Here is a 72,089-nt window from a genome sequence, read left to right on the forward strand (position 1 = left end):
AAATTTTAATCCAAATTTCCAACATTATTTATAGTAGAAAGTAATAATTTTTTAAAGACTAAAAGTATATATAGAAAACATTAACAGTATTTATAGAAACAAAAAATAATTTATTCAAGACTAAAAAGTATATATAGAAAACATTAACAGAATTTCTACTTTTCCAAATTATATAATAAATTCTTTTACTAAAAAACAGTTTTTATATAAAGGAGTTTTTTATAATTTTTAGTAAAAAAGAATGTTTCAAATAATCCATTATGTTTATAAATGTTTTTATTAATAGATTGGATATCTACAAATTTTGATCGGATCCCATCTGAAATTTTAGATTGCTTTTCTAATAGAAGATTCATTGTGATATTGTTTCTAGATTAATTATTACTAACCATTGTATCATTTTAATCCACCACTTTCTCTAAACGTGGTGTATCTGTTTTGGATATCTGAAGTAGGATGATCAACACTTATTTGGACATTAGCAGGACTTCTTTTAGCATTGGTGCCTGGTTCATTGGTCTTAATGCTGACTCAGAATCCATTGGCGTTGCTTATGTAATCTATCACTCTATACAGACCTTGGACATCGTTGTATCCGTAAGATCCTCTCACTGTACCATTTCCAACTGCTTCTTCTTTGTGATAATGCGTATTTCCCAACTTGTCGGCTGATTGATAGCCAAATTTATGTTTTGGGGAAACTTCCTAAAAAAAATTAAATTAGAAGTCACCTTTTTAATTCAGGATTTTGAATTACAGTTTGTAAAAATAAATGATATCATTTTACTTATTTAATAGAATTGAAGGATTTGCTGCTAAAAGGATGTAGCTCCAATATAAGGTGATTTGGAGTTACATGTACTATCATATGGTAAAATAAAAACTTGTTCGTTTGATGCCAGAAAGATGTAGCTCCAATCGTTAGTTTTCACGTTACTCAAGCGATGGATCTGTTTGTCCCATTAGTTTGCTGCAATATAGATGTAGCTCCTGGTGCTACCGCCATTTTCCCCCACCGATCGTGCCTTCGGAAACACTGAAAAATGTACAAGAAAAGTAGAAAGAGTTTTTCTACCTTGTACTGGTATCATAGAGAAGACAAGTGAAAAGTTCATTGTAACTAAAGTTATCCAAGGAATGATTTTCAACTTCATTGACCAATTAAAAGGTTTCTTCCTGAAAACTCCTTACATCATTTATAATAGTAACAAAAGTATTTTAGAACGAAATATAGAGTTTTTACTTATGAAAAATCCCAAATGAATATAAGAAACATATTATGTAGAGAGAGTATTGGACTACTCTGTAACAAGACAGTAAGAATATTCAACATCAGAAACATTACTCCATTAACGTTAAATAAAATTCAGCCATCTTACTTCCCCTCCCTTCCACTTAAGAGCCCAAAATATAAAGTTATAATGTAACTATCTCGCAAATATGTCCCACAAAATGATATGTAGTTCTACGATGACCTACAACCTGATGACGCAGCAGATGAGCCCGACGTTATAGAGAGGGAGTGTGATGATTAATAGGAATACAATTTTTTGCTTTTAAAGCCAAGTTGTATATATATTTTGTTAGTTTATTTTAAATAAAGTAATATTATAATAAACTGCATTTTTATTGTGAAATATTTTTCATAGAGGTGGTCAGGCTATCTATTTGGCTGCACGAAAGAGGTAGCTTCAACATTCCAACATGTGCCACGTCATCTGGAAAATATATTTTTGAGTAAAAATACTGGTAGGAAAATATATTTTGAGTAAAATACTTAAATGTAGGAACTATTAAGAAGATTGATCAAAAGGAAAATCTTTACACAATTTGGAATTTAGAATTTTCTAAAGTTTTTTACTGCTTTCTGTAAACTTGAATAATTGGAGCTACCTCCTTTTTACAGCAAACCCCTCAATCACTTCAATTTCGGAGGTTGAAGTGTTGGAGAATTATAAAAATGTCCAACAATAGTCAATCGCAAATAGAAAGAAAAGTATGATTTCCCTCGAAATTCCCTCCCAAGATATTACAAAAGTTCAATTTATTTTCTCTCATTATAAAGGTAAAAATTCTATAGTCTTAATACATTCCCTGGCAGATTGAAACTCAATTTAAATACGTTCTCAAAAGCTGGATTCTCATTAAATCCCTATTCCTTATATAGAACTATCTCTGCTTTTAAATTAAAAGACTGAAGGGAAAATGTTCAAATTCAGTTAAACTGAATTTGATTTAGTCTTTTTTCAAAAAAAATGCTATATGAAACACTGAAAACAGTTTGAAGAAATATTATTTTCTCTTAATCATTCACACCACTATTGCAAAGAAAAACGTTCAAGTAATAATTTATGTCAGCTGATATGTCCTATATATTTGTATTAGATGAAATTATTTTCATGCTTTTAACTAATGAGAAACTTAATATTTGATAATTATCACAAATCTTTATATAAATGCCTTTTACACTTCATTATTTATCGCCCTGGGGACACATTAAATTTAGGGATGAGAAGCTGCTCGTATGATGGTTAGTTATCAATACCTTATTGAGTTAACAAATGGTATGAAATTACTACTTTTTTCCGTTGAGCGAACGTGTCTCCTACGGGGAAGGTTGTATCGTAGCCGGTGATGACCTTTTAGAGTCAACCATAATTTCCACCAATGCTATCGCCGCATTCAATTATTCAGACTTTTCCGTGTGCTTCAGAATTTATTGTAGTGATTATCTAGGATACTTTAATATTTGTCGGCAAAAGTTGATGAATAAAAATACTAATAGTGTTATGTTTATCACATGTCAAATAAGTTATTAAAAGCTGAATTTAGCCACTTTTAATTTAAATGCTCTTTTATGCACAGTATTATAAAAAATTATAATCTGCAGCTCTTTCTTTATATAAAATTCAAAAAATCTGGTGAAAAATTTTAATCTGTGATAGCTTCTGAAAAATTACAGACTGTAAAAAGTTGATTTGTTCATGATTAATATAAAATTTAATTGAAATATGCATGTGATAACATAAAAAAAATGTTCTTGTATGATGGAATATGCACATAATCATTATTCTGAACATTGAATATAAATCCCCTTCTATTTTTAAAAGCAAGCAGTCAACTTTAAAATCAAATTTTACATAGTAGGAAAATTTTAAATTACTTTTAAAAAACGAAATATCTAGATGCCAAAAAAATTAAAACAAATCTTTTTTAAATATCTGTATTAACTGTTCAAATGTAATCATGTTTACTCAAAAATCATGGGAGCCATTACAATGTTTCCTTGCAAAGATTAGCTGTTCAATATAACTTCAGGGAACTTTGACTTAAACCTGCCTTGTGTTTCATAGTACATGCGCACAAAATTTGAAATGAATCTGCTAAGTAGTTTGAATTATTATAGAAAACAAAATTTGGATATTTTCATCTTCAGATTCTTTCTTTCAAGATTTTGGAAAGTACTACTTTCAATTGTTTCCGAAACTGGAAAAATAAAAATAAAAAATTTGCCGAATATAATTCTTTTTATATATGCTTCCCAGTCCTACTTAAATAGTAATTTAAGTACTTAATAATTAAGTACCGAGAGAATTTTTAAAAAGGCAAATGAAGAAGTCAGGCGAATTCTTATTAAGTGGATGAATTCGAAACTTTGTTAACGAATTGTTTGTTTCTCTTGTTCAATTCCTATATGATAAGAAAGATTTCGAAAGCTCCACCCAGATATACTGTAATATACCGCATTGCTCTTTGAACTTCCGGTGACAAAGGTCAAATTTTCTGGTTGGAGGTTTTGAGTAAAGAAAGAACTTATGGTAATTTTATACCGAATATAATCCGTTACAAATTGACAAACGTCTTCCTCATCTTGTAATGCCTCTGGAATGGTGAAGGATTTTATGCCATACTTTATAAAACTAAGGTACCTGAAGGTGATATGGTATTTTTTATTTGAAAGTACGAATATGATGTTTGTGGTAATGTTAAAAAAAGGGGGAAACCAATGGTAGTAGTCTCCTAAAGATTTTTTCTCACACTCTTTAATAGATGTTTTATATCCTATCTCTCTTATGAAATTACGACCTCGGGCAAAGCTGTGAATACCACAAATGCTCAAATTCTTATTTTCAGAGTACCACACATAAGAATTGTGTGCATCGTAATATTATAAAGAGGGTCTGTACTTGTGTATTAGTCACATGAAAATGAACAATATTTAAGGAATAGCAATCTTTGACACGAATCTGGCATTTTTACTGAATCTATCGTGCGATTTTATTTATTTATTGTGTTTAATCGATGGCATGCAGCAAACATAAAGGTACCAGAAAATCGAATAGGTATTTCATTTATTTAAATTATTGCGTTTGTATGCATGCGAAAGTACAAACCAACAGACGACGACCCCTTTGAAAGAGTTGGTTAGAAACTTGATATGAATCTATATTAAAAGGCTAAAATTCTGAACCAAGTTTCGTTTGCTTAGGTTGATAACTTAATGAATTTTCAAACGTTGATAACTTAATGAATTCACATTCAAACGAATACAAAAGTGTATACAAACGGAAGGTCAACCCTTGATAAATTTGGTTCGAAATTTGATACTAATCTACACTTTAGATGTGTAACCTATGTACCCTTCCTTTATTCTTTAGACACTCTTCACTTTTTCTAATTATCATGACCACTGGTTTTTCAGCTGCCGAACAGATATAATTCCTTCAAATGGATTTCGTTCAAAATTTGATAGATACCTACAAATTTAATGTTAAGTCCATATACCAAATTTTATCCATCTGTTTCGAAGAGTTTAAGTGTCTTTGAGTTTCCTCAAAGACAGACAGAGCAAAGGCAGACGCAATTACAAAAATATGTTTGGAAGACTCGGAAAGGTCTGAAGAGTGGTGAATTGTCAAAATCTTGTTCGAATTTTTGGAAATTACCGTACATCTTCTTCGCATAATTCCTAAACGATTAAGTAAAATATTTATTTGCTATCCCTCTCTTTAAGTTAAAGATCGAAATAAAAAATATTCAACGGTTTTAAAAGAATATCGGTATGGAAGTGCTGCGGCCATTGTAGCCCCGTTTATTTTCATCTAGGTTTATAAAATATCTTGTGATTCATACAAGAATCATGAATGTTTTGAGATAATTCATCATGTGTTTTTAGAGAATTAAAAATTCCATCAAATTCAATAGAACATAATATAGTCTACCAATCATAAATTAATAAAAAATACGAAGACTTTTGAGATCAATATAAGAAATATCCTATTGATAGAAAAATAACCTGTTGACCTACAAGAGGTCAACTATCTTAGTCTATTCTTAGTGTATCGTCAAGACAAATTATGTCTTTAGTGATAGCACAATAAATCAATAACATAACAATATAAAATTGGAAAAATTAGATAAGGTGTTTATTATTATTTAAATTTATATTTTTTTTATAAATTTATTTTAAATTTTATTTATTAATTACAAATTTGCATCGTACGAAATGTTGAAGAGGAACTGTATCACTGATTACCCATATCTATACAAATGCAATGACTCTAAATTATTTCAAATTATGATATGAAGCTACAAACGAGTATATAGCCTATCTGTGAACCTGCCCATCCAAGTGTTCTAAAGACTTTCCATCAGAATCAATGTATTATATTTTGGAGAATTTGTATTTCATAAAACCTGTGGTACCCACTTTATTTTTATCCTTAGCGTATCTATTTCTTTTATTTATTTCATTGTCAAACACCTTTTATAGCAATTTCTGTATACATCGCCCCCCCCCTCCCCTCACCCTATGTTGTATGCTAAACATTGCTTATTTTCGTATGCGATAAGTATTAATCGCATACAAAAATATATCGATATAGTTTCTGTATCATAAATTTAGAATCACTATAGAGAACGATGTTCCTCACCAATAATATCAACATGAACTATAAATAATGCGAAGTCGCCACGTAAGTGAAAGGAACGCACTTTTTTTAAGGATATAGTATTGGTATCTGCGGGAGAGAGAAGATTGTGACCAGTGATGGCCTTAGATCTCAACTTCAATTTCAAAGTTGATATCATACAACTTGATTCCGGACTACTGTCATTCAGATTACACCGGATGCCAAGGCAAGTTGGGGGAGAGCTCGTTTTTGATATAAATGAGCTAATTAAAGAACATGTTTCTATATTACCAATATTTTTAACAAAGATATTAGCTTTAAATTTGAATTTATGTATATGGATTTCAAATCTAGTGGAAGGAATAATAGAGGAGATAAGTTGTCTGCAATTGCCTTAGTTATTCCGGATTTAGGGGAAATTGTTTTCATAATGATCAACTGAAGTGCCGTGAGTAATTTTAAGTACAGTTTTGATGCTACTTTTCAATGGTAGACTGTTCAAATGAAGTTTCTCATTCAAGAAGATAAGTAAAGATCTGTTACATTTCATACTAATTCTTCCTTTAGATGCAAATATATTGATATTAATAATTTAAACATTCCTAGAATTGCCACTCCTACAATTCGTATCAGTCTAGATAAAAGTTCGCACAAAATCTTAGTCATTAGCCTATTATATGTATGTGCTGTAATTATCAATAAAAACTATAACTGTAGCATAGTCTTTTAAAATGTTGAAATTTCTAATTGGATAAAAACAAGAAAAATGGGAAAAGCCAGAAAGGCAAAGAAAATGTAGGTAAAAGGAAGACAGCAAAAACTAGACCAAAGCCATCCGATACGGAGCATGTTATGGACACTGTACCCTCCTCGTCAGATGAATGCTATTAAAACTAATAAATTCACTATGTAAATTAGTAAATTTAAAAATAATTTAATAATGGCCGTAAATACATCGAAATTCTATAATAATTCTGAATCAAAAATTTAGTGTGAAAAAAGATATCCAAATGGCATGTCAAAATCTAAGTAAATACTCTCCAGTTATAAAATACTAGCCGCCTTTGGCGACCAGCCGGTTCGCCAATCTTAATGTTCGTTAAAATTTTAATAATTAAATATTTTATGAAATTTCTACTTTAATAGCTTCTTTATCAAAATATTTTAAAACTTCAAATTTTGATTATCATATAATTCATTCATAATATTATAAAGGCCTTCAGTCATAACGTAATATGTATCTCTCTCATTTTCTGTTAGCACCCGTAGAATTTATGCTTTAAATTGAAGTGGAAAGAATTTATCTTCAATTAATATAATAATATTTTTTACTGAAACAAAGCATTTTTTTTATAATCTGATTACTGAAAATAGAGTCACTCAGCGTTTAAACTTTATGGGCGCTAAAGAATATCTTTTTAAATTTATGTAATATCTCAAGAGTTGGTCAACAAAATTTTCTTAGATTCATTATGAGCAGATCGATTAATTAACAATGTTTAAATTTAAATGCATCAAACACTAAGAAAATAAAACGAATCGTTTAAAATAAACGGTTGAAAACGGTAGAATTTATGCTTTAAATTAAAGTGGAAAGAATTTATCTTCAATTAATATAATAATATTTTTTACTGAAACAAAGCATTTTTTTATATTCTGATTACTGAAAATAGAGTCACTCAGCGTTTAAACTTTATGGGCACTAAAGAATATCTTTTTTAATTTATGTAATATCTCAAGAGTTGGTCAACAAAATTTTCTTAGATTCATTATGAGCAGATCGATTCATTAACAATGTTTAAATTTAAATGCATCAAACACTAAGAAAATAAAACGAATCGTTTAAAATAAACGGTTGAAAACAGGTTTTAAAAAAACTACTTAAAAAACGATGTACTTAAAACTATAAGCATATACAAAATATATATAACTCACATAAATACAATTTACTTACAAAAGCATGCAACTAACCCAAAAATAATTTAAATCATCCATTGATAACGTTGTCATGGCAACAATCAGAACATAATGCGCATGCGTGAATTTTCTTCGCCGGTTACGTAACGCAAATACGTGATTTTTTCTACGCCAGTTGGGGTAACGCTATGCGGATTAGAAATTTTTAATTTCCTTTATTCTGTTTTATTTTAATTCAAAAGTACTTCAGAATGAATCTGAAAGATTGATTCATTAACAATGTTTAATTTTAAATGCATCAAACATTAAGAAAATAAACAGAACCGATTGAAATAATCCGCCGAAAAATTTTAACCCTAGCCTCATTACTGTTGGGAGAAAAAAAAACTGAAGTCTTTCTCGTTTGGCGCTGGGGATAATGGAAGATTTTTTTGGCGGAAAAGTTGGCGGTGGGGAAAATGGAAGATTTTTTTGGCGGGAAAGTTAGTTTTTAATTAATAATTAAAATTCTAATTAAAAATTCGAAAAAAGAAACCCCAGGTGCACATTCCCAACCTCCAAGGTATACATGTACCAAATTTGGTAGCTGTATGTCAAACGGTCTGGCCTGTAGAGCGCCAACACACACACACACACACACACACACACACACATTGAGCTTTATCTTAATACTAGCCGCCTTTGGCGACCAGCCGGTTCGCCAATCTTAATGTTCGTTAAAATTTTAATAATTAAATATTTTATGCAATTTCTACTTTAATAGCTTCTTCATAAAAATATTTTAAAACTTCAAATTTTGATTATCATATAATTCATTCATAATATTATAAAGGCCTTCAGTCATAACGTAATATGTATCTCTCTCATTTTCTGTTAGCACCCGTAGAATTTATGCTTTAAATTAAAGTGGAAAGAATTTATCTTCAATTAATATAATAATATTTTTTACTGAAACAAAGCATTTTTTTTATAATCTGATTACTGAAAATAGAGTCACTCAGCGTTTAAACTTTATGGGCACTAAAGAATATCTTTTTTAATTTATGTAATATCTCAAGAGTTGGTCAACAAAATTTTCTTAGATTCATTATGAGCAAATCGATTCATTAACAATGTTTAAATTTAAATGCATCAAACACTAAGAAAATAAAACGAATCGTTTAAAATAAACGGTTGAAAACAGGTTTTAAAAAAATTACTTAAAAAACGATGTACTTAAAACTATAAGCATATACAAAAAATATATAACATAAATACAATTTACTTACAAAAGCATGCAACTAACCCAAAAATAATTTAAATCATCCATTGATAACGTTGTCATGGCAACAATCAGAACAGAATGCGCATGCGTGAATTTTCTTCGCCGGTTACGTAACGCAAATACGTGATTTTTTCTACGCCAGTTGGGGTAACGCTATGCGGATTAGAAATTTTTAATTTCCTTTATTCTGTTTTATTTTAATTCAAAAGTACTTCAGAATGAATCTGAAAGATTGATTCATTAACAATGTTTAATTTTAAATGCATCAAACATTAAGAAAATAAACAGAACCGATTGAAATAATCCGCCGAAAAATTTTAACCCTAGCCTCATTACTGTTGGGAGAAAAAAAAACTGAAGCCTTTCTCGTTTGGCGCTGGGGATAATGGAAGATTTTTTTGGCGGAAAAGTTGGCGGTGGGGAAAATGGAAGACTTTTTTGGCGGGAAAGTTAGTTTTTAATTAATAATTAAAATTCTAACTAAAAATTCGAAAAAAGAAACCCCAGGTGCACATTCCCAACCTCCAAGGTATACATGTACCAAATTTAGTAGCTGTAGGTCAAACGGTCTGGCCTGTAGAACGCCAACACACACACACACACACACATTGAGCTTTATTATAAGGATAGATATAGATATATAAATTACGTGTCACGTTGTTTGTCCGCGATGGACTCCTAAACTACTTAACCGATTTTAATCAAATTTGCACACCGTGTGCAGTTTCATCTAACTTAAAAGATAGGATAGCCCTTTTTTTGAATTTTTAATTAGAATTTTAATTATTAATTAAAAACTAACTTTCCCGCCAAAAAAAAATCTTTTCATTTTCCCCACCGCCAAATGATTCAGTTTTTTTCCCCAACAGTCATGAGGCTAGGCTTAAGATTTTTCGGCTGATTATTTGAAACGATTCTATTTATTTTCTTAATGTTTGATGCATTTAAAATTAAACATTGTTAATGAATCGATCTTTCAGATTCATTCTTAAGTACTTTTGAATTAAAATAAAACAGAATAAAGGAAATTAAAAATTTCTAATCTGCATAGCGTTACCCCAACTGGCGTAGAAAAACTCACGCATTTGTGTTCCGTAACTGGCGCTGAAAATTCACGCATGCGCATTGTATTATGATTGTTTACATTTCAACGGAAGCGGTCTCGATTTAAATTATTTTTAGGTTCGTTGCATGTTTTTGTAATTAAATTGTATTTAAGTTAGTTATATATTTTTTGTATACGCTTATAGTTTTAAGTACATCGTTTTTTAAGTAGTTTTTTTTTAACCTGTTTTCAACCGATTATTTTAAACGATTCGTTTTATTTCCTTAGTGTTTGATGTATTTAAAATGAAACATTGTTAATTAATCGTTCTGGTCATGATGAATCTGAGAATATTTTGTTGACAAATTCTTGAAATATTACATAAATTAAGAAAGATATTCTTTAGTGCCCATAAAGTTTAAACGCTCAGTGACTGTTTTCAGTAATCATATTCCAAAAAAATACTTTGTTTCAGTAAAAAATATTATTATATAAATTGCAGATTAATCCTTTCCACTTTAATTTGAAGTATAAATTCTACGGGAACTAACAGAAAATTAGAGAGATACATATTACGTTATGACTGCAGGCGTTTATAATATTATGAGTGAATTATATATCAAAATTTGAAGTTTTAAAATATTTTGATGAGGAAGCTATTAAAGTAGGAATTGCATATAATATTTAATTATTAAAATTTAAACGAACATTAAGATTGGCGAACCGGCTGGTCGCCAAAGGTGGCTAGTTATAAGTATATAGAAGATGAAATTAATAAAACAGCAATTTTTTGGCTGAATTATTCTGCTTATGCGATATGGAAATTTCCACGAGAATATCTTAAAATAATAAATTAAGAATACGTTCACATACTAAAGATGTTCACAAATTACTACATTAGCTCAACTGTTAACGTTAAGAAACTCAAGTCCAATAGGTTTGAAACTGCAGATGAAGAAAGCTGAAAGTTAACTTCTGAGGCTAACCTTACGATTTTAGAAACAAAGGATTAATTGAAGAATTAGTTGCAAAGGAATTCAAAATTTTCTATGTAGCTAATCTAAGAACAAAATATCTTTTTTTTTTCTTTCAAAAATTCCGATCTTCTTATCAAATAAAAGGACTGAATAATAAAGGGCAAATATAAATGGACTGAAATTGTTGTTTCCCAAATAATAAGTTCTACAAAATATTTAATAAAATTAAATTAGAAATTAAAATCCCAGTATGTATATCGAGCTTCATTAAATTCATGTTCAAAATTATTGTAAAATAAACCTAGTATTATCAGAAATGCTATGCAAATTCCCACAATAACATTTTCTTTACAATAAACAACTCTGATATTCATTTTATTCTTTAACGAGAATTTATATGTTTAAGAAAACAAAAATCTACCTGGTATCTATTACAAAGATTTTTATCTTTTTTTTTTTTTAATTCTTGAAGAAAGTTTCGTACATTTTAAAACAAATGTCTTTTTATTTGGCATCTGTATGTTTTCACTACTATTAGACCGTTTCAAACTTCTGAATAGCAGAAGTAGGTGTCTCGGAAGGACCCAGAAATATCAACCTTTTCACGAGGTATGATTTGTCTTCCATTTCACGTCCTAAAAGGTTATAGTTCAAGGGGCATGAAATGGTGTTATGTTACGCCTTACATCCATATAAAGATTCCATTTCAAGCATTTCAAGCTAATTGTATTATAGCAAACCTCACCTCTATTAACACATAATAAAGCCTGTTTGTGTAAATTAATTTAATGAAGTATGAAAACAGGATACACGCTTTACATCGTGATCTCAAACAGCCAAAACATTTTGTAAAATATTCTTACAATATTAAGCCATATGGCTATATTGAAATGTTATAATATATGCTTTATTAATACTCATCCAAAAACGCTTTATCGAAATAATTCATTTATTTATAAAGCATAATGTATATTTTATTGCGAAATATACTTGAAAATAAAAGAGTATTTGAAATATGGAACTAAATTAAAGGTAAAGCTATGCCCTCAACTAATCAACTGGGTATTAATAATTATAGCTTACTAAATAATTTTGGAAATTAAAAAATATTTTATTAAGTAAATATTTTACTAATATTTATTATCATACTAAAAATATTAACTTTATGCACGTACATTAACATAACAGCATGTACAGCGACATAATTGCTACACTAAGCCAGGGGGATTGGTCTCCCTAAAACTTTCTCGCAAGTTCTCATATCAACTTGTCATGGCATTGGCGTACAATAGTTACGAAATATTAACTGTTGGGTGAATTTAGCATTTTTACTGAGTAGAGTGTGTCGTCCTTGGCGAATTATTTGGCGGTTAATCTCTGGCATACGTTTACAGAAAAAAACCAAATTTGTGTTATTAACACGTTTTTCTCAATCGATTGAAACAAAAATTTGACACAAAGCTGTACTTGTAGTCACAAAATCCCATATCAAATTTGATATATTTAAGTCATAACGTTTTTTAATGATCGCATTTACATGTTTCTAAAAATGCCGAACTGACAGTTGTATTTGGCTCAAAATTTGTCAAATGTTTATACTATAAATGTCAAATCTGTGCACCGAATTTTATCTATCTAGCTCTCTCAGCTTTGTAATTATCGTGTTAACTTATAATCAATCAGCTGCACAGACGGATTTCCTCAGAACAGATTTTGCTCACAATTTAATAGAAATCTGCAAATTTAGTGTAAAGCACCAAATTTCAACCATCTAGTTCAAAGCGTTTTTGAGTTATATTTGCCGCAGATAAGTTGACAGACATTTTCCAAAAATGTGTTTTTTCAACGCAGGGTAATCTAAAACGTGGGGACTTGAGTTCGAATTTTTCTATATTAGGAATACGAGGAGACAAAAATACTTTGACAGCAGGAATACGTGAATTTTTATTCTACCAATCTATCACTCAAGTTTCTGTACTTTACACTTTTTTTACATGTCCCTTTGCATATTTTTTGTTTCACATTACATTCCTATTCTTGCTTGAACGCATCATATGTATTTGTTATTTTTATAAACAGAATTAATTGTTGTTTACCTAATATTAGATTTCCTAGTAACTTTTAGATAATTTTGATATTTATGCTCCATGCCTTATTCCATAATCTCATCCTTGTTTCGTCTTAAATAGATGATATTATTTTTTTCTTGAAGCTCTTAAATTAGTAAACTGATATAAAAATAATATACAGCAAACTTTGCTTTAAAACAATGGAAAAACAATATTTTCCATGATATAATATATCGAACTAATTTCATCAAACAAAGTAGATTATTTTTTTTTACCGCCTTTCCTGTGGCAATGATTTTAGGCATATTTAGGACAATAAAGACAATTCTGAACCATGTGCCACACAACAACACTTACTCAAGCATTTTTAACAGATTTAATTTATTCTAAAACAATAAATAAACAAGAAGAAATGAATTATTTTAATAAGTCATCAGAGTCATCTTTGCCTTTCCAAAACCAATAAAACAGGCTTTCAGAGATAATTAAGTGCTTAACTAGCCCTTGAGTGATCATTGATTTCTTTTTGTTTCTTGATCCCAATGAACTCATTCTCGCCTGATTTCGTAAACTATGTTAAAATAAATTATTAAACTATTTAAATTGATATTTGATTTGATAAATTGAAAAATCTTTGACAAGGAACCCTAATTAATCGTTTTCCAAATAGTGGGTCAGCAATAAGGTCAGTTGGGTGAAAACGATAATTTCTCAACATTTTAAAAACTGTCAATTCATTGATGGCAATAAAATATTGTTAGAGAAATTGAAAAATTTAAGCAAATTATTTAAGTTATTGAAGTTTTCTTTTTTTGCTGTTTGCGTTTATTTTTCACCAACTGCATCTCCGCAGAGTTGCGTCATTTGGCCTAGTTATGTTATAATCGAGAAATGAATCCTGATTCCTAATAATAAAATCTATGTACTGACATAGTAATTAAGTTCAAAACTTGTTTCCTGTTTTCTGATAAATTTATTCGAATGAACATGATATAAATGGTATAAACTATTTTCCAAGATACTGATTTTGTTGCCTTTATCGCACAATTCTTCTTAATTTATAAGAATCAAAACCTATGTTAAGTTTGAAAGATTTAATTTAACTATATTGATATCTTATTTTAAAAGAACTTAAGGGTTCTTTTGGAATGAATATCAAAATTACGAAAAATGGCAGGGGGATATGAATGTTATACTCCTTTTCTGTCACGCCAAATAAGTAAGAGGCTATTTTAGAGATTTAGCATGTGTTAAATTCCGATTCTATGGAATCGAATTTCGAACCTTAACCACCTGGTCCTTGAAGATAAGAAATTACCCCCAGACTCTGATTTTGGATTCTGATTTGTATCGATTCGTCTTAATTTTCTTTCAAAATTGCAAAAAAAGAATCTGCTTAGAAATTAACATCATACTCTTATTCTATAATATTTAGGAGTAAAAACAAATTCATTAAAAATTCAGAATATATTACCGATTAGAGACCATATATTGTTTTCTTATTTAAATAAATATTGAAATATCGGTTTCTAATTTAATTATCACATATTGTAAAATCAGATTGTGTATCAACTGTCTGTCAACTTTAATTTTCTCTCTCTCTCTCTCTCTCTCTCTCTCTCTCTCTCTGTGTGTGTGTGTGTGTGTGTGTGTGTGTGTGTGTGTGTGTGTGTGTGTGTGTGTGTGTGTGTGTGTGTGTCTATCTCTGTGTGTTTTTGTGTGTGTCTGTGTGCGTGTAAATATAAGAATATGTATTACCTCTTCATCTAACGAATATTTTAAAATCTGCTTATTTGTGAGCAGTGTTGTATAGATCTCAAGCAAAACTTTAAAAGAAATTTTTTAAGTAATGATGGAAATATTGGGAAAATTAGACAGTGATTAGGCTGGAATCACAAGTTGAATAAATATGTTATCTAAATTTTAGGTTGGTTTAAAAATAGACTAGGAAAGGTTAATAGATTTTAAAACTAAAGAAGGAAAAATTTTAAACTATGAAATAAAAAAGCAATTGTGATAAACAGTCTACAAAAAATGATTTTATATGCAGAATTACCCCTCACTTATAGTTTTCAAGAAACCAATGGAATATTGGGGCAAATAACTAAAATATTTAAATCACATGATTGAGAATACATAAAGAAAATTGTTAAGGAAAAAAAGTAACTGTTTTATTTTTTCAGTGGTCATCAGTGGCCCCATTGATGGTCGATTTCCTCAATGTCCTTTCGGCCATGGCGATAAAAATGAAGGTTCTAGAAAATGTAGAAAGTTTGATCATATCTCAATAAGAACTCCAGATTCAAAGATTCTTCTAGAAAAAACCCTATATAGAGCTAATACGAATCAATGGCATGAATTCTCTCTTTAGCGTGTTGGCCACGGTACAAGCTGTCTAGTTTCATTCTGAGTGCTATTGTACAATAGCTATCGTTTTATAACAATTTATTATCTTCCTTCATTTGTATATTTCTGCATGAATTGTTTTTGAGCACGCTTTGACTGTATTTTATTATTTGTTTTAGATAAATAATGCAAATAGAAATTTGGTATTTTCGGTCAAATTCAATTTTAAGGAAAATATGAAGATTAATAATCAAAATATTACACTATTCCTTTTGGTATTAGTTTTTATTTTTTATTTTACACTCCTTTTATCATTCTCTTAAGGTATATAACAAGAATAGGTTATTTAACAGACATTTAACTACAAGTACAATGAGCAATGAATTATATATTCAGTAATGGAGTATTATATTCATTATCCTTCAATCAAGCACTTTTTATTTCCCAATTAAATAATGCAATGTATTGTAGCTTTGAGTAATCCGACTATAAATATAAATAATAAATGATCGTACAGTTTATTTACTCAGAACCAGTTTCTAGATTCAAGAAGTGCAGAAAAAAAAGGAAAGAAAAATACATAAACTTGCCGGCTTGGCGACTCATTTTAAACAAGTATTCAATGAATGAATTCGAATATCTTACTACAAATGAGATTCAGTAATTCATGGTGAGAGATAAGACTTGACACATAACCTATTTGTAGAAACAGGGAATAATTTAATAAGATCGTTCATTTTATTCGTTTCACATAAGTGGCATCGCAGTTGTTTGCCTCCTTTTAGGTCATCTGGCCCTTCTGGGAAATATTGAACATACGTAATTCACGGAAGGTAATTTATTGGCTGGTACACGCATGATGTGTTTTCCAAATATTTCAAAAATATAAATAGGTTTTATTAACCTGTGGTCTCTGTTATTTTGCATTTTTAGATTTAAAAATAATTCTTTTCAATTTATTTCCAATTTTTTTCTTGTTTCTTCGCATTCTTGAGATTTTCATTAATCTGCTGCAGCAAACAAAATTTAAATAACATCTAGTGTTGTGTAGTGAATGATTGTTATTTAGGACAAATAATCAGCAATAAATTAAATGATAAAAAGAAATGCGTCGTATTTTTTTTAAGTAAAATACAAAAGTCATAATCTCAATAGTTAATGTCTTACAGACATCTTGACGAGAGGAATGGTCATAGATGGAAGGAATCTCAAAACTTATGGGTGAAAGAGAAATATTTTTTTAAAAAATCAGCAATACTAATAAATAAAATGTATTAATGTGTCTTCTAAACGATCACTTTTTAAAAATATTTATTTATTAATATTTTTCTTCATAAAGCGCCATTTAAAAAAAATATTTTCCATGTTTATAATAATTGACAGACGAATTTGTTTCATTTTGAGATAAAAATGAATGGGAGAGACACGGTGATAAAAATAATTACAATTTTAAAACTTATTTCATTTTTTCAGAAATATTTTAGCAATGAATGCTTCATTGATCTTTCAGTCAGATAAAAAAGATTATAGCAAACTAGATTTTAGTAATAATATAAATCTTAATGAAGAGTGTGGGGATGTATTTCTAACAAATAGCTGAACAGAATATAACTTCATTACAATAAAATGTAATTTTATTAATGATAATCTTATTGCATCATTAATTTAAAGACAGATAAGTCTGAATAAGTAATAATTAATTTATTATCTCTTTGAATTTAAATAAGCAAATTTATCTACAAATTTATAAATATGTGAATATTTTAATGACTTTATGAAACTATCAAAAATAAATATTAGATTTTTAAATTATAATTTTTTTTTCTCGAATTTCTGAATTTCGAACTAAAATTGATCATACTATGTTTTTGATGTCATTATATAACTGTTTTTTTATTTCTCTTATATGTTAAAACAGAAAAAGAAACGAAAACTGTTTTAGGAAAATAAATTGTTTTCTTTAAAAGGTGAAATAATTCATGATAAACTTCTGAACCGAATCTGAGATAGGCACCCCGTTCAGAAGTTTGAGTTTTTGTTCGTCTTTTGTCGAAGTTGAAAATTACCTTTTTACTGCTTTGACTCATGAATTAATTATATCATCAGATAAGACATTTTCGTTTATTTGTGAAAAAAAAGATAACAAATGCCTCTGAAGTCATAATTCCGTTAATTTTTTTAGAAAAAAGTTTGATCTTTTGAAAGATCTTTTATCAGACGAATCGTAGCTTTATCTGAATGTTAACCAATTAAAATTGAACTTTATAAATTCGTTTCATAAAAGAATACGGGAAAACAGACCTTCCAATATCTACAAATAATTAACAAAAACTCTTCATCGTTTAAAATATTTTTTCTTAAATTTAATAATTGGTTATAAATTTAATACTTTTTTAATAATTAAGACACGGAAATTCTAAATATCAGAAAATTTTTCATTAAAACACTTAAAACTCTGGTACATGGAAAAAATTTGCTTTAAATATTTGAAGTTTTGAAAATGTGATATTTCTTGCAAGAAGTCAGAAAAATTCATTGCCTTCTTGTATATGTTTTTCTAACTATTAGTTTATTTTTAAGATGATATTAATGATAAAATTTTCCTCACATTGAGGGAATTTCTAAAATGTATTCTCCATTCCTTCACAATTATACAAGACAATCATGCATCCTGTCTCATTTAATTATCTAATCATGCCAATCCTGGAACAAATTCAAATGTTCCTTGCATTATGCTCAATATATTTTACTATAGTCAGTTTTTTTTTAACTTTTTCACCGATCTAGTATCAGAATTCATACAATTCGATCTTGATTGATTGTTGCTTTGTTGAAATAATCATTCTTTTTCGAATTTACAATAGCATTCTGTTGAAATAATCTTCATTATTTTAAAATTTCTAAGGCGCTTCCCTTCGAACAGATTAGGGGGAACTATATGCATGTAGGACCAGCATATCTTTATTAGAACCTCATTTACCCATCATCATCCAATACTAAGGCTTTATCACCCATGCACCGTGATCCGGAACAGATAGTAAGACCGGTAGATAAACTGACTACGCAAAATGTAGTACAGCAAGTCTTTTTGTGTTAGTTCAATTTGGTTTCATTATATTAACATTTCATTTTTCTATACGAAGGCAATTTGGGGTTGGACCACATCATTTTGTACACCGACCTGACAACAAAGATGACACCTGAGCAAGCAGTTCAGCAACATACTAGCTGGAGAAAATTTGATCCTGGATGTGCAACAGTTTTGTTTATATGGCTGTGGAAATGGATCTGTGATCCTGATATCAAGAATCTGCCACAGAGTAACGACAAGTGTTTTTCAGATGCCGATTGTAATTCAGTATTCAAGAAAATTATGCTTTCGAGATTTTTTTTAACATTGATCTAACAAAAAAAGAAATTAAGTATTTCCGATAAGTGGGATCAGAAATAAAATTACTGTTGCTAGCTTAAGGTGTTTCTTTGAAAGAAATTTATCTAATTTGTAAAAACAATAATTTAATAGTTTTCAATAGTAACACATATAGATACAATATTGAGAAATTGGCAATATATTTATGAATAAATCGTCACTAAGAATTTAGAATTAGAAAAAATTATAAGTGCAAAATGAAAAAATAAAATGTAATGTCAACGCATTTCAGATTATATTCATATATATATATATATATATATATATATATATATATATATATATATATATATAATTTATTACAGATTTAGATGTTAAATCTGCTTAGAATTATGTAATATATATATATATATATATATATATATATTTTAAAAAAGAGTTACATGTATTACTAAATCTGTGAGGAATTTTAAGCTATTGAATTTCTTATCAAACGGAAAAATAGTGATACCAATAGAAGTATTTAAAATTACTCATTTGAAATTTTATTTTGTTATTCAAAATTAAGCGAATGCATATATTTTTACCAAATTTGGAAAAATGTGCATAAAATGTAATAAGGCTAGATAACGATATGACTTTAAAATATTATACACTATCTAGTCCAGCATCTTCAGCACTGTTTACCAGGAAGAAATGCTCAAATACTACGTTTGCATAAAACATATATAATTCTCTGTCATACAACTCTCAGATCTCGGCATCGTGCAGAAAACACGTAGATTAACTTGGAAATCACACTTATAAAACAACTCAATTTATAAACTCCATAAAGGATCAATGAAGTACATTTGCCCTTCCAATGACAATTTTGATATTTTCAATGCGATTTAAATTAGGGAAGCCTAATTACTTTTATTTCCTTTACCAGATAATAGACATTCGGGATGGTAGGGGGGGGCACCATGTCTTATAGAAAAATCAATTGAGTGCACATCTGATAATTCGGATATAATGATGTATGATCACATCTCTATACGGATGAAATATTATGGAATTTTTATAGAACTCATGAGAGATGTGTGGCTGCCCAATAAAATGTTTGTAACACTGTCAGATCAATCTCTTCTTAAATAATGGAGAAAAATTGTCGTATATAACTTTATTTCAAACTGTATTGAACAAAAAAGATCGGAAGTCGGTGTCCGAGTTAAATTGTAACTCGTTAGTGGTGAGAATGTTGCACAAAGAAATTTTATTCGAACTTTCCCAGAATGCACTTGCTAAAATACAAAGTGTTTGACAGAAAAAAGAGAAATATTTTATTTTAGAGTCATTTTATTTGTATATTTTAACTTGTAAAATACGTAGATAACACATCTGAGCTAAAAAAAGACTTACTAATTATTATGAGTCTACAATGAATCTTGTGAGTAAAACTATTTCTTACATACAAATTGTAAGAATCAGTAAAATCGGAATTATTATTTTTCTAGATATTCTCCCAAAAAAATTTTAAAATGATGGAAATATTACTAATTATTATGGAAAATTAATGATGGAAATCAAAATTAATGATGGAAAAAATTAAATCGAAGATCAATAGATGAAAAATGTAAAGAAAATGTGATAGATTATAAAACAAAAAAATAAATTCATTCATCGCTCATAAAAATTTAAAATTTCTGAAGAGCAAGAGCAATTTCTGTCAAATATCTGAAGTGCAAATTTTTGAAGAGTCATATGTGATATATTTCAGTTAAATTTATAAGTAGGATTCCTTGAAGCACATCATTTCCAAACACTTCACATGCTTAAAAATCCGATCAAAATATAGAATAGATATTAATTTAAAACTATTTTCATATTCTTTTACTTTTTTATAAAATTATTTTCCTTTTGTAATTATACATATTATGGTAAGAATTTTATTCGCCTCAGTTTATATATTCTCTTCATGCACAGTTACGAATTAAAAAGGAGGAAGATTTTAACGATTCTATGTCTATCTGCCCCTGCGTATAATAAAATATTTAAGTGGATAAATACATGGCCCTTTTGACAAATCTATTGATTCCATAAAACAGAAAATACAGACAGTGAAGACAGATAGAAGAACAATGACTTGGTAATATATTTTGTTTTTCAAAATCCTTTCAAAATATAAATTCAATAAATATTGTAGAAGTAGCTTTGAAGATGTATCTTTTATTTAATGGATTATAAAATATATGAAATAGCATATCTTTAGAATTATTGCTAGCTAATTGATTTGACAAGTAATAATGTCAATTTTCAAATAAATTTTTAAGTTGATTCTTCATTATCGTGTATGTTTATTAAATATTTTATAATGATTATTATGATTAGTTTGTTTAAGCTGTAATTTAGCAACATAAATTATATCTCCTTATTCAACTGTATTTGATCATGTCGATTCCATCATAGTTTTAAAATATTTAAGTTTAATTGGAGGAAAATATTTAAATAGAACCGTCATATCTTTCTTTTTTATCTTTACTCACAGTTCTACCTGCAGTATATAATAATGTTACAGTTTTACAGACTTAGAGGTCTATCTTCTACAGATTTTTCTACTATTAATAGCATTGAATTCTAAATCTTCTTTAAATTCATATTTTAATTGCATGCCGTTGAGTTTCGAATTTTCTAAATTTATCTTTTGCATTTTCAACCAATTTACTGATAACTCTGAACTGGAAGTGACTGATTTCTCTCACTTATTTATTGTGATTAGATAATATAAAAAATTTTTTTACCATATCCACAAAACACCACCATCAGCAAACACACTGCCACAGAGATTGGATAAAAATGCATTATGGGATGTGTATTGAAAAATTTATATAAGAGTATGAATATAGGTAAATTGGTTTAAGAAATAATTTCTTTTCGACTGCTGGTAAAAAAAATTCTGGAAAGTTATCTTGATTTTTATTGTTTAGAAAATGTACAATTAATATAAAAAAACTAGGTAGTATATGTCAAGTGTTTTGGTACTAAAATGCCAAAAAATGGGAGTTTATCTATCTGATTTATAAATTGCCCAAATATATCATAAAACTGATTTTATTGTTTAATATCCATATATTACCATCCATACTAGAAATTGCCATTATATTTTGACTTACTAAAGCAAATGATAATGTAACTGAATTATTTCATTAGTATTTACTAATATATTTAAATTTTCTCAGACCATGTGTTCTCTTTTAATACATATTAAAAATTTGAAGGTTAAAAGGAATTTTTGAAATGTTTTTAAAGCAGAAATAATAAGACTAGAAAAAAAGATTTTTATATATGTCCTATAATTTTAATGATGGATTAAGGTAAATTCATAATATGAAAACTCTAAATATAAGAAAATATGCATAAACTAAAATAAAATTCACTTATTTTCGTAAGAATCTATTTAAATATTTTTTCCTATAATTTTGTAAAATATTATTTTTTTTTTGTTTATATATTTTGTTCACATATTATTTTTTGTTTGAATTATTACTTCATATCCGTTTGAGTCAAAAACTTTATTAGACAAAAATATATATAAAAATTCATTATTTTTATAATGTTGATAAGTTTTAATGCATTTAGCTAAACGGAAGCATATAAACACAATTATTGATGCAATTTAAAAATTATCGTTTGCTACAAAATGTCGAATGACTTATGATTTTTTTTTTTTATTTCTTCTGAATTTTTTTCTTTATATTTGTTAAAAGTTTTGATTGATTATAGAGATATACATCAAAATGAGGCTTTTTAAAGAAAATATGTATGTTAGTTAATGAGATGTATGAAATTAATTCTGTGGAATAAATAAAATAAATCAAATTCAATTAAATACAAACACAAATAGTTTCTATTAAATGCAGTTTATTTGAAAATATATATGACACCCGAATGTACATGACATCATCAACCACATATAAAAATGAAAATCTATTCACCATTTACAAAAAAAGTAAGAAATCAACATGAGAAACAAATGAAGCCCTTTTGAAATTACAAAAGTTAGCAGCGTAGTGTAAATGATGGAGCACTTAAATAATCACAATTAAACACTATCCTAAGTCGTGATATTTCACACGTAATGCCCGAAAGGTTCTGTTATTTTTGTGAATAAATAGCAAGTAGAATTTGGCATCAGTCTGAAACTGAACGCGCGCCATCTGGTGGCGTAACTTTAAACTAAATTTTATGAGGTCTATCAGTAACCAACTAATAAACAAATTTAAAATTGATTTTTTAATCGTATATTTACCTTTTACTATTTATGTAACGAATGCCTAATGTGGTTTTTCATAATGATTTAAGCTATAAAGAATGATCATGAAAACACCCTTTCAAAGCTATCATTCAAAATGAAAATATTTTAATTGTGCTAATTATAAACATAAGTTCTCAGAAAAAATTCTTGAAAATGTTTAAAACTTTTAAAGAATCCTTTCTAATTTCCAGACTATTGCCATTTCCAGTTTCCTAACACTCACAAAAATTACAGAATTATCAGCTCCAGAAAGACAAGATTATCTCTTTGCCATGAAATATGACAAAGAAAAAAATGGGGTTTTAACTTTGACAGCCCAAACCATAAAGCCTTCTTATTCAAGTGTGTCTTCCGGACTACCAGGATAACAAAAACATTCCATCAAATGGAAGAACGAAATGCAAAAGTTATAAGCAGTCCATAAGGCTAGTCTCAGTCTTTTCAACAATGACAGGCACTTGAAGAATAAATAGAAATTCTATGGAAGCGACATTTATAATAGACTAATAATCATGAATGGCTATTCTAGTATCCGCTCTTTCCACTGTGGCCTCCTCGGAAACCTCCAAATCCTCCTGCACCTCCGAATCCTCCGGCACCTCCTCTGAATCCGCTGGCTCCTCCACGTCCTGCTCCAGCACCTCCTCCATAACCTCCAGCTCCGGCTCCGGCTCCACCTCCATAACCTTTTGTCAAAATGAATGAACATTTTTCATATTTGATACTTAAGAGAAAGGTATGATATATAAGGACAACTATGATACTTAGAGACATATTTGATACTTAAGGGACAAATATGCAAGATAGAAAAAAAGATTTTATTACTCAAATTTTAAGAATATTTAGCTCAGAATAAATATAATGTTGATTCCAAGTAATCAAGGGGCACTATTCATTTAGAGTATTGGAACCGTCTTACGAAATTAAAAAATGCTTACTGATTTAAATAAAATACTTATGGTAACTAGAATTTCCAAAATTTTTCTTTTTAGAATAACCGTACCGAAGTGTCGTACTATTGAAATGTTTTATTGGGGATGATATTTATGCTATATTACAAAAACGTTTTATTCGGGTTAATATTCATGCTATATTACAAAGTCGTTTTATTCGGGATGATATTTATGCTATATTACAAAGTCGTTTTATTCGGGATGATATTTATGCTATATTACAAAGTCATTTTATTCGGGATAATATTCATGTTATATTACAAAGTCGTTTTATTCGGGATGATGTTCATGCTATATTACAAAGCCATGAAGAAAGTCTAGAACAAATATAATTTCTAAATTTCCTTATTTTGGTACAGAAGGTATGGAAAGGAACATTTTCTATATTATTCACTGGTACAAATTCTGTATTATTAAACCTTTTCTCTATTGACATGTAAGTTATATTATTGATTATTTTATTGTCGTATATATAGTTTCTTTATTTAATACTAATAAGAGCAAATAAGAATAGGAGAATCTGTAGTCGTTAAAAAACGATTTAATATCTTCTTTTCTAATAACTTGAAAAGGAAGGAAAACAGTTTTAACTTTATTCCCCAAATTCTCCGTTCCAAAAAACAGTAAGAAGCGTCAAGTATTGAATCTGATTTTAGTAGTAAATAATGTTGAGTAATGTATAACATACTACCGTGAAATATTTCGTCAATCAGATATTTTTTAGGAGTATTTGAACTGAAAAATGTTAGTTTCAAGTTTAATATTTACACATAAGGAACTATCAATATTTCTATTTCGGGATTGTGGGATTTTCTTTCATCTATTTGTGATATAAATAAATGAAAAATTTCATTATTTATATCAAATTGCAGACCTAGATATGCTGAAATATGTTCCATAAATGTTTATAACAGCATTACTGTCACTCAGTCAGTCAAAAATGCCTCAAACATACAATTGATATACAAAAAACAAGAATAATTAATTTTCCATTCTTAAAAAAAGATATTTATAAAATCCAAAGCTGATGAGCTGATTTTCATTCGTCTTTACTTAACCCTTGTTATGTGTCAAGTAAAAATACCATCACTCTTGGAACATTTTCGCTGACTGTTTTCTCAGGCTGTTTTAGTTTGACCTTATGTTGTTGAGCAAGTCATTGGTATGCGATTAAGCGACTCGGAAGTCTATCAGCAAAGAAAAGACACGGAAAAAGCCTGCTTTTCAGTTTATAGGGAATGTATGTGATTGATAAATGAAGTTCTTACCATTTACAGTAATCAAATGGGGAATAATGTCTTTGCTGGGGAAATGTATGAGACTGGGTTGGCTAAAGAAGCGCGTAACTGCCATAATGGTATATTTAAAAGATGGCAATAGGGGGAAATATCAGGAATCCGTGGACTTAGCGGGCCTGTACAAAATATTACATTTACATACAAATTTAAAACAAAAATGTAGATGAATGTTAAATCATTTCTTAGTTCCTTTAAAATTATAATTAAAATTGACTACAATATTATTAAAAAAGATAAAACAACACAAAAAATTAAATTTTATTGATTAGAATTTACTTCTCTAAAGGACATAACCCTATCCATTGCGGATGCGCCTATGTGGTCTAGATCGGTAACCAAAACTTACGATTTATGTCTGAAATATATGTATTTAAAAGTGACTAACGGATAGCATGCGTCTATTAAAGGGATTAGGAAAAGTAGTTCAGCAAACTCAAAGGAAGCTCTGGAATATTTATGAACAAAAGGAACTTTTAGAATATTTATGAAGAATTTTTCAAATAATAATGAGGTGAATGGAAAGGTATCATGCCTATGCTTAAATTATTCTCTGTAAACGTTTTTAAAGAAAATTTGTATATGATTCGTAAAATCCCTTTCAAAGAGTCTAGCGTGCGATCATCCGAATTCTGTCATCATTATCAATTCACGCCTGAATTCCTTTTTTAAAAGGAGATGAATTTTTACGAAGAATTTACTGAGAGAAGCGCAAACATATTGTAATGATTTTATCATTTAAAATTTATTTTAACTGTCATTACTCATAACTGTCTAGGATTGTGTCATTCATTTAATCGAAATTATTCTGAATGAACACTGAAGTTTCTAAGAAATAATCCTGATTATACAATATTATGCTATATTATACAACATTGAGAATATTGTTCTTCTTCTATAATACTGTATGATAGCTCTGTGCCATTTGGAGAATGATTGTTAATGATTCCTATTAAAGTATTTATTGCTTGGTATTACTTTTTGTGCGATATTTCTTTTATCTTTAGGGGATATGTCCTAAGTATAAAAGTTAAAATCCTAAAAGTATAAAACTGATATTATACCTGCTCCACCACCATATCCTCCTCCAACTCGGGTGTATCTGTCTTGGATACCTGCAGGTGGCTGTTCAGCGGTCAGTTGGACATCAGCGGGGCTTTCTTTGCCGTCAGTTCCAGGTTCGTTGGTCCTGACGTTGGCACGGAATCCATTGGCATCAGCAACGTAGTCAACTACTCTGTACAGACCCTGGTTGTCGGTGTATCCGTAAGATCCTCGGACAGCTCCAGACTGGTCACCTTGTTCATTTCGGTAGTGGACATTGCCTTGTTCATCTCGAGCTTGGTAGTCGAAGTTGTAAGGTTGGGGAGGGTACTGGGGAAGAAAAATATCTCTTTGTTGAAATAGGAATAGAACGTAGGAAATGTAAAATATTCCTTATTTGTTTATATTTTTTAATGTTTAACAGTGTAATAAAACTTAACTGTGAAAACAATAAATGCTAATTGCAACATTTTATTTTCATATGAAAGATCTACAATTATAGAAACTAAAAACTGGGAAAATATAATCGGTCCTGAATGGTATTTTAATTAGAAAGTTTATTATTATGTTCTCCATGCTAGTGATAAAGAAAAGAAATCTTAATTTTTAAATTTATCATATGATTTGATACAAAAAAATAATAAAACTGGTCTGCAGCTAGAAATGAATATTCTAGATGTCATCGTAGTGAGTATTTTTAAGCAAAAAAGAAAACAATTAAAATTATCAATATAATAAATATATAAAATTCTAGGGGATCTCGATAAAACTGTTTTAAGAAACTCTTCAGCCAACGAATCTCATATAAAGAAATATGCCTAAAAATATTTTACAAATTGTAGGCATGTAAAATTATTTTATTTCAAGTATTCTGCGAAATAAAAATAAGAAATATTTAAACGAAACAGAATATAACTTCTGGTTCAAAATTCTAAAGCAATCTTAAGATAGAAAGTTTATTAAGATAGCTTACTAATACAGAAAATAGATATAGAGAGAACATATTTTTACAAGTGACAGTTAAATGTAGCATTTAGTATTCGTTTTGAAAATCACTTGGAGAAAGAGAAAAAGTCTTACGTTGCCTCCAGCTCCTCCGCCATATCCGCCTCCAGCACCTCCGCCATATCCACCTCCTGCACCTCCACCATATCCACCTCCTGCACCTCCGCCGAATCCTCGGTTACCTCCAAAACCACCACCAGCACCACCACCATATCCAGTGGCGATAACACAGCCAAAGAGGGCTACAACTACAACGGAAACCTGAAAAAAAAGAAAGTAAAGAAACATGTTAAAAGTCTTTCGCTATCATATATCTCAATACTGAAAAGTTTTTAGCTGTTCTAAATACAATATTTTAGTTTCCAGTTTTAATAACTTGATATTCGCTTCTGCGTTATTTTTACTGAACTAGAGTCATTAAAAATTTAATATAAAATTGCAGAGAGTTTTAATTATCTGCAAGAAAAATATTTCAAACAATTTGATGTGTTTTATGGGAAGCAATTATAGATTCGTCAAAGAATTTTTGTGAGAATTTGAGTTGGTTTTTTATGAGCAATCTTGTATTCTTTGAAGCAGCTTACCATTTCTTCAATTAATTTCACACTTCTTCCTTTTTTTAATATTAGAAAAGGCTTTGAAAAATAGTAATTGATGATTATTCGTTATAAAATTAAAATTATTATTTCTTGAAAATAAACGTTAATTGCGAAACATTAATTACACACTTTATTCAGATTTAGCAGCATTCATCATCTGTTTTCTATATCGAGTTACATTTCTTTAAAATAGGAAAAGTATTTTCTTTCAAAGCCAACTGAACAAAAAGATGTTAAGTTTCAAAGATAAAACACAAATTCCTTTGAGTTGCCGCAAAAAGTTAACTTCTGATTTCCGTCTCAACAAAACCTTTGATCTCTCTAATGTTCCTTTCTTTTGATGGAAAAGTATAATTGGTTAAAAGGATAAACCGATTATTCATTTGACAATGTAAACTTTTTCATTGACAACGCGAATCATGTTTCACATGCATGGTTGGAGGTCGTGTCTCACAATACTCATTGTAACTCTCTCTGTCCTTAGATAACGCAACAGGAAATTCAAAAAAAAAGAACTTCTTCTCAGACATGTAAGAATACCGCCTCATATCAGATTAAGGGTTTCTGTCAATCGTATCTTTTCGGTAGTTCCAAAAGGGTTACGAATGGATATTCGATGATTATCGTTTTCAATTAAAATTTTAGTCGCACGTTCTTTATCAAGTTTCCGTATCGTACAAGACCCTGAATGCGTGTAAACAAATGCTACAACAACGAATTGATACTATTGTACGATTAGCAATTGATATCAGAGTTTGGTCATTTGTGTTTCATTGAATTTGCTTGCTCATATGCTCTTTTGGTGCCATGATTATCGTTTTAGAAATTTAAGCATTTAATTTGTCGCGGATTTGGTTTTATTGCATTTTTGGAATAAAGAACTATGAAGAAAAAAGAATTACTTTTAAACATAGATAATAAGGCTTATTTATTTCTCACAGCGAGTGTGTTAAGCACCAAATAAGTGGAAGGTTATATTTAAAAAACGAATATGTTGCATGCCATGATAGAACTTTCAATTTTATGTATTTCTGCTTTTAGAATATAGAATTTTGAATGAAAACATACTTTTAAATGAGGATATTCATTGTTCGGAGGATTTATTTTTCCACTAAAAGTTTATACAACGCATGCCAAAATATTTAAAGACGAGAATATTATATACCAAAAGAGAAATATATTTTTCCTCATTTGTTTATGCTCATTAGTAAAAATACACTAAATATAATGGCAGAGAGGTAATAATACTGAGAAAAACTTTTCTGGTCCATCTTAAGAACATTGACTTTCTTATTTGTTAAAATTGGAAGAAATTTTTCCTCAGACTATAAAAGCAATTCTTACTTGTTTTTCTTTTAAAAATGAAATAAAAAATTGTAATACAAAATCTGGAAACTAAACATTTAAAATTAAAAACATCGGAATAATTTGCTATAACATTGTGATTCTTGAAAAGTGAATTACAGGGCACAATTTTTTAATACATGAAATAAATATATAATATAGCCTAAATAACAATAATCCCCAAAAATATCTTTTAAAAACTTTACGAGACTTACAAAGACTCGAACCAACACTTCATGAATAATATTACCATACAAATCTAAACAAACTATCGAATTTACTTTCCTCATTGATTTCATAAGTAGTAAAGTTTGCAATAAAAAACTACTAGTCGTCAGAAATGACAACTTAAAGACGACAAGATTACCAATTTGTTTTATGTCCGTCATAAGAATTACCGACAGAAAGAGTGATTTTATTGAAAATTCCTTCTTTAGAACTTTATAGTTCATAAACTTTACGATGTTGTATACAATAACGCATACCGATTGAAGATCAGGGAAATACATAGGAAACTATGATGACCTTCGTCTGTGTCACGAATGGAAGAAGTCTGGTAATGATCGTATTCCGATATCATTACCATCTTTAAGGCTATATGACAAACAGTTAAGGAAATTTTCGCTTTTCAGTATAGTATTTCTCACTTTTTCCTATCTTTGTATTGATACGTGTTGTGTTTCGAATTGATTCATAAAAATGATAGTGGATAGAAGAAGTCTTCTGCCTTATTCTCAGCGTCTTTGAATTTTACAAACACGGAATTGTATTCCTTTTCACTTTTTCGCATGTGAAGTTTACATGGAGAAAATGTCTTCAAAATATTACAATCTCTGGATTTTAAAAAATCTCCTCATTTTTATGAGTTTGGGAAAGCATTTTTTAGAATTCTTTTTACCTGAACCTTGCAATTAAAAGCACAACGTGCCAAATCGGTTAAATTTAATATGTGGTCGTCAAACCAAAATTCGTAGAAATTATTGTAATGGTCGAAAATGGTTGTTTTAATCTTCAGAGACAAACAATTTTTGAATTTATTTTTCTGTCCATAAAGATCTAGATTTGATATTTTGTGAATGCAAAGCTTAATGGATAAAATATCATATGTGCTCTGACCATCAAAATTATAAATTTATATAAAAGTTTAGATTCTTTTTATTTTGGTGAGTTGAAATTACAGAATATAACTTATTCTTTCGATTGTTCTAATTACATAACATTTATAATTATACGAATAGCTATTGATTTTAAAACATATAAAGTAAAGAATATTAAAAGATAAGTTTTGAAAATTAAATTCAACAGATCAAAATATTTGGAGAAAGTTAAGAATATTAACTGAAATTTTCGATATTTTTACAAAATAATACAATATTACAATTTTTTTTTAAATTTTGATATATATTTTAAAGAATAAATTTTAATATAAGTTTTTATGAAAATAAGATTATTATTAATAAAAATAAATTATTTAAAATTGTAAGAGATTAATTCAAAAAAAAGAGTGTCATTATAAGTAAAAATATAGATTCTTATGTATGTTCTAATTTAAAAATTTAAAAAATGGAATTTTTTTTTCTGTGTTTAAAGGTAAATAAGAACTAAAATATTTATCTTATTCTTAAACATTTAAGCCTAGATATTATTAGATTTTTATAAAACATATTAATATTTGTTAAATATCATTCAAAGTGCAGATTTTTTTAATAGAAATATATAATTAAAGGAAATATTCTAGAATTTTTAAAGAATTGTGAATTTTTTAATTACTTAAATTATTTTACAAATTAATACACTTTTTACTTTAAAAGCTTAATTTTTATATAGTTTTTCATATATTTTTAAATTTTATTCTTGTAGAAGCTCTTTTATATAAATGATTTTTCAATTAAATATACTATATTATATAAAGACAAGTTATTAATATAGCAGCAATAAGTTTGAACATTTCTATCGAAATCTATAATTTACTTATAAAAATCTTAAAAGTATTTATATTTATAAACTTTTAGAATGCTAATAATATATTGACGCAAAAGTAATAATTTTCTTAGAGTTACAATATTTAAGAATTGTTGAAGGTAGAAAGTAAAAAATATTTTTTTACTTGAATTTTCATCATTTATTGATTATAAGAGAAATAATCAATAAATGATAAGAAGGAAAATACTTCTCTTAAAAAGTATTTATATTTTTCAAATTCCTCCAATAATAAAAAGAATTATAAAGCATAGAATTGTTATTTATTGTAAGGAAGAATTAACATTAAGCCAATCAGAGACTATAAAATAAAACTTTAAATATTAACTAAAGTTTTAGAAAAATCTATTTTTTCTATGAAAAGTAACATGTCTAACAAATAATGAACTAAATTAACTATATCATATAAAAGTATCAGTATAAAAGTACCATATAGAGTACTTGTTAGATTTTTAAAACTTATAACTATTCAAACTACCTTAACTTGAGAACTTAGAATTTTTCCAAGTTGAGTTTCAAATGTTTACCTGATTGAAATGCATTTTAAGAGATCCAAAGAGTATTAAACCACTCGGAGATTTTTGGGGAGCTGTTAGAACAGATGACCAAAGGATGAGATTGGGATGAGAGGATGTGTCTGACCATCGTCCGAGCCATCCCCTTTATATACCCCATCATCCCAACTGACGTCACCCACCTTGCAGCAGCGTCACAATGTATATCTTTTTCCTTTCTTTTCCATTCTTCGCCTTTGCCGCTGCAACCGTTAATTTGAGATGCTCAACTTTTTTTTTATTTTTTGCTTTTTCTTTGTCTGTTCTTTGTTGCACCGTTTTGCATGGTGGGCGTTGCTCTAGCAGGTGAAAGTGAATGGGGTTTTCTACTTTGGGGGAGGGAAGCAAAAGTAGGTGAACTACGGCAGACGATAAAGTTCGGTAGGTCTTCCTTCTTTTATTATTATTATTATTATTACTTTTTCTTTTAAATTTCATCTGTGCGAGATAGGAATCAGCAAAAACATGAAAGAAGAGAAAATTTAAATGTCGAATTGGTAATGAGAAGTGATTTGTTAGATTGGAATTCCTTCCTGCCTTGGAGGTTGTTTCTAATAACCTCTATTTGTGATTCCAGTGTGTTAATTTAAAACTTGATTTGCATATTGCTCTAGATAAGTATTAATGGATGGGCTTTCAATAAATGACACTCAATGAATTGATATATTTTTTTAATTTATTGAAAGTGAGATTTCGTGATTCATATACATTAGTGATGAAATCTGGCATGCATATTCCCTGAACCTGTTTTATTATGTTAGCTGAATAATTGCTTTTGTGTCTTTAATTTTGCCTGCTTTCAATATGTGATGTACTTTGTACAATGTTGCAATTCTTGATTCTTCATATGCAAATAGTTTGAGTTAAAACATACTCTATTTTCATTCAAAAGAAAAGATTCGAATTCCTTCTATTCTGATTCTTAGAAAATCTACCTGAAAAGTTAAAATGTCTTTAGAAAAAATTTAAATTACGAATATCAGAAAAACCCTTATTTTAGATTGAAAATGAAATAAACATTTGATTGAAAGTATTCTGTAGCATAGTCTAATATGCAAATGATAAAAAAATCCAGTTGGACTAACATAAGATTGTTAAGTTCCATCTGAAATATTTTGAAGATCTATGTATATTTGAACCTATAACATTATATAATGCACGCCAAATATATTTACCAATTTTGGTCAGCATTCTTAAATGAAATAGATTGAGATTTTATGGTTGTGATATTTCTCCGCATATTATGACCAATCAAAGAAAATTTTTAAATAATTTTTACAATTTCTAGTTAAAATAATTTCACTTCTCTCTCTCTCTCTCTCTCTCTCTATATATATATATATATATATATATATATATATATATATATATATATATATATATATATTCCTTTTCGAAATCTGTGTCATAAGAATGGTCACTAAAAATAAAAAAAAGAATTATAATGTGAGAAAACTTATGAAGTTTTTTCCCAAGCATTCTGACAGCTTTTAAAGTTAATAATAATATTTCCACTCACATTTTTAGATAAGTTCTAAGAATTAAAAAAAAAACTTTGAGTGCAAAAGCTAGCACTGCTTTAAAAAAAGTCATAAAAACTAGCAAGTAAATTATTAAAATAAAAAATTTTCCCTATGCAATGCTAACTAAATATTTTTAAAAAGCAACATTTTAATTCAACATTTTATAATGTTTTAATAATAGTCTATGATTGAATATTTGAATATTTAATTAGCATTATTTAAATTAAAGAAATTTATCTATATCTAATTTTAACTATTATTTTTGATGATATAGAATTCTTTTAAATTCTTTTCTTCTTTAAGTGAAGAAACGTTCGCCAAATGCAAAATATTATCTTTTTACTTGGGTTTTTTTTCCTCCTTCTGATTTTTCTTCTTTTTGTAAATGCTGATTGTTAGGCCAACTTCTGATATTGCAATCCATTCTCAAACTATCCATTGTATTTCAGTAAATCAAAAAGTCCTAGTAAATAAAATATAATAAATCTTATAAATCTTAATATCTTAATAAATAAAATTTCAATAAATAAAAAAATATATATAAAATAATGTACACAGATAACATGAATACAATGATTTGTCATATAGGATTATAATTTTAATCATATTAATCACAACAATTAAATTTAATTTTTTGTATTTGGAATAATGCGATAATCAATCCATTTCTAAATTGGTGACATTACTCTGTCCATAGATCAATTTTCTTATACTAGTTCCAGCATACTTTTGTTTTGAAAATGTTTCATCACGTATAGCTTTATCAGAAATCATATATCAAATATGTACAAATTTTGCATATTTAATTACAACATGTTATCATTTATACGAACTGCTTAAATATGGATAAGAATTTTAAATAATAATTTTCTTTTTGTAAATTATATACAAGAAAAAAACAAGTTTTTATTTATATCAAATTTTTTCAAAAATGATAAACTGGTTGTCAAACACAAATCCAATGAGATCAAGTTAAAAATTGGGCATTCATTTGTTAATGCATATACTATATCCTCCTTTTTCCTTTCACCATTTCTTTTATTCTTTTGGAATTTTTTAAAGCTCACACCAATACATTTCTTAGTTTTGATACGCATGAGAGTATTCCGAATTTCGAGTAAAAGTGCTATTTACTTTTAATTTGTCTTGTTATCGAGAAAAATGGTTTTCGGAAGATGAACAAACCGACAGGCTTGTTTTTTTTATATTTGTGGTAACTACACAGTAAAAACGGTATTTCATATTTTATACAAAATATGTACTTTGCTTATTTTGAAGTCCAATTAGGGGATGCGAAAAAAAAGCATCGAAATCTGGAAATTAAAATATTGTGTACCGCAGAGACATCCTCCAGGGACCACACGTATGTGATCAAATTGTACGTTATTTAAATCATTATAATTTCAGATTATAATGCGCTTCAGGAAACAAAATTGAAACGGGAAAATTCATGATCAGTCCTTAACAGATGACGTCCAAAACACGAGAAAACTCGTCAGCAGTCCGCAATGTATTAAACTCAGGCCTTATAAGAAAAATGGTGAAGCATGCGAAAGAAAATATTTCATATACCTTTGGGAACAATTTAAAAATTTATCCACAAAAGTCTGAAGGAGGTATTTGTAGGGTTTATGGGAAGGAAACTAATAAAAAAATAAAAAATTAAACTCAAAATCGAAAAAGCTAAGAGTAAGGCCTAAAAATCTTTCAATGTATTTAGAATCCTTCAATCATGCTAGATCTCTTGAAAACAGAAAAAAACCAAACTACAAATCTTTTGTAGAAACGATACTAACAAATTTCAAGATATCAGATCATAGTATGAATTTAAAAGCCCTTTTCCTCTTTCACTCTTCGATTATTCACCAAAACATATAGAAAATTAAAATGCGATATAAAAGAGAGATGGAATATCAGTATGATTACTAACTGCTGCTGATTGTTGAAAAGCGACGATCCCCTACAAGATCACCAAAAGAAAATCGAAAAAGAAGTTTTAAAAAATCGGTGGTAAAAGTACTTTTCCGCAAGTTCATTTGTTCTTTAAAACGTACTATAGCTAAGATATAAATGCAAAGTATTATTTAAAACACCCTATGGTCAAAAAAATCAGATTTCATTTTTGGAATTAGTACTGAAAATAATATTAATATCAGTTAACAAAACAATTTCCATAATATAATTTTTTATAGATCCGTGTTAATCATTTCATTTTTAACTTTATCTTTTGTACACAAAAGGAATTTCATATGGTCATACTACTTCGTATTCTTTCTCTAAAGTATAAATAACAACAAATGTGGACCTATGTTTCTAAATTGAAAAAAAGAACATTATTGTTAATAAAATGAACATTTGGTTAAAATTATAAAATCGTTGTTCTATAAATGATAGTATAAAAGATCCATTCAACTTTAATTCACTAACAGCTACAGAATCACCTTAAAATGTTAGCATTATAAAAGTCGGCGATTTGAAAGGTAGCTACATAATTCATAATAACTGTTATTAGAGAACTGTAAACGATATTTTTTGAGTAAAATGTTTTATTATGTTGTCGATTTGGAACGATTAGATTATTAGAATTTAACAGTGAAAATATAAATTTCATTGTTAAAGAATATGATCAATTTTCTTTTAATTCATAAATGTTTTTAGAAAACGTGAGCGTAAATAATATTTATTTTGTTGATAAATTTTTATAAAGCCTTTCATTTATTTGTTATTATTTTTAAGAATAAAAAATGAATTGTTGCTGTTTATAGGTGCTAATGATTTTTTGGGACGTTTGATTTAGAAACAAGTCCCAAAAAAATTCATCAGCACCTATAAACTTAATTCAAACAAGTTGCGTTGCCCTTCAGAAAAAGATAAACAGAAACTGACAGAAAATAAGATTAGGGCTTCTACTTTAAGGTTTGATGAGAACAAATAGGTTGATCCTGTTCTTTTTCCATAATTTATTTTTTGAAGTTCCTTCTTCCTTACATAGAACAAACCGATTCGAATCATTTCTGCTTTTAAACAAATGAACGATATCTAAAGCTCTTTCTTGATTTCAAAGTTTTACTATTCGATAAGTAATTTCTGTATTTATTTGATAGACTCATGCTTCAAAAGTTAATATAAACAAGTTGATTAATGCAAGCTTCACCACTATTCATTGTACATTCCACGTGGAATATATCAAAGCTGCACTGTCATTTTTGCCAAACTTTTGTAGGATAGATAGATTTTGTAGTAGGCCAAACTTTTCTATTGATGATGGTAATAGCAACATAGGCTTTCAATCAATGATGGTAATGGTAATATGGGCTTCCAATCAATGGTGGTCGTTGGGCATGTATGCAATTTTCCCATAAAATAAGACCACATCAGTGAGATTGGTAACTAAGCTGACAGAAATAGGGAACAGCTACCTTGGTCTTTGCCATACTCTAATTCCAATCTTGTAGGATTTATTTGTATTGGAGTTTTTTAGATAATTACATTGATCTTTCATGTCCAACGACCATCAATGATTTGAAAATGTTATCCTAACTGAAATGGCTAAGATTAACAAACACATGGTATAGAAAGTTATGGAAGAAGAACATTCTTTATAGACAAAAGAAACATCGAAAGAGCATACGAGATATCTAAATTCAAAATTTCAATATATTACCTCTTGAACTATATTGAAATATATATTTTTCACATTAAGGAAGTAGTTTCCAGTTACAGAACTAAGCTTTGAAATCAGTCTATTCATTTTGTTTTGCTACGATGCATTGAATTTCTAACAAAATGAAAGCGATAAAGAGAACAGCGTAAAAAGCTGCAACATTAAATTCGAAAGTGCCCTTGTAGTAATAAGTATTTATTGATTAACATTATCTTCGAGACTCCTTTGATAAGATGCGTGCATTTTATTATCACTAAACTGATAAGGTAGACCCTAAGGTAGATTCCTATGACCCAAAAGAATGGGAATAGGGATCTGATAAAAGAGGTATCGTTCTAGAAGTTAGTCTTTATGACCCGAAGATTATGATATCCTGCTTGTTTTAGCAGGATACCATAATCATCTTGATTATAAACGAAGGTAAGATCATGATTATAACAAGATAATCCCAAATAATTTAGGAAAAATATTTCTTCATTTTTTAACAAAAGGTATTAATATAATTCAAATTTTAAAGAAAAGTGCACATGAAGGAAAAATGTAAATTGCGTATCTATGTCATATATAAATGATAAAATTCCTGAAGTATATATGGTACAGCTATCCTGAATTCTGTTCAGTTACATAGTCTGAAACTTAAATAAATGGATTTTTGAAACTTAAATAAATGGCATTTATCTGAAACTTAAATAAATGGAGGAGGATCTCAGAGATAGCAGTTTTATTTTTTTTGTATTGTATATTTTGTTTGTTTCTTATGGCACTTGCCACTGACAAGCCCACTGTTACGAAGACAGCGATTTAAGCCTGAGGGGGAACGTCTCTTATTTTTTATAGCAGCGCCAACTAGGGCCAAGAGTACGACTTTGCCACTCACGCGTCACTCATTCGCTTGCACAGCCCCTTTTTACAGGAGGGCACATTCACACATCTCACAGATAGAACAACAGAAGAACAACCATGCCCAAACCGGGACTCGAACCCGGGAAGCCCAGATCACGGGGAAGACTCGCTACCCCTATGCCAGGACGCCGGCGTATATTTTGTAAAAAGCATAAGATTTTTCCAAGAAATTTTCTTAACTGCGTTTATGATTTACTTAATAAACATTGACTTGTTTATTCTTTTATATCAAAGAATGCCTATTTTATATTCATCATAAATATATTTATTTTGACTTCATGTGATAAATTTCTATACTTCGCAAAATCAAAAAATGTAGAATATCTTAGGTTTTTACAAAAAGGACAGATAATAGGTCATGTTCTTCAACACATTTTATCAATATTTTTTTCATTATTTTTCTCTTGTTATTATTTTACTCTATTTTTAAGTTAAAATTTAACTGTAAAATGAGAGAAAATTAATGGACCAAAATTATTCTTCTCTCTTTGGTGTTTAAGCGTAAGGCTTATCAAATGCAATTTTCAATAGCTCCTGATTTATTATCATTTTAAACTAATAGCAAATCAAAAAAAGATAAAATTATCAAAACTATTTCTAAAATTTAACATTGTGTTTGTCCCACTTCTGGCAGCCACTTTCTGAATCTCGTTAATAACTGTCCACCCTGTTGGTGGTAGATTAATGTTCACCAATGTTTGGTCCGATTCATTTGTCATTTCAAAATCCTCATTTTTCATTTCACTTCTTTCATTCATTTATCATTCCATTCATACAGTATCATCACACACTGCAAGTCATTCAGCAAAATGTTACCCCTTTTTAACACCTGGAATAACTGAATTACCTGGAATTACTGAAAACGATCGCAGAAGCTTTTTTGTAAATAGGTAATTTTATTAGAAAAATGAAGTTGAGTTTTAACAATATCTGGATGTTGTAGCTTTCTAGTTAAAGAACGCATAAATCTGTAATTCTGTCATGAACGGTTACAATTCTTTTTTTAAAGAAAAAGAAAAATAATCTAATAAACAGCATATGTTCTGAATATCATTTTGAGATGCTTCAGAAATCTGGATATGGGAAAAAGTGATTACAGGACAATGCATTATAGGTCTATGCTGGCTGCTTTATTTGGACATTAATATTTTCAATTTGAAATATTTACCTATAAGTAAAAAAGGGGATTACTTGGGATTCTGTTCGAATATATATATATATATATATAATCAAACAATAAAAAGTTAAAAGTAAAAATTTGAGAAACTATGTTATTATTTTTTTTATGTGAATTATTTTTTTTTTGGAGCAAAAACAAATATAATTTATAATGTTTGATTCCCTTCCGAAATTACTCGGATGGGAATAGTGTTCATTATTTCTTTTGGATATATCCAAAAGAAAAGGTGAAAACAATCCGAACCAATCTTAGAATCTGATCTCTTTAGTATAATAATCATTTCTGTAATATATTTCTTAATGCTCATACAAAATATATTTTTGGTAGTGTGTTTCCACTCTGAAGATTAATACTTCTAACGAATACTTCTTAAGATTAGTACTTGAAGTTTAGTAATGATTTACTCTGAAGCTTTGTACCAACAACGATTACTTCTCGAATTTATTAATAATTACGCATTCACCATATACTATGAAAGAGAAAAGATACAGAATTCCGAATTTAGTACGAAAGAAATTAAAAGAGCAAAATCTGGTTGGTTGATTTCTGGGTTAAAATACCAGCACTTTGTAAGCATTCTTATCTGAAGTTTCTTCAGATGCAATACGAGAATATAATACTTAGAAGATTTTGCAGGATCACTATCTAAATTTCTTGTTCCTTCAAAAAATTCACTTAAAATCACAATAGTGTAATTTCTACAACGACTAGCAATCAAAATAATGTCACTGTATTTATTATGAAAGGCAAATGATGACTTTGAATTGCTTGAATTTATTCGAATAATGAAACACTGAATGTTTTTACATCCTTCTTATCAGTAAAATCGTTCAAAATATCGAATATTTTTTTATTGCTTAATAATGTTCTCTGACCTTTTAGCTTTCAAACGATACCAAGATGTTGTTAATATTCGAAATATTTCTCGAGTTATAATTATTTTTCTTGAGTTAACTCTAGTTACTCAAAAACTCTAGTTACTGTTTTTTTAAAACTTATTTTATGAAGAATGATATTTTTCCACTATGTTGCTTCATTCAAACAATCATAACTCAACAAGAAATTAACCAAATACAATTATTTATATACCAAAATAATCTTTATAAAATAGCGGATGTTTTGTGTCTCAATAAAAGATATATATATATATATATATATATATATATATATATATATATATATATATATATATATAGAAATAAATTTTTAATAGCTATTTAAAAGTTAAAAGTACAGAAAAAATCTCGCTTTTTCTATTCATCGTTGATGAAAAAATTGTTTAAAAAAAAACTATATATTTTTATAACTTGATTGAAGCAGACAACATGAAGACTAATATTAGGCATAATTTCCAACTAGAATTGTGTGTCTGTACAAATTAGAATTTAAGATATCATGTTTCAAAAAATATACTAATTAGCTCATTAAATATTAATTATTAATTAATAATTAGTGTAATATTTTGTTTTCTCACTGAAATGAGTTTAAACGTATATTAATGATCTACTGTGAAAAAAATGGATTTTTAAAGTTAAAATTTTTAAAAAAAATTTTTAGTGTGTACGTACACCTTAAAAAAATAATTTTCTGAATCATCAAAATTATCACCTAATTATAAATATTGTTCTTTAAGTATTCTCTCAAGTACATAATAAAACAATCAACAAAGCGACTAGCAATTAGAATTATGTCCAATGTTGTATATACTACAATCGATTATATTGATGTGGAAAGATTCATTCTAATAATAAAATGATGAATGTTTCTGCTGTTTCTTCAACAGAAATAGCATTTCAATAGTCTGAAATCTGAAACGTCAATTGAAATAGTGACAAATTTCGAAATATGTCGGCTACTCGGAGATTGTAAATAGATAAAAGTAATAAATTTACTTTTATTTTTTCAGTTTGCTTTTAATTTGTTTTCATAAAACTGATGTGAAAGATTTTCAGTAAAAACAATAGTTGAATAATCAGCGAGTGTTTATAGTAAAATAATGAATCACTTTTAAAATAAAGTAGAATTTATTACTTGTTTTTCTTTTGAAATTAATCTGTAAAGCAGCTTAATGCATTTTATATTAATAGTAAAGTAATATTAATGAAAGTTTTCTTTCTGAAATTTCTCAATCAATAGGATATTCAAAATCACTTTCCTCTTTAATTATTAGGGAACATTTTCTCAACTTCAAAAAATATAATTTCGACTAGAAAAATAGACTGTTCTCAGCAGACTCAAATCTAAAAATATAATCAATAGAATATTTTATAAACGGGTGATAACGAATACTGAATATTCGTATATAATTTAAGTATTCATATTCATTCATATATAATTTAAGTATTCATATTCATTCATATATAATTTAAGTATTCATATTCATTCATATATAATTTAAGTATTCATATTCATTCATATATAATAATTCAAGTATTCATATTCATTCATATATAATTCAAGTATTCATATTCATTCATACATGATAATTCAAGCGTTCATATTCATTCATATATAATTCAAGTATTCATATTCATGTATAATTCAAGTATTTATATATAAATCACATGAAGAAGGATGATATTTTTTTATTTTGTTTGTTAGAATAGTAAAGAAACAACAAACTGAAAAGGAATTAATTTTTAAAAAGTGCATGAATAATGTTTTTTTACTTCAGAAACCACAATTCTACAAATTCTAATTGTGGAGTTTGTTGAAGATCAGGCATGTGAGAAATATAAAAATTCGGAAGCTAATCTCTTTAAAAAATGTTCCCAGGCAACTTAAGAGCAAAATTATATGTTTCCTACAAGCTTTTCTTTAAAAAAGCATTAAGTTTTTTTCGTGAGTATTTGAATCATCCTTGATGAAAACCGAAATAAGTAGGAAAAAGACTGAAATAGAACAAATGATCACTTCGTGATATCATCATTATATTTTGCGATTCACTAGAAATAGGATAATTTTGACAAAACAGCTACTGTTCTCCAACTAATGACATGCTTATCAAAAGGTAGAAGTTTCAGCTGTCTTGAATAGGTTGATTTAAGAATATGCAAAAATTAAATTATTAAAAACTTTTACATAGGTTGATTAAACTATATACAAAAGTATTTTCTAATTTATTTCATATGCATATGAAAGTATTACTTTCTAGAATACGTAGTAATGAGAAAGTATAGTAATCGACAATTAATTCGAACTCGTAATTTTGACGACTCTTCACATTTTAAACCTCCGTGAGTTCGAAAAAAAGCATTTTTAAAAGATGTCCATCTGTCTTTCTGTGACAAAGATAATTCAAAAACGCTTTGAACTAGACAGATGAAATTTGGTATATAATCTTTATATCAAATTTGTAGATTTCTATCAAATTGTGTGCAAAATCCTTACAAAGCAAATCAATCTGTCTGATTGTTCAAATAGAATTGAACAAGATAACTACAAAACGATGAGAACTACATGAATAAAATACGATTCACAGATTTAATATCTATAATGTAGATACTTATAAAACTGTAAGCCATACTCAACGAAGGGTTGACCGTCTGAAGGTTTGTATTTTCAAAAGCATGTAAAGGCTATAATTCAGAAACGTAATGACTTAAATATATCAAATTTACTATGGCATTTTGTGACTACAAATGTAGTTTTGGGTTAAATTTTTGTTTTAATCGGGTAGAAAAAATGCGTCGGAAAAGCAAATTCTATTTTTGAATACTATTACCCGTATACCAAGGAGTAATCGCTAAAAAAATCGCAAACGTTGACACGATAGATTCTTTAAAGATGCTAAATTCATGCTAAAGTTTAATATTCCTTTAATATTGTACTCAATACCATGCAAGGCGTTCTCTAAAATAACGCCTTTGTTAGAGCGTATGTGGAAAACTTTTGGGGGATCAGTTCTACTGGTTTTTTTTATTCTTTTTATATTCAAAAAAATAAATTTACAAAAGCCATGATATAGAAAGGATCCCTAAAAGAAATTCTCACTTGTGGTTTAGAATCGTTATTTAAATCGAATGAACTCAAAAAACAGAAACGAAATTTACAAAACTGAAGAAAAAGCCCTGCAGCCCTGCAGAGGCTAGTGCATAGTGTTTCTAGGCGTCATAAATATATCGCAGCATGCTGTAGTGTCATTTGAAAATACATTGCAACAAAATATGTACATTTTAAAAAAATTTTTAAAAGATTTTACAATTGGACCAAAGTACTTTCAGCCTGACGGTTTGCTTACAATTTATTACTTTTTCTGATGATTAATATTTTTTCGCTATATGCTGTCTAGAATGCTGTGTGCTGTCTAGTTGATGGGTCTATTATTTACAATGAATTATTTCGTCAGAGATATATTTAATAATTGCTTTATCACAATATTATAAAGGATATTTATATTTATTTCCAAAGGTTGAACTATTTGTCATAAGCTTTGAATAAAGATTTAAAAAAAATTGATGAAATAAATACATAAATCATTTTCTCAAACATACTATCCAAATTACATTATCCGCAATTTGTGGTTAGTTGATGAGTTCAATAATGTTTTTATCAAAGTTTTTTTGATAACATTATACCATTAACATGTTGGCCGCTTGAAGCGCCTGTAATTCATAGTTACTATACAATTAGATGATCTCTTCCTTATTATATATAAGAGATAGCAAAAAAAAAACCCATCTAATTACATAATCTGAATCAAATGCGGACCTGTTGAAATTTAGATATTTTTATTTAAAATGTTATTTTGATTTTTTTTACTCAATGGATTTACTTTTATTCTTTCACTTAACAGTTACAAACTGTTTCCTAATGCTTCTGAAAAAATTGTAATAGCTCGTGTAATATTCTTAAGACGTTTCTTTTTTCATAAATCAAAGATGAAGAAAATCGCCGTACATCAATTAAGATTATCAATGCTCCATCAATGAATTCTTGATAAAAGGATTAAAAATTAGAACATCAAAAGACAAGCTTATTCATTTATTTATTTTTAATTACTGCAATTTTGTAATTAATAAGATCACATTTTAGCTGTTAAGAATATGGTAATTCAGGGAATTAAAAAAAATGACTGTTTTTATTTTTACAGTTAATTTATTTTTTATAAGCTAAATAAATAATATCAATTAAAAGAAAAATGAAATCGTCAGTCATATTCACTTCAGCAGTGTACATGTGAGAGCAGTATTTTTATCAAAGCTGAAAAGAAAAAAAGTTCAAATTAAATCAATCCAAGTATTGTAATCAAAAGATTCTCATTCTTGACTCAAATAATTTGTCTATCAGGAAAACAAAATCGGGGAATTGAATCTGACTAACAAGGAAGTATTTTTCGTCTGCTTAAAAATCATATAATAAACAATGGATGAATCATAAAAAAAACATTGAATTTTTTTTTATGGTTACAACTTTTAGAAATGTTATCATGATCAAACCTCGAAACGATTTGCATCAGAAATTTTCTCTGATTTGTAATTTTTTATAATATTCCGCAAGTCTTAGCGCAATGTATTAAAATTGTGTTCCAACGAAAAAAAATTAAGTTGATGTAAAAATTACCGTATTATTTTATTTTTAATCCATATGGACGTAATCTTCTACATTTCCTTTATTAAAAGTCTGGAGATTGTTTTTGCAGCTTAATGAATCATTAAAAAAATAAATTATGAAATTCTATACGATTTCATTTTATTTCATTTTTAAATTTCTAAATGTATTTACTTATTAAGTGTAAAATAGTAAAAGTAATAACTGTTTAGATTTTATCAGAAGAAAAAGTTTCGTTTACCAAAAATTTCTTATAAAAATTTGAAATTTTAGAAATTATAATTTCAGAAAATTTATTAAAGTTTATTCTACTAAATATTCATAATATGTATCAATTCAAATAAGTTTATTAAATTAAATATAACAGGATATATATAAAGATTCCTAATAGAATTTTTTAAAGAAATATCAAAACTGGTATTTGTATAGCATGTTCAGTTATTGAAATGACAAACTCAAAAGGTTGTAGTAGACAGCAAAAGAATGTTGCAGACAGCGAATTTAAGAAATCATAATTTCAGAAAATTCATTGAAGTTTATTCTATTAAATATTCATAAAATGTGTCAATTCAAATAAGTTTATTAAATTAAATATAACAGGATATATATAAAGATTCATAACAGCAATTCTTTTTTAAAATATCAAAACAGTTATTTGTATAGAATGTTCAGTTATTGAAATGACAAACACAAAAGGTTGTAGTAGACAGTGAAAGGAACATACATTTCAATGGAACATTATGTCGCAAACCACGATGAGAGACGGATAATTGCGAAACATGCACGCTGCAACACGCTCCAGAAAGCATTGTAATAAACATGATTCACTTTTGACTAATGTATAATTCCCATGCAATTATAACGTGGAAATCTTAAAGGAGGTTTAGTATCAAAGTGTTGGCAGGAATCCTTGATAATTATCTCTTTAGATTGCGCCACACTTGCTGTCCAAACGCCTGAACGGATCAACGTACCTCATCTTTTAGAAGTACATCCTCCCGGAAATATCGTAAAGTGTACTAGCAGCAGTACAACGAGGAATGCTGTTCATGCATGATGATGTTCCTGCACATTTTCCCCATAAGATGCTTAATCACCTTCATATTACATACCCAGACAAGCGGAAGGACGTACAGGGCTTATTACGGCGAAAGTGAGCGCTTGGCCTTCATGGTCGACGGATCATAATCCATATGACTTTTTTCTATGGATTTACTCAAATGACTCGTTTATGAGACGTCTATGGCCACAACGGAGGATATCATTGCCCGTATTACCGTCGCTTCAAGCAAATCATCAAAAAGCATACATGGTCAGCAAAAATATACTTGGTGTCTTCGAATTACCGTAAAATACGTTTTTGCGTCGTTGTAACCTTTGTAATGACATCAGTCATCACCACTTATAGCAATTGTAATAATCTATCAAATAATTCTTTTTGCTGTTCTAGAATGTCATTAATATCTGTGTGTGGTTTATTTTTATTTTTATTTTATTTTATTTTATTTATTTTTTTTTACAATGTATTTTGCACTATAGCAATATTTGCTCCTCTTGATGTCTTCTAACAAACTAATTTTGCTTTTCCAATAATAAATCACATTGTATAATTGTAAAGTTCAGAATAATTTCGAAAGAGAAATTTTTAATTTGGTAATCTGAATGTAACTCTAACCTGTACCTCTATTGCATAAATTTTGCCGTTGAATTTAATTGCCAATTAAAATATTTTCAAAGAATTAATAAAATTTAAATATAACTGGTGATACTATTGACAGAATATTCACAGAATTTCGGAATTCCTTGTGCATACTTACGCAGTGATTTGTAAACTAAGCCTTCATTTATATGAAATGTCTTATTTGGATTGAAGTCGATACAAAACCAACAAGAATATTTTATCATACTTCCATCATCACAACTAGTTTTCTTCCGAATAAAATATTGCAATAATTCTAGTAATTTAATATAATTTGAAAATTTGTTCTCTAGGATAGCATATTTATTTGTTATTATTCTTATAAAACAATGATAATAATATTTTCAAGAAACTATGCTTTCTAATTTTGAGGCTTTTTTTCAGTTCACATACATTTCTTTGAATTATTCGCCATTTCTTCAAAGGTTAAAGTCCCTGACATTTGATTCCTTTTCATCTGTTATTAAAATTCCCGAGTTAGGATTCCTCTTATTGTCTAATAAAGAATTAGGTTATTGAAAGGTGGAAAAGATCCAAAGATCCTCCTAATGCGTCAGAAAATATTATAAAAGCAAACTTCTTTCGTTTCTTCTACAAACTCGCCCAATCAAGAAAGAAATAAAAAAAAATTAAAGAATTCTGAAGAATTTCATTTTCGTTGCCACAAAGCGTTATGTAATGTATTCTTATTCTCAGTAGCTGCGGGAAAAGTTTGGAATAACTACGAACCGGTCGGAATGAAAAGACTCGTGATCATCAGAAAGATATCAAGAAAAAAAAATTAAATGAAAGGCATAATCGAAAAGGATGAGAATATCTCAACAATAAGGCTATACATCAATCATAATTATATGTTACATTTGAATGAACATGACGCTGCACTGATTGATGGATTGGTTTTTGTTATGCGGCTTAAACTTTCTCTCTCTTTTTATCTAACAGAGGCAGACGCCGCCGATATAAAGATATTAAGATGTGTTAATAACTTTATCATGAAAAAGTCAGTTTGAAAAATCTTGAACATCGTTCTTAATCGTTAACAGATTGCACTATATTTATTGATAAAAAGGTTCAAATTGATTTTTTTTATTAGTTACTACTAGTTTTTACTAGTTTTATACGTGACTCTTCATAAAACTTTTGAAAGCTGATGCATAACTTTAAACAATTTTACCTGATTTAAATGAGTATTTAATTTTGATATCTTGATCTAGTAGACATAATTTGCCATAGTAGATGTATTAATCGAATTGAAATAATTGAAAAAATGTATCGTTTCGAAATATTAAAAAATGGTTTATGTCAAATAGTTAAAGAAGCATTACAGCAGTTCTTGTTTAATACGAATTTTAGGAAAGATAAGCACTCTTGATATCGTATAAATATACACTATAAAAAGTACTATGTATAAAAATTAATAAAATGCAATTGTTATTTCGAATTATAGTAGATATATCATTCTCAATTCTCACACTGTTAAGTATGAAATCATCGTTTCCGTAAGCAAATTTATTGTTTTGCTCAGTATTTTGTAAATAGTCGTAATTCCCTCTCTCTCTCTCTCTCTCTCTCTCTCTCTCTCTCTCTCTCTCTCTCTCTCTCTCTCTCTCTCTCTCTCTCTCTCTCTCTCTCTCTCTCTCTCTCTCTCTCTCTCTCTCTCTCTCTCTCTCTCTCTCTCTCTCTCTCTCTCTCTGTCTCTCTGTCTCTCTGTCTCTCTGTCTCTCTGTCTCTCTCTCTCTCTCTCTCTGTCTCTCTCTCTCTCTCTCTCTCTCTCTCTGTCTCTCTCTCTCTCTCTCTCTCTCTCTCTCTCTCTGTCTCTCTGTCTCTCTCTCTCTCTCTCTCTCTCTCTCTCTCTCTCTCTCTCTCTCTCTCTCTCTCTCTCTCTCTCTCTCACACACACACACACACAGTCATACTGTTTATCAAAACTAGTGTTTGAATGATAGTGGAAAAATCTATAATGTATCTCGGAATGTCAAAATATTTTCAAAATATCAAATTAATTGTCGAATTACAAATTCCATTTCAAAACACAGCAGCGATATTATATAAAACAATCACTTTATTTGTGATACATGCATCAAAACAAACTATTTGCTATTAATTTTGTGAACTATATAAATTAGCGGTAGTGATCTCTCCAAAATTTTCTAATATACTCTTTAATAAATATATTCCTTATTATTAACAATATATCAATAGATAATAACAATAACGAAGATCCTTAACAATTTTTTTGCAATTAATTGCTGAGAGGCAGTTAGTATACGTAGAAGAAACCCAATGTGTATTTTGAACATCTTCACACAATAAATTCCATTTTTACTTCAGAATTTTTAGCGATGACTGAAATATTCGGTGTTCGGGTCATCTTAAAGGAAGATTATTTGATCTTTGCTGATAATAACTCTGTGCTTATTCTTTGAAAATAGTTTTCATTCAATCCCCAAATATCATTTAATATCTGACTTTTAAAATGCTCACATTGCCAAGATCAAACTAACCTAGGAATAATTTCCATGCAGTTATCAAATAACTCAATTATAGCTTAAAACAAACTAGCGGATCGTCTGACCAAAGAAGTTTCAGAGTATATCCTTACAATGAATGAATGTATCTTTCAGGAAGATAGCATTTCGAACCTCAAAAAGAAGTGACTTAGGACACAATAGATAATTTTCGAAAAAGCAATATTTTGTCTCTTCCAAATATTTTCCAAGCATTGATAAAATAACATCCTAACTAGATATCAGAGAAAAGAAATTAAAACAAAAATGATTGTCGAAATGAGTACAACACCAGGACTATTAAATCTCTTCAGTCTCCAGGATAACCCAGTATTCAGTAATCAAATAGCGCAAACTGCCTTCAGCTCTAAATTGTTCTGTGTAAGAACAATTCTTGTTATAATGTTGAACAGCAAGAAAATGCTTGAAAAAAACCTTTATTAATTTAAACAATGAAATTTTGCTGTATGGTTCAAATTAAAAGCAATAAAAGGGTTTTTAAAACTTTCTTCAGGTCCATGTTTAGTTACAAGCAATAAAGCATTTCGATATACTTTATTGACATCTGTCTCATTTATTTGGAATTGATGGCATCGGTTATATCTTCAAATCAAAACATATTTTTACCATCAAGTTTCAATATGTTTGAAAATAATTCATTAAATTCTTAGAATTATTTCAAATTCAGAAAACAAACTTGTGGAATCAACAGTGACCAAATTTCTGCTTTGAATACAATGGATTTGCGCCTCTTTATTTCGAATATATTTGGAAATAGAAAAAACAATTTTTGTTGCTAGCAATATTGAGTACATTACTTCATATACAAGTATAAATAGTTCTGATAAAATGAAGTAGAAATAGAACTCTAAGACTTTACACATAATTTACTTTCTGATTAAAGGTAAGTCTTTTTTTTTTAATCTGAAATTAAATAAGAAAATTTAAACGTAAGTTTAAATTTTCTACATATACATATTTTTAATTGCATGGCATTTTCAACTATGCACTGCACATTGATTGAAAGTAGGCTGTTTGTTATCCTTCATTTTTCTGATAGATATAGTATTATAGAGTTCCGTAGCCTATTTGAGCAAAATCAATGTTATTTTCAATTTTTACTTCTTATATAAAAAAGTATGTGTAGCGAAAGTATTATAATCATTAAAAATGCTTATTGCAATATTATGAGCGTCAATATTTTCCGATGATCTTGAAATCAAATTTTAGAACTAATTAGGGTTTTTTTTTCTAAATGCTTTTGAAATCTATCAATGTAGAGCAAATTCTCTTTAAAAGTGCAGGATTAATAGAATTTTAGACATAATTAAGTTTTTTTTCTATAAAAAATGCTTTTGAAATCTATCAATGCAGTATTAATGCTCGGAAAAAACACAAATGTTATATGGACAAGATTGGTCATGTAATCTTTGCTGCAAAATTTTAGGCACCTATCAGATTGTCTTCCGATCAACCATTTGTCAAAATTACTTATATAAAACCTTTTTCCGAGTCACTAAATACATATAATGTATTTGGCCATGCATATACTTCTTCGATTTTCTTCACAGTAATATTAGACAATAAAAGGTCATATTTATAAAAAGCATTTTAAAATGTATGTTTCCATTCATTTTGATTGAAAAATTTTGAATTGTTTCTATATATCTTTATTTAATTTGACTTATTTCATGTGTGTAAATATCATTTTTTTGTATTGTAATTTTCATTCACTTCTTAATTTGCAAGAGTTATAAAACTTCTACAGTTATGCATGCGCGATGACAAAAATAACTATTTTAATGTTGAAAAATTTAATCATCAAATATAACTTTAAATACATTTTCTTTTCGTAAGAGAGACACTATCAAAATTGAAATCCACTGAATAATATTTATAATAAGGAACTATACATCAAAGTCCAAAAGTAGAAATTAATGAAAATAAAAAATAATTTTAAAACATTAAGCTTTTAACTAAACATTTTAACACACGAATGAAAATGTATTTTAGAAAGTTGTTTTTATTAAATTTACTTTATTATTGCTATTCATAACAAAGGAAAATTATAATGATTAAATTAAAAGAATTTTTTTATAATTTTGTAATTTTAAGAAAGGCATCGAAAAGTTATATTTGGAAAAGAACGTTCTTGAAGTTAGAGGTGTTATAAATAATTTTATTAAATAAGATTTTTCCAAATTATAGCCAAATTTACAGAATGTATAAATAACAGTGACAATTAGTTATCGAGATACTTATGGATTATTTTATTGATGTTATTAAAAAAATCGGTTAATTGACAAAAATTATTTCGCCACGAACGTTTCTATTTTCTTATGTTCAAAGTCTACAAAAGCAAAGAAATGTAATCATTAAAAAATTGAACAGGAAATCTTACTGCTTCAATACATCTTCCATATTTAATCGCAGAATTTTTTGTAGGAAATTTAGAAATGAAAAAAAAAATCTTTTCTTTATAGCAAGCTTTTTAACATTTTTTTATTGAAATCTACATAGTATAACTAACTGGATAATATTTCACTCATATTTAAATTTACTAGGGAAAATGCAAATCAAGAGTTTTTCTGTAATTATTATTACTAAACATTTTTGGTGTACTATTAAAATGAAGGCATTATGTGCTAATATATACCCAGCTCAGCAATTATTATCAAATTAGTATTATTTATTTTTTTAAATTCTAATATTCATTTATACAGATAAGGTAACTCATATAAATAAGTTAATTGTAGAAATCCACTAGCATGCCATTTCCATATCAAATAAGTTTAAACTAAATATCGAAGAAAAAATAATATACATTATTATTTTACTGAAAGTTTTCCCTATCGAAGATACCGTCTTCAACTTATTCATAGCCTTGAGGGAAAAAATTTTTCCAAGGTTTATTCAAGAATAAATTCCATAATGTCTTATCTCTACGTTTAACTTTCGACATCTGATATGTATTATCAAATTATCCACTAAAATATAAAATACACGCTTAATCTCGAGGAAGTTTTTACAAGGTTCAATCAAAAGAATTCTTAAAAATCTTAACTCTTATTTCAATTTTTACTTTCTAGTGTGAATACTATCAAAATCAATTTAAGGATTTTCCTTGATTATTGGTTTGTCTCAAAATTTTGACATTATCTTTATCGCCAGGAAACAAACAGCAAGAATGATATTGATTGATGATGTTATTTTGTAATTTTCATGTTAAAAAACAGCTATCTTGATAATTCCTTTAATGTGTATATGATATGGGACACTTTTTTAGATCTTCTTATCAAAAAATATATGTCTAATGAGGCATGAAATAATCTAAGATAGAGCGATAATTAATTTCTGGGAAAAAAATTGATAAAAATTACTTTTATTTAATGTTTTAGTGGAATTTCCATTTCTTTTTTATTGCCATATTTCAAAATTTAATAAAACTAAGTATCGCTGTATTATTAGTTATTACGAATATCTTATGATTTTGTAAATTAAGATCTGTAAATTGTATGCAATTTTTGATGCAAAATTAGATGCACTTACGAAATATTTTTTTTTTATTTTATAGATTCTTTTCATCTTTTATTTTATAGATTTCGTTTTACAATTTTAAAACTTTATATGATTGTATATCTACGCAAAATTAGACCAACATCAATCCGCTTAGCTAAACGCTTTGTAAAATATAAATATTAGGGGGTTGGGGGGGGGATGTTTGAAATTCGATTTTTCCTTAAATTATTTTGCGAAAACTGCTAAGGCCGCGGTGGGATGGTGGTAAGATCTCGACTTCGAAAATGAAGGCTTTCAAGTTCGAGAGCCGATTCCACTGAAGAAAATCGGTCGTGTAAATCACTGGTACACGTTAAATCCGTCAGGGTAAGCATCCTCCCGCTGGTGTAGTGCGGAAGTTAGGAGAACTGGATGCCAGCTCAGGTGTCGTCCTTGTCATTTGACCATGGTTCAAAATTACGAAGTCTGTTCCGAAATAGCCCTTGTGCTAATAGCTTTAAAATGGGTTGTTAATATAACTGAACTGAGCTGAATTGTAAAAACCGTTCTATGTCAAAATGTATGCAGAGGAATTAGTTATCAGCTGTATCAGTAAGTTCAAATAAATATACTGCATTGAGATGCAATCTATTTGGCATAAGATAATTGATTTTAAAATAGAGCATTAAAATTTTTCTGATGTTTTGGAAAAGCAGATATATTCCAAAATTCTTAATTTGGGACTTATTTTATAATTCACAATCTTTTAAAATAGTAATGCTCCTTTTCAAATTTGCAATCTTCAGTATCTTTCTTTTAATCTAATGCTTCAAATTCTCATTCTCCAAATTGATTATTACGAGCAAATACAAAACACAGGAGTTTACACTAATGATATTTTATTACACAATATTAGGTTTACATACACAAAAGTTGTTATTAAACATATTTTATAATTAGTTTTAATTAAAATATATGCTTTAATTTCCAAAATCAATCAGGAATATGTTTCACATCATTACATATGAATTTTGAAAGAATATCAGAGTTACTGATAAAAGTATCTATTAAAGTAACAGATATTCGTTTTTATTTTACTAATAAAATCGCTGTTGATATTATTGCAAAATATAAGGAAACGTGTAAAATTAAGAAATTAAATTCTATCATTTTTGGCTAAGCAGATTTTAGAAAAATATATTTACTTCATTCTGAAGAGAATCTGTAAAGGACTTAAAATTTATATTTAAAATAATATCAACATGAAAAAATACCGAATGTTACATTGTTTTATATTAGAAGCTAAGTTAAGTTGTTAAAATATTTTAGAAATAGCATATTGTAATTTTAAGAAATCTGACAAAAACTAAGAGTAATGCATACTAAAATACATTACTCTTCAGCTTCTAAAATAAGCTTCTTTACAGCTTCTAAAATTGAATGAATTATATATCAACATTTCAAGTTTAAAAATATTTTGTCAAAGAAACAATTAAGATCAAATTACATAAAATATTTAATTAAAACTTTTAGCGACCACTAATCTCGTTGAAGTACCTAGTAGCCAAAGGCAGTTAATAACTAAATAAGGGTGTTTATTTTTATATAATTCTACTGTGCATTGTTTTATATAAATTACTGTACATTGTTTCTTATTTGCTGAAGAAAATGTTAAGAATAAATATTCACTATAATTTTCTGTATAGTGTTGAAATTGTGAAAATCTGCGAGTTCTTACGTTACAATCTAACACGCAATTTAAGCTTAAATTTTTAAATCGTGACATGAAGAATAGTAACTAAGCCATAATTGCAGTTGAAATTGCTTTAGTAGACATCCATTTGCTCGCGTTTTAACCATCACTTCTGGCAAAAGTAGATTACTTTACAGATATTTATTTCTTTTACTCGGAATCACGACTTAGATTCTCGCAATTGATACTTAAATTTCATCATGATTGAATGTTAAAGGTCTAAAGATAACCAAGTCACCAAATAGTTTCAAACTACATGAGATAAACCAACTGACATCTTCATTACAACTTCTTTTCTTTCGAAATCTTCGTACTAAACCCATCTGAGGGCATATTATTTCAGTCGATTCTGCCAACTGATAGCTTTTTCTGATTCTTGTTTGGGGATTCTAAGAAATATGCCTATGTATCTACATAACCGAATAATGCAGGGTGGATTATTAAACAGGCAAAATAGGCAGTTGCCTAAAGCCCTATATTTTTAGAAAGACTCGAACCCTTGAATTTATTTGTTGTATTTTGAAAGTTTCTTATAAAGATCGTGCAGTCGAACTTATTCAAATTAAAATCAGTGTTTAAATTAATTTTGGAACATTAATGTTCCAAATTAATTACCATTTTTAATTCTATATTATGTTATTTTATAATTTTAAAAAATGCGTTGCTTTATAAAAAAAATAATCAATTCTATTGCTAAATATTATTTTATATTGTGGGACAAAACGTTTCATCTATTTTATTATTGTTATTTGTTTAAATTTTCACTTGCACATTTTTTATACGATACATATCGAAACAAACCTTTTGGAAAGTAATCTTTAATTAAGCTTTTTGTAATTTCAGCCTATCAAAATGTGCTACTTAAAATTACTAATACAAAGATTAACGTCTTCATATAGAATGACGAGTCCGACTCGCGCATTGACTTATAAATTTTTAATTTTAAATCTCCAATTAGATGAAGGTATTAAGAAATTTAAAATGGTATTATGTGAAGGTAGTAAGTAACTTACCTTAAATATCCTTTTATTAGCATAGAAATTAAAATAATAATAGATCTCCCAAACAAGATGTCATATAATTAGAAAGGAAATTCGTAGGTCGAAGGCTTAAAATATAATCAATAAAATAAATTTTAATTTTGAATGTTTGAAGAAAAAAAATGAGTCCTGAGATTCGCTATGTTCTAATAGTTTTTAGAAGGCGTAATCTAACCCTGGAACGATTCTAACTTTAAAGAATGAACATTATCTAATACAACAGCTAAATTTGACACACACACGAACAACATGGATCAAAAATAAAATTTTTGTTGCTTGCTCAGTGTTTCTCATCAATTTTTACATTATTCATCAAGTTAAGTTTAAATACATTAATAATTTCTTATTAGAAAACTGTTTTAAACATTTAACAAATTTTCAGAAAACCTAGATAAGTTTGTTTTTTTATTATAATTAGATAAATTTAGATAGATAATTAGATAGTTATTGTCTAATTAGATCATTACAACTTCTAAACTAATTTATGTTTATTTGGCACCACTCAATGCAACTATTGTATAAATTTATATATTTGTTCTTATTTTTAATACATTTATTTTAGTAATTAAATAAATTTATCAAAAATCACTTTCGGCGCTTGATTTCTTTCACTATCATATAAAGACAGCATTGATATTATTTAGCACTTTAATGATCACTTTTATTTTTTTAAAGAAACTTCTGATTTCTGAAGGCAATTCTTACTTTTTAAATCTAGGCTGAAACCGAAAAAAAAATTATAAAACTTCCTATTTCTTTAAATCTGAATATAATGAATGGATTCATCATATATATTATCATTGACTTCTTAATTCCTACGAACAAAAACTCAATGCCTCGACCTTGTCATATTCTTACAAATGGATAAAACAAAGCCTTTAAAAATCAGTTTAAGACTCTTGATTGTGACATCTTTAATCCTATCATCGTGTATGCGACTCGATCATGTGATTTTATTTCCTGCCAATATGCTTCACCTTCCATTCAAGGCAATATATACTACAGATTCCTTCTATGAAGAATAATCAAGTCCTTCTATTAATATACATCGAGAGTAAACAATGCGGATAAATTTTGTGAGACAATGCATATTGTCTTCAGTTGTGTTTTTGTTACAATTTATTTGTCATAAAATATTTTTGACATTTATTTTATTCAGTGTTAGGAAACTTTATTTATTTTTCAGACGAATCTTTATATTTAGGAGGTTGTTTACAGTTTTAGAGTTAGTTTTCACTTTTTGTTCTTTCAAGTCATTATTGATCAGAAAACAGAATCAGCGTGGAAACATTTATTATAAAAAAAACATATATCACATTGAAAAAGAGCATAAATCTTCATAATTCATCTGGAGTAATAATGTCAAAAATCCAAAACATTGAAACAGGCTTTAGAAGAAAAAAAAATTCCCCAAGGGAAATGAATTTTGTTTTTTATTTTAGTCGAAAACACCTGTTTTAACCCTTTAAATGGCCTTTTTTTCTAATAATGGTCTATTAAAATATTTTTTTTAATTGAGAGTGGCTTAAGAGAAGTGATTCATTTAGCTTATTAGATAATTATTAATTTAATTAATAATTAAGTAGCAAATCAAGACTCCTCATTTTGTGTAAGACAAGAAGCTGAAGCATTTAAGTTTCTGTCTTATTGAAAAATTTGTCAGAATTTACGCCAATAGATGGATAAAGTTGGGGATATGGGCTTAATACTAAATTTGCATATTCCTGTCAAGTTTTGAATACCAATGCAAATTGACACGGTAGTAATAAAACGAAAAGAGTCAGATAAATAAGGTTTGATGCACAGTTTCAGAATCTAAATTTTGAACCAAAACTGTGAAGGGGTTGACCTCCCTCGGTCTGTACTTTTGCATGCGTATAAAGCGCAATAATACATAAGTACATTCACTTAAATATGTAAAATTTGGCATATAATCTTATGATTACAGTTGTAGTTTTATGTCTAATTTTGTTTCAATCATCCAGAAAAAAAAGGGTTCAAACGCATATTCTATTTTCTGGTACTTATATATTAACCTCAAAGCCAAAGATCAAAGCTAGATTCTATAAAAACTCTTCTTTTTGGGGGTTTTTTTTTGGGGGGGTGTGTCAAATATGGATATTTTATAACTATTGTTCGCCAAGCCAGTACTAAGAATTTTTAATATACTAAAAAAGTCTCAGTTCTCACTATAAAACTAAAATTTCTAAAAATAAAACTCTAAGCACTCATTGCTTAAAGTCTGCAATGTAATGTGGCGAGTGATAAGATCTTTATTGGAGAGGTATGTTAAAAAATATCAGAAAAATCGCGCTAGCTCATTTGTTGATGGGGACTAGAAGTGTTCATTAAATGTGAAATTACGAAATTGAGAAAAAAAAACTGTTATCGGGAAAAAAATGAAAATAATATTGTTGATACAAATTTATTTTTCAAAATTATTTCTTTAATCTTTTAAAGGGCCATTTTTTCTAGTCATATTATGTTAAAATATTTTTAGGATTGAAATTAGAATAAGAAAAGGGATTCATTTAGCTTATTACATAAATTTAATTTCATTAATTAATTAATTTGGTTAATTAATAATTAAGTAACAAATCAAGACACATTTTTTCTGAGATAAAGAACTGAAGCATCTAAGTTTCTGACTTACTAAAAAAATTTGTCAGGACTTATGCCAACCTACATAATTTCATACAAAGATTGATAAATTTGGTGTGAAGCATACTGCCCACAACCCTAAAAAGGGTTAATACACAGAAAAAAAACAATTATTTTTGTATCTATCTAAATAATAATCAAGAGCGCATTGCATACCTTAGGTGTTTTACGCGCTTTGAACGACATTCATTTCTTTAAAACATTTGAAATACGCTTCATTTCTATAAACTACGATATTGAATGTTCTACGAATATTTTCGACATATATCGTAACCGAAACTATGGCAGCAGAAACTTTTAAAAATCGGAATAAACTCAATTAGCCAAATTAGCCAATAATTGTAATATCTGACATCTGCATATGATATCTCTAAATTTGTTTCTTTGATGCCTGTTAAAATACATTTCATATCTTCTTGTAGATATCACATGTACTTCATTCACTTCTTGTAGATATTGTTTTAAGGGCAATATGTGATCGTTTGATTTATTTTGCTTTTTATCAATAATGAAAAAATGGGAATGAGTCAAAAGGATTCTACCTCTAACTTTTAATGCTGATACTATGCAATAAAGAGAAAGTGATAATATAATTATATGAATTACTTGCAAAAAGCAATTCGTCGGATTTAGAGAAGTTAAAACGGAAGCAAAATTGTCGCATCATATATGCATTAAGAAAAAATGCTGTCTCTTTATTTTTTTTCTTTGTTTATTCATTTTTTTAAATACATCAATGTATCTTGATTTTTATATATTAATTTATTTGATAAGATTAACAAAAATAACATGGTTATTCTATTAAAATCTTACTTTTGCACTTTGTGTGCTATCGGTAAATTATTAGCACCTATCAAAGCTTGATTTTGATTAAATTGTGTTTGAGAAATAAATTACAATCATAAATTGATCTGTTATAAAAATTCTTATTGAATTGAATAAAATGTAACTATATTACTATTTATTAAAGCAATAATCTCATTTAAATTATTTCTACATCGAAAAGAAATATTTCATGAATAAAACTAGTAAGAATCATGATATGGCATTTCAATTCAACAGAGATATATCCTTCATTAGTTATTGTAATTTATATTTAACCTATTATTATTTTAAAACATGCATATAGTATAAAATAATGTGTCATAGAAATAAGATATTATCGTCACAAAATAGCTGAAAAATCTCCTGAAACTGGTAATATTTCATAACAATAATTTAATTTATTTTTGCGATTTCATTTTTCTGTTTACATTCCAAAATGAAATTGAAAATACATTTTAAAATTCTATACATTCAGAGCATAGTATGAAAAACAATTTGTTTATAAAATAATTATTGTTTTATTTTTCACCTTCTCTTATTTTTCATTTAATTTGTTTACTCAATTTTTGCTAAACTATTTGCTTTCAAAACTTCAACAAAGATAATCCTCAAGACAACTTCATTGACCTTGAAAGTAAATGGCTTTGTTGAACTCGAAATAAATCATTCCTTTCATTTCACCGAACCACCTGTTGCTTTATCTTATTCAGTGCAAGTTGATTAATTTCTCTATTATATTTCAAAGTTAAATTACCGAAAGAGTCAGTAACTCTCTCAAACAGAGCATGCAGTAAGAAATGTTGTTTGTTTCTTTTAATTTACAACACTGTTTTAATATATTTGAGCGCAGATGATAATATTTGGGCGCAGGTGATAAATTAGTATCAATGTATTGAAATGGTAGCACGTAATGTGTTAATGTATTTCAGAAATTTTGTTGGCACAGTTATATATCGGCTTGAATCGAAATGTAATGTCTTATGAGGATTTTTTTCCCTTTGAGCTTTTAGAAAAACATTATTATAAATATTATTTACTAATTTAAAAATGTGTATATAAAGTCATTTTGATTTTATAATATATTTTTGTAGCTTTATTGCAAGAAATAACAACAAACTTAAAACTTAACCAATAATAAATATTAACCAATAAGGTAACGAATCAAAATTCGTTACCTTAAATTTAGAAAATAATGGATTTTCTTCTCATTTTTATTTACTATAAAAAAATTTTAGTTATATAGTGGAATTTGAACCTACTTCTCATTGCATTATAATAAGTATTCGAATTCAGATGATTGGTTTGATTACTGTTTATTGATAATTCGCATATTTATTTTTTTTAACGATTCTTCTTTTTTTGAAGTTTTATACATTTTTTTTTAGTGTTATGTAAAGACACTCTAACAACAGTAAACTGTATTTATTTCAGAAATCATTTAATTGAAATATAAATTCTTTAAATTTATTTATATTTTAAATTTATCATATTAATAATATTATAAATTTATTTATATTTTAAATTTATTATATTAATAATATTATAAATTTATTTATATTTTAAAGTTATTATATTAATAATATTATAAATTTATTTATATTTTAAATTTGTTATATTAATAATATTATAAATTTATTAATATTGATTTCATTTATTTAATTAAAAATAAAATTCTCAACTAGTTTGTGTATTACAGGCATCCATACTTCACTATGAATTTTCTTCTCATTTTTTGGACATTTTTCTTGACAAAAAATTAAATAGCAAATCTCTTTATTAACAAAAAACAAGAAAAGAATTTTTTCAAATCAGCTTTGTCTGTATAATTAATATTTTACTAAAATGTTCATTGCTATATGTGTTCATGTATCATAAAAATGTATTAATAATATTTCAGACAACAATTTTGCATACCTTTTTATTACCTTCAGTGCATACATTTCTCCCGTATTAACTAGAAATTTGAACAGCTTGTATTGAGAACTCAAATGCTAGTACGTAAGTTTTATATAAATAAATAATCTTATTGCCTCCCTATATTTTTTAGACAGAAACTTTTTCAAATTTATTTTCTGAATTGTGTAAACTGAAATATTTTATTCGTTTGCTTTGCATCCTTCTTAGTAGACTAGTTAACACATTCACTGCCACTACTCACGCCTGATATCCGGGCCATCTATCTAATTAGATGACCCCTTCTTTGTTATCTTTTAACTGTAGCATAGAAAGTGTCATCTAATAACATAGATGGTTTAGTACAATTGCATATTATCTGTAACGCACAGGTGCGTTTGCGGCAGTCAATGTGTTAAGAAATATAGGAATAGATTTATACTATTATATTATTACTTATAATGTTATATTAAATTTATTATATTATATTATTACTAAACTTAAAAGACTAGTTATAACAAAAAAAAATAATAATTTTTTTATATATTCATTGTTGTTTTTTTTAGAAAATTTGTCTTCACTGATTCACGCTTTCCTGATGCATTGAAATGAGTGCAGAATTTAATTTTTTTCTTTTTTTGAATTTGCAGAAGTTATTATTTTTCTGATATTTCGAATCCTTTTGTCTAATAGTCATAATAATCATAAAATTGTAAATTGAAAAGATAATACTCTTTTATATTACAGTTTGGCATAAAGAAATATTCTTATTGATAACAAATATTCCTTAAATAATAAATATCCAAATAAAAAAAAAATTCAAAAAGTGCAGATTCGACAATTATTTAGAGAAAAATGCTCACATGTGCTTTTATTTTTTTTTTTTTGGTATGTTTCAACATTTTTACTCTCTTTATATCCAAAAAATCCATTTTATCAACTTCTATAACATTATAAAAGATTCGATTCAGGAAAAATCGTTATTATGGATATAATTCATTATAACTGAATGAATAAAATGAAAACACATATAATACAAGACAAATTAAGTACCGATTTTTGAAATCGGAATTGCCTTATAGCCATTACCTATATTTTCAGTAACTATTTATCTACATTAACAATAATGAATATGAAACAGTTAAAAATTCAAACGCTTTGTAATTAACCTGCATGAAATTAAAAAAGAAACGCTAAATAGCCTCGCGTTGTTTCACTATGGTCCGTAATATAATTAAATTTAACCGAGTCATTCTACTTAAAAAATTTCCGAAAATCCGAATCCAAAGTCCGAATTATTATTTAAATTCAGTTTTAAAAATTTGTTAATGTATAAAATATTTTTCATTTTTTTTTTCATTTAAATTAATTTAATCTTATACGATGTTTTTACGAAAACGTACTATAACGTGTTCTTTACTACCATTCAATATTTTCGATATAATTTTATTAGATTATTGCTGCTTTAAAATTTAATTTATACATAAAAAATACGACGTCTACAAAATAAAGCAACAAGTGTTGAAAGCATCTTTTTACATCGCCTCATTATTTCCCGTAGGGAATAACCTGTTATTTTTCTTGAAGCAAGACATGAGCTGGACTTCCTATCCAAAAAGCATACATCACCTGGAGTTATTTTAAAATCACGAGCAAAAGTTTTTTTCAATTAATAAATAATAAAACCTGTCATAAAAAAACAAATAAATCGAGAATAAAATTATAGTAATTGATTGGTTCAAGATATCTGGAAACTTTCCCTTTCTAATGTGGTATATTTAGACGGATTAACGAGGCCAAGTTCATATCCGATTTCCTTGTAGACGACAGTAAAGACCTCTTGCACCTCAAGCTGCTTATTTACTTTTTTTTTTCATATTCAATAAGATCATCATTCTGCGAGTTGTTCAAATCATTTATCCTGCTTAAGACCTGCGAACTAGGTAATAACCACGTTTGAGCTTTAGGGTAAAGTAAATAGGTGCTTATTTTGAAATCAACTGAATTATTAATGGAAGGTTAATTCGGAGAGTTCAAAATATATATATGATAAACAACATTTCTAATGCCTAAAAGGAAAAAGAGAATTCCGGAAAGATTGAGATTCGGTGATAATTCCCATGTTTCTTGCTAACGCTATATTTTCAAAATAGGCTCGCTCTGTAAAAGCTATATAGAAATTTACATTTTTAAAGCATTTACTAATTTATAAGTATTAATTAGTAACAATGTTGTGTCATAATATTCAATATTCAAAAATATTATATTGTATTGCGAATACTGTTTAATATCATACAATATTGTATAATATATGGATGCCCCTAAGGGGTATGTTTAATCTGCTATGATCCCAGTAAGTGGAGAATTATTGAACCAAAAATATACACCAAAATATGCCAAACCGAAAAACAATTGAAGTCATTCTCAATTAACATATTTATTACAAGAATAAAAAACATTTATGTAACAAGACAACTATTCTAAATAAGCTTAATAATCAAGAGGGTTATTTTATAATCAAATATTAAAACAAATTAAAAATATTTAATATATTTATTGAAAATACTTAATACTAATTCTTAATAATATGACATTCAAATAATAATTATTTGAAAACAAACTATACGATGTTTTTAAAAGTTTAAAAAAATATTATACAGTTTAGAAGAGGGCAAAGACAAAATTATACGTGATGAAAGTGATATAATGAGATACATTTTGGATTGTGAAGCTCTGCACCACTAATAAGATCGTTTGAATTCTATTTTCTCTATTTTTCTTCCATTCCCTCTTGGGCATCGAATGGAAAAGTGAATTTGAAGTGTTCTTTTGATTTTAGTAGAAATAGAGAACAGCTATAAGTTTCTACAACCAAGCTCTTGAGAAATATGATTAATATATAGTTCTAAATATTTAGTAAAATATTTTCCAAAAAAATATTTAAATATTTTACACAAGTAGGGTCGTGCGAATAAAACTAGAACGAATTTCAGCTTGATTACATTATTTCTATTCTTTACCATTTTTTGAAGGCCGGGGTAGTCTGATTGGTAGGGCGTTGGATTCGCATCCCTTGGGTTGCGAGTGCGAACCCCGCCGGCCGAAGATTCTCCATGTTTGTGGTGGCTTGCGCACGTATAAATCTGTCGTGGTCACAAAGTCCTCCATGTCGAGAGTAATACCACTAGGGGTACTGGTTCAAAGGTGATCGTTCTCTTATTCAGGTCTAAATACAATCTCTGGATGAGTGAATGAAATGCGTGAATGAAGTACGCCCCTTAAAAAGGGTTGTGAAGCGTCAGTAGCTAATACGTGCTCTTGGTCCTAGATGGCGCTATATAGCCATCATACAAGATCTTAATAAATATTTTTAATGTTATATGAAAAAAGAAACGTTTTTAGTGGATGTAATGATATAAACCATTGTAAAGAAAAATATTATTTCATTAATTAAAAAAAAATTAAATAAATCAATATTTTTATGATGAAGAAAATTGTGAATATTTACAGAAATTTTCTTCTCAATAATCAACTTTACTTCTTTAATAAATTTCACTTCGAGAAAAATGCAAGACACTTTGTCACTTGAATCTAAAATTAATAAATGTAATGAGGCTAAAATATTTTAATTGAAAACGACTTTATGATAAAAATTTTAAATTTGTACTGCAGCAGTTTTAATAGGATTGATTTTTACTAATAAAAAAACATCATTGTTTTAAAAACCGAAATGCTTTTGACTAACCTGAAGAATTCTAAACTACATCCATCAGCTGGAAGAACTGTTTTCCAAATAAATTTATAAGTCAGTCCACTGTATATTTTTTGTGTGTTTATTAAAAGAAATATAAAATTCTTGCAATATAAATGTTTAAATTCTGTTTCCAAATCGAGTTATCTTAAAAATGTGTTAGTTGAAAACAAATCTTAAATTTAATGGCATCATATTGCAACATTCAATCACTTCACTGTAACTGTAACAGTAATTATTCGCAGTCGTCAAGCTCGAAAAGCATAACGATAAGTAGCTTATTAGGCAAGTGAAAAAAATTAATCTTACTGAATAAATCTCTGTAGCATGTTTGTGCTTTCATCTCTTAATAATCTGCAAAATAAGATTTGAAAGGAATAATGTGTTTCAAAATAAGGCTAGAAAAATTTTCTAGAACAAGTTACTTATTGAACAACCTGTATAGCCAAGTATGATAATTTCGGCCGATATTTTAAGTCAATTTAGATAGATTGAAGTCCAGTTTTAAAATTACAAGCAAACTAACTACTTTTGAGAAGAGCTCAAGTGACGAGTCTCAGACTCCGAATTTTCAAGCCATTCATTCGAAAAGATTTTTAATTTTTATGGCAGATATAACTTGGCCAAAGTGAATCATACTCGTCTTGAATCCACAGTCACTTCCACCCGGTACCTTACTATTAGATCCCGCTTCTTTATATTTGTTTTTAATAATTTATCGTATTTCATTTTGTTGCATTGTGTTTTCGTTGATTTAATAACTTATAACATTCAAAATATACTTTATAAGTTCATCTCTAAAAACAGTTTAAATTATGATAAAATGAAAGTTACTTGCAGTATTTTAAATTACTTTTATATTCAATAAGTGGTTACTTTCAATTAAATTTCAAATAATTGGATTATCAACCCATTTTTCTCATTTTTAAAGAAATTAAACTCAAATGCAAAATGTCCTTTTATTATCACCAGATTATTGATTGATTTTTCAATAACTATTATGATAAAAAGACATTACTCGCAAACAATGGCAAAGAAAGAATTTTTTATCAAGGCAAAGAAAGAATGTTTTAAAATTTTGAAAAAAGAAAAAAAAACTCGATGAAAAATTAGTAAGTGATGTTTGGTCAATTACTCCATGAAAAATAGTAGTAGCAATTGATGAAATTGGATGTAAGATTTTTTCCCTGAAGAAATAATACATTGAGAATATGTTTCTAATATTTTCGAACTAATTAAAAATGCCTCAAACTAACTTAATAAATCAAAGAGCAAATTTAAGTCTCTTAAAATATAAGAAAAGAAATATTTTTTGCAGACAATTTTACTCGTTTTTAAGTACTCTTCTAATCCCCTTCAGACCCTTTTCAGAACTGGGTGCATTCTGCTTCCATTGTCATTTCTTGTGAAATGAGCTTAGACTACAAAAAAAAACCCATCAAAATTTTATTTTTCTCTTTAAACTATTTTATTAATTGTTCGTTATAATTTTAAGACCCTTTTAATCAATCTTTAATAAACTTAATTTTTAAAGTAAGCCATATATGAAAGTTAATTTCGTCCACTCTCCAGTTTAGAAATATTTAATGGCAACATTATAACAACCAAGTATATTATTTCCAAGAATCGTGTTTTTAATATTGTGTACACTAATTACACGCAAAGTTATCAAGGCACTTGCATTTTTTCTCATCTAGCTTCAATGCTGAATTTTTAAACCATATAAAGAAAATCGTTAAATCTTGTTTCACTTAGATTTTATTATCATTTCTTGATTAAAATCTTTTTATCCAGTATAATGAAGGTCATATAAATTATTTCATTTTATTAAAACTGGAACGAATGTAATCTTCTTGTGGAAAACTTAATGATGGCTTAACGACTATTTAATGCATGCTCTAAACATTATAAAAAACACTTTAATTAATTAAATACACCTATTGCAACAAAGTTTCAGTGTTTTCATGATTTCCATTTTTTTTTAAATGAAAGGTTGAATCAAACAATAAACATAAAACTATATCAATCAAAAAGAGGGAAAAAACAGATAAGAAAATCCGAAACAACACATTAATGTTCAGCCATTCAAATTGCTGCACTTTGTTTTCCTTTTTAGTCAATTGAATCAACGTTTGAGAAATGATTGCAAAACGAAGAAAAACAGAAAGAGATATTGAACCAATCCTCATTATGCTAAACAGATTAAGACACGCTTTCTGGCTACGGCCTTTGACACCAGCAGGTTTACGACAGGAATTTGCCTCAAACCTTATCGATTTATTCGATATGCACAAGACCTGATTGTCCTGATTCTTCCACTTATTGTAGTGATGGGTGCGTTCGAACGTGATCTAAATGAATTGTATCGCACACGGACGGGTCACACTGAAGGTGGAGGATTCACGCATCTAACTGGTCCACTTCAATTAAGTGTGTCACAATTCGCTCATCAACTCTTGTTAGTTGTTTTCGAATTTCAATGCAAACCACATGTCTGACCTGATTACCGATCAATTATTGTTTTCGTTTTCATTTAGAATGCAAAAAAGTGATCTGAATTGGATTTCATTAATAAGAAGATTACTCTACTGTAGCTTCACCGTTTGACCTTGGTCTGCCAATATGGAGTAATGAATAGTTGTATTTCGCTGAATTCATGTCGTTCTTTCTCAATATTCCATTCTTTAATAAATCCTTCATTTGAATATATTGGGCACAAAAGGTTTTTAAAAAATGGAGCTAGTACACCTTGTCAGAATTCATAATGATGAAGCTGCCCTCCATAACAGAACATTAAAAAAAACTTTTACTAATATTCAAATATGATTTATTAAAATTATATGTTATTTGTCTGCCTATATTTGAAAATGATTTTGATCCTTATGTCTTTCCTTTTCGAATCTCATTCTTGTCTTTCTTTTGAATTCAAGGAATTCCTCCAACAAGAAATGACATTTCTAAAAGAACATAACTTAAGAACATTAGTAATACCAAGAACATTAATTATTTCAGGAATATTATTTTCGCTATCATGTGATAAGGAATCACGAGAGATACATCACCGAATATTTCACATCTAAATAGAATTTAAAGCGGATTTTACCATTCCAGAAATAAATTGAATTCTAGAATTTTAACAAAGCATATTCATAAAACAGAATACAAAATGAAGTAATATGCTATAAAAATTATATGCAATGGCCAGCGTCCTAGCTTAGGGGTAGCGAGTCTGTCCCGTGATCTGGGTTTCCCGGGTTCGGGCATGGTTGTTCATTCCCCTGTGTTCTATCTGTGAGATATGTCAAAGAGCCCCCCCCCCCTGCAAAAAAGGGTTGTGCAAGCGAATGTGCGAGTGTCATCTTCATATGAGCTAGAAGTCAGACTTCTGCCCTCGGATGTTCAGGGGTCTTTACCCTCAGAAGCTTCTGCATCCCCTTTCCGTGATAACGCGGACATGACATTATCATCATTATATATAATATTACTTCAAGTTATATTTAAAAATAAGTTATTATTTTTTTTAAATTTAGTTATTATTATGTGAAAAAATAGTAGTTATTATTTAAAAAATGAAGTAGTAGTAGTTATTATGTAAACAAATAATTATTTAAAGTAGTAATTATTTTTAAAAAAATTCTTAATAAATGCAGTTCTATAGATTCACAATTCAATAGATTTACACTTTATTCGTATATGTATATGCAAAGATTAGCAGCTACCACAGAATTAAAAAAATCATAAAGAATTATTGTGGAAAACAGTTTACTATTTAAGTCATTAATAACTAGCAAGATTTGATTTCAGATATTTAGTAGATTTTAAACGTTACTGAAAAAAAATAAGAATACTAAAAATTAATGAAATTGAATATGTACATCGCAAATTTAAAAAGTTGCTGCAAAAAATGTTCTAAAACTTGACGAAAATATGAATATGTAAATATTATGTCAAGATAAAAAAAAAATCTTTTAAAGTAATGACGCTAAGGAAATATTTAATGTACTTTTTTTTTGTACAGTAAGAAATAACTAACAGTTGATTAATTTCAAGGAAACTGATATAGAAAATGATAAAATTCTCTTTTCGTATCGATTTCAGTTGATTTTCTGGAAAGACATTATTTGTCTCTTCAAAAGTAAGCAGTAAAAATGATTTTAAAATTTAAATCCTTTATTAAATATATTGTGAGATTAAAAACTTTTTCTGAATCTCATCATATAAAGAACTGACATATTGAAAAGTAGATAAAAAAGTGGAAGCGGGGAAGTGAAGTCCCACGAAGAACGAAGGAAAAAATAGCGGAGATTGAAAACTAACAAAAACATTGGCGACTGAAACGCCATGAATTCGGCAGGATATAATAAACTTATATACATCTCTAGCAGAGTGTGCAAAGAGGAAAATGTTTTTAAATAAATATTTATGCTTGAATTTAATACAGTCGATTCTCAAATGAAGGAGAACATTTTATGTCGGACGAATATGAATATCGGGTTTATTAATTTTCCCTACAAGTTTTTTTTTACATTTAAAAAGCAGACTTCTAGTTCACCAGCATTCTTTTGACATTGCAATCTGCTTAGAAGATCGATTCTTTTTATTGAAATTTCTCATTTTTTAGCCATAACTGCTTAATTATTTGTTATTTTTTCCATTTAACAAGCAGGCTTCTAGTTCATCATTATTCTTCACCCTGAAATATTACCTTTCGGCAAGAAGTGGTTCAAGAAAAGAATGCAAAGAGCAATTAAGAATTGAATTAAGTGTTGTAAAAGAATGCAAATAATAAAGAAATATTTAGATAAATTATAACAACACAAGATTACTCCGCCCCGCCTATTCATAAGGCATGGAGATTTAATTTAAATGACCGAACCACCAAGATAGCCTTGGTGGAAACTAGTGTTGAGTCCTAAGGGCCATCACTGGCCACGGTACAATCCATCCTGTGGGAACTACGTCCTGATATCGGTGGGAAATAGGCAACCCCCAATATTTCTACGAGAACCAACTGCTATGCCGAACACTTCTCATCCTCATATCTAAGGTGCCCCCCAGTGGGAGAAAACAAACAATAAAATATTATTGTATATTCATTTAATACGTTGACTACCGTGTCACTCACACTGGCGTGACAACAAAAGTTTTTAGAAAATGTAGAGTTTTATGCGAGTAGTACAAGCCTGTATTTAGTTTACATCTCCTTGTTTTAACACGTTGTTCAGCACGTGTATCACCCGGGATTCATACACACTATATAATTAGATATTTTCTTCTCTGATACAATTAAAAGAGAGCAGATAAGTAAGCATCTTATTAGACAGTGGTCGAATCACGGGTATCAAACATGGCAGCGAATTTGTTCATATCCGCACTGACAATTATTGATTGCACATGATTGTGGCAAAATTTCTATATGCAAAAGCATTTAAACACTTCACTATGCTCGATTATTTAAGTTGAGTGAACATAACATTTTAAAATCACGTGAGTTAAATTGAGATAATAGCTATTTGAGATTTCAGCAACCTCCTTTTTAAACTTCCATAACACATCAGTGTGATGGTGTTTAATCCTTTCCAGTACGTACATCAGCCCCACCTTTCTTGGAATGGTCTAGTTCGGAAACTAAACTCTATCTATCTTCACATTAAAAAGTTTGTCTTAATATTTTTAAGAATATATAATTGGTTCAGCTTCACATTATAAGTATTTAATAACATAGAAATTAAGAAAAAACATATTTCATAATACTTTTCGAGGTGATACGATGTGTCAGTTAACACGAAAAACAACTTCTTAACGAATTAAATCTTAAAATTTAATTCTTTAAGAAGTCCAGTACTGATACAGCAAAGTACTCTCCTTCCCAGTACTGAGACCTTTCTCTGTTTTACTTACAAACAAAGCACTGTCTTTCTAGTTCATTTTGTGACTTTTAACGGTAAAATTTGAGTCATTCTCTTTAGACAATTTCAATGTTACAAATTTCGCAATAGGTCAAACTAATACGATTCAAACGAAAATGAACCACGACGCAATCGTTAATGCACCATGCTCTTTAACCCGAATTTACGTTTTTACAAATGATGCAGAAGTCACATCGATTTATCAAGTCCATTTTCTTCCACGGCTAGTGTTTATCGTTTGACACCATAAACCTGGTCTTTAGGGGAGAAATGTGATTTTTCTCTCACTTTTTTCCAAAAACGGAACATGCTTGTGCGAGGGAGGAATGTGCGATACACAATGGAAAGCAATTCGTTATGGTTTGAAATCAATCGTGAAGCAAGGGAACTGGTTTTTTTTGGTCAAAACGCCCGTCACGTGCGGTCATCTTTGCTGTGGAAAACCATGAGAAGGTCATAGAACAAGAAGGTATGGCCACGAGGTCGCAAGTCCACTACACCCACGATCTTGCTTCAAACGACAAAGACTAATGGCAGACGAATCACAATACTTTGGCCAACAAATCATTTTGTTGCTGAAATATGAGAAAGGCTTTTAGTAGAAAAAATTCCCAAATAATGAATAGCCTGGGTTGGAAGATTAAAGAGAACAGAGAATCCAGGGCAAAAAATTGCTGCAAAATTTAAAAATTGAAGCAATTTAATAATAATAAGCAGTGTTAAGCGTGAGAGATGTGGTTTTGTTACAGATTGTGGTATTCTTTGGAGGTTTGATTCACTAATCACAGCGCACCACTTGGGTTGAAATGCACTTTTCTCTTATTTTCTATTTTCATTTTTCATGAGCTTTTACAAAACCAGACTGATGCGTTATCAATTTGCTGTTTGGTACATTGTCTAATGTAAGTGGAAATCTTGGTGTTTTGAAATAACGAAAAACAAACCACTGAGAAAAAAGGAACGAAGCGAGCAATTATTTGTTGAAAATAAGAACCAAACACATGCTCCGAAATTTAAGCTAAAAGCAACTACACAAAATTTAGATATCGAAGATTAGCCAAGAAAAGAAAATTTCCATTAATCTGAAACAGTAAAGAAACTTGAAAGTTATTCATTAGTATTGCCACAATATGCGTGTCTAAAAGTAGAATCAACAAATAATATTGTTTTAAACACATTTGCTGTCTGCGTCCTGACTTAGGGGTAGAGCGTCTTCCCCATATTCTGGGTATCCCGGTTTCGAGTCCTGATTTGGGCATGGTTATTCTTCCCCTGTGTTCTGTCTGCTAGGTGTTTAAAAGAGCCCACCAGTAAAAAGGTGTTGTGCAAGATAGTGTATGAGTGTCATCGTTATTTGAGCTAGAAGTCAGACTTCTGTCCCCGGGTGCTCAGGGATCTTTACCCTCAGAAGCTACTGCACCTCCTTTCCGTGGTAACGCGGACACGACATCATCAAAGACATTTGCTATTAATTTTATGTTAATTAAAGCTTTAATTTTCCTGATTTACCACCATAATAGTGAGTATATTTATAATTAATGTTGCATTATTTTTATCTTACGAATTCACATCACTATGAACATTATCTGGATTTATTCGATCTGGCATTGGCAGATAAGTTAAACCTTAAAAGGGAAAAGAATGTTTCAGAATTAATTTAATCATAGATCCGTTGAGAATGTGCTGCTATGGGTATTTCGTTAGTAATGCAAGAAAACTTGGAAAACTGATTTTAGACTCTAATGCCTTCCATGTAGCTAGCCAA

At 28.3% G+C, this 72,089-nt stretch overlaps 1 protein-coding gene across 1 annotated transcript; it reads right to left on the reverse strand.

The window, feature by feature from the left end:
* Nucleotides 1-22,783: 22,783 nt before the first annotated feature.
* On the reverse strand, nt 22,784-32,038 carry LOC129966001 (uncharacterized). Its single transcript, XM_056080330.1, has 4 exons — nt 31,942-32,038; nt 27,567-27,752; nt 26,507-26,816; nt 22,784-23,880 (listed from the first exon to the last, which is right to left on the reverse strand). The coding sequence occupies exons 1-4, from the start codon at nt 31,954-31,956 to the stop codon at nt 23,720-23,722; spliced, it is 672 nt and encodes a 223-aa protein (XP_055936305.1). The 5' UTR covers nt 31,957-32,038; the 3' UTR covers nt 22,784-23,719.
* Between the last annotated feature and the right edge of the window lie 40,051 nt (nt 32,039-72,089).

The sequence above is a fragment of the Argiope bruennichi genome, chromosome 4 (assembly GCF_947563725.1).
Source record: "Argiope bruennichi chromosome 4, qqArgBrue1.1, whole genome shotgun sequence".
Classification (NCBI taxonomy): domain Eukaryota; kingdom Metazoa; phylum Arthropoda; class Arachnida; order Araneae; family Araneidae; genus Argiope; species Argiope bruennichi.

What these genes read in the sequence shown, in the direction of transcription:
- LOC129966001 (XM_056080330.1), bottom strand. An exon ending in GCGGAGGAGCTGGAGGCAAC is followed by an intron (nt 26,817 to 27,566) that starts GTAAGACTTTTT and finishes TTTCTTCCCCAG; the next exon opens with TACCCTCCCCAACCTTACAA. An exon ending in AGGATATGGTGGTGGAGCAG is followed by an intron (nt 23,881 to 26,506) that starts GTATAATATCAG and finishes TTTTGACAAAAG; the next exon opens with GTTATGGAGGTGGAGCCGGA.